The following is a 70,365-nucleotide window of genomic DNA, read 5'->3' as shown; positions in this document are numbered from 1 at the left end:
TGATCAAGTGGAGCCAGGTGGTAGATCAGATTTTCCATGCTTTTGGTTTGCCAGACTGGTTCTGTAAGTTGATTCAGAATTGTATTTCTACTCCTTGGTTTTCTATTATGATGCATGACACGTATAGAGGTTTCTTCAAGTCAAAAAGGGGCTTAAGGCAAGGGGATCCGTTGTTGCCGTATATTTTCATCATCATGGAAGAAGTTTTTTCTAAATTAGTTCAAAAAAAGCTGTCTGAGAAGCGGATTTTACCATTTGCACATCCGTGTGGTGCACCTATTATATCACAATGAATGTATGCGGATGATGTTGTTATATTTGCTAATGCTAGGAAAAAATATGTTAGACAGATAATGGAGATGATTAAGGAGTATGAAAACTAGACTGACCAAAGGATGAATAAAGATAAATCAGTTATTTTTTTTCTCAAAGAAGTTGGGTGTTCTGAGGAAGGGAGAAATTATTCAAGAAACTGGTTTTAGTGAGGGTAAATTTCTTTTTACGTATTTGGGTGTGTCGATAGTGGATGGTAAATTGAAGGGCTGTCATTTTAATCCTTTAATTCAAAAAATAAGTAAGAGAGTTGAGGGCTGGAAAAGTAGATTGTTGTCTCAAGGAGGTCGTCTAGTTTTGTTGAGACATATGTTGTCGAGTATGTCATTGCATCTGTTAGTTGTTTTAAATGTCCCAAAACTAGTGATAAAAAAGATACAAGGTTTGTTTGCTTCTTTTTTCTGGGGTTTTAAGGATGGACAAGAAAAAATGAAATGGAGCGCTTGGAAGAAATTATGTGTTCCTGTAGAGGAGGGGTGCATAGGAGTAAGGGATATTTCAGAAATGCAACGGTCTTTGTTCATGAAGTTTGGTTTGCATTTATTAACTCAAAATTCTTTATGGGCTAGATTTTTTAGAGCTAAATATGTGAAAGGAGGACATATAGCTCTTTGCAGACCTCATGGATCGAATTCTTCCTTTTGGAGGAAAGTTTTGCAGGGTATGCCTGAACTGTTAAGTAAATCTAAGTGGAAGGTTAGAGAATGAGATGTAAATTTGTGATATGATAAGTTTCTAGATTCAGGACCTTTGTTTGAAGAGTGTCTAGATGGTGCGCATTCACATATCAAATTAAAAGATTTGGTTATCAATAATGCATGGGATGTGGAAAACTTGCAGAGGATTTTGGAGTATAATAAAGCAAAAGAAGTAATGGAAAAGGTGGGAAATCTTAGAAACTCTTCGAACATACTGCTATGGCTCCCGGAAAAAGATGGTTGCTTTAATACAAAGTCCGCATGAGATGTTATCAGAGTTAGAGCTCCAAAGTTTGAGTGGGCAAAGTGGGTTTGGAATAAATGGTTACTGAAGAAAATTGTTATTTGCATGTGGAAGGCCGCTTTTGAGTGCTTAAGTGTTGATGAAAAGGTGAGAAGGGTGGGGGTTTCGCTGGCTTCAGTGTGTAATTGTTGTGAGATGAGGCAGCCAGAAGATATGGAGTATGTGTTAAATAGGGGAGACCTTGCTACTGAGGTTTGGAAGAAGGTTTCGGTGGAGGTTGGTGTTCCTTTCCTTAGACAATAAAGTTGGAAAGAAAGAGTCCAAATATGGTTTAATAGGGCTTCCAGATTTTCTCAATTGGGATTATTAATGGGTTTGATTCCTTGTTTAGTAGTTTGGAGGCTGTGGAGAAGGAGATGTGTGGCTAGAATGGAGCAGAAATAGGAGAGTAGTACAGATGTGTGGTTGTCTATTAAGTATTGGGTGGGGGTTTTGAGCAGGAACATGACAAGATTGACTTAGTTAAAAGATGCTAATTTTTGGATATTACAGAATCTGGAAGTGCAAACCGTGAATAAAAGAATTAAAATTATGCAATGTGTGAGATGGCTAAAACTGGGGCAAGGGAGGTTGAAACTAAATTTGGATGGGAGCAGTTTAGGGAACCCAAGGCCGACGGGTGGTGGTGGCATCCTTAGAGACCATACAGGTTCTTTTGTATTTGGTTTTTCAAAATATTTTGGTTCTTGTTCAAATAATGAAGCTGAATTAAGAGCTGTGTTGGAGGGAATAAAGATTTGCAAACATTTGGGTCATACTAATATTGATATTGAATGTGATTCGACGATTGTTGTAAATTGGATATTAGGTGCTCCTTGTGGTATTTATGGGATTTTTGGGAGCAGCTGATTGGTTTATTGGAGGGAGTAAACTTTTCGATAAAGCATTGGTATAGAGAAGGAAATAAAGTGGCAGATGCCTTGGCTCGTCAAAGTGCTAGGAGGAGGAATAGGTTGTTTACAAATAGTAGTCAACTCCCTAGAGTTATCAATGAGTTATATAAATTGGAGAAGATGGGTATGGTTTATATAAGGTATGTTTAGCTGATTTCCTGTTGGTTTTGGTCTATGTTTTATGTTGTTTATCTTTTGTTTGTTTTGTTGCGTGATATTTGTTTGTAGGTCCTTGTTTTGTTTTGTTTTGATTGGACTTGTAATCTTATTTTGGCTGGATGTTTGTGTTGTTATTTGGGAGACCTTTAAAGTTTTTTCTTTTATTTCTCCCTTTGATTATCTTGTAATCACGGTATTCCTCCGTCAAAAGTGAGGGTTTATCAATAAATAAATGGAGGTGTCGCCCATCTTTTAAAAAAAAAAAATTGTTCATACAATTGTATGTACTTGTCATTGCATATAAAATAAATAATTTATCATATGTATTTCTTCATCTTCACAACAAATTCCATTTCACAAAATTATTATCCATATTAATATGCCAATATCTTCACAAAAATGTTTGCAGCCTGGAGTCCTCTTAATACTTCTCTTGAATGTTCATAAATTTGTCCTTGTCTTTTTGGAAGAAAAGTAAAACAATGGGTCCTCTTCTACTTATTCTAAACCTTCATAAATCTTTTACTATCTTCACAAAAGCTTGCATTATCAAGTCCACCAAAGCAACTCATGTTAGCCTTGTTGCTTAGGATGAAGGATCTATAGGTATTTGGCCTGTAACTTTAAACCCAACATGTGGTTCAATCCCATATTTCAAAAACTGCTAAATACCACTTCGAAAACATCTAAATAGAAAAAATCAAGTGATATAATTGCCACTTGTATTTGGCATCTATCTAACAATATACCTCTTTATTACTATTAGATTTGGTTTGGCTCTGAAGTATAGAAGTCTCCACTCCTTTTTTACTCCATGTAATCTATGAACTACCATGTGAAACAAATAAATAAATAAACAACCCTTAAAGGCAATTTCTTTGTCTTTGTCTCAACTTATGCTTAATGTTGTTGAACTCCGAGCTCCTACTTTGGTTTTGTGTGTAGATGAATTCCTAGCTCTTGCCTAAGTTCTCTATGTTGATGAAGTAGCTTAGCTTTGGGGATTAGCTTCTCTTCTGCTTTGCGACATTTTTTTATATAAAATTATTTTTTTTCTTCCAATTTTATTGTGTTTCTAATTTTCTTTACATATATATGATTAAGTGTGCTAATGTATGTGTGTAAGCAAGTATGAATGTTGGTGAGATGTGTGTGTGTGCATGAGTGTGTATGCAAACATGCGTATAGAGTGTGAGCATATGAGTGAAGGTATGCATGTTGATATATAGATATGTGCATGTATATATGCATGGATTTTAGCATTTTTCATGAATGCATGAACATGGATTCATGTGTGTAAGTACATATATTCATACGCAAGTATGCATATGTTCATGGATATATTGAAGGCCTAAAGGTAAACCAAGAAGGGGTGAATTGGGTTTATAAAATTAAAAGTGTTTGATGAAAAGATTTAAAGCAAATTGAGAAAGCAAGCAAATACATAAATCTAAAACCAATTAAACCGAAGAAAGAAGGGAAGAAAGAAATCAAATTCCTTTTTATAATGGTTCGACAACCGACCAACGTCCACTCTCTTAAAGTCAACTGCCTTGAGGTTCCACTATACCACTTATTGTAACAGTGGCAAGGACACCTCTTACAACCTCATTGTTTTCTATAGAGACAAGTAAACCAAATTTTATAAAAGAGAGATTAAAAATTAAAATTCATCACAAGGAATGATTTAAAATTTGAGCTCAAAGAATAACTCTCTAAGAATAATCAAATAAAGCTCAAGTGTTTTGGTATTCTCTCAAAGATTAGCAAAAGAAAGCACGAAGAGAGATTAAAACAGAATGAAAGCACAAACACATGGATATGCAATATAAATAGTTTCTCTTCTTTTCTCGAGGCTTACGATAGCATATATATGTATATATATATATATATATATATATATATAGAGAGAGAGAGAGAGAGTGTGAGAGAGAGAGAGAGAGAGAGAGAGAGAGAGAGAGAGAGAGAGAGAGAGAGAGAGAGAGAGAGAGAGTTTGGATGAAAACTAGCCGTTTTTTACCTGTTAGAGCCTTTTTGTTGCCCAACTCGGTCAACCACTAACTAGCCATTAGTGATAAAAAACAGACCATTGGAAGCAAGATTCTCCAGACTAGTCAACCGCCTTCAAGGGTCAATTAACCACCTCTGGCCTCTCCCTAAGGCTGATAGGGTTGGTCAACTGCCCCTGGCATATAGGCCGAGGTTTGGTCTATTTAGGTTCCCATTTTACTAGTTTAGGTCCATTAGTGTTTTGCCATACATTTTCTCGTGATTTTAAAAATTAAATATATTACAAATGGAGAAAAATATTGCAAATAAATGAATTAAAGGTTTCAAAAGCTTCTTTTAATTCTTCAACTTTTCTCCAACTTCAATGGCTTAATTCTTATAGAAATACAACTTAAGCATAAACTCATTAGTCCATAATCGCTTGTTATCATCAAAACATGATTAATGAAACCTTGAGGTAAACATATATGTGTACACATATGTATGTTTGCATATATGTACATGTATGTATGCATGGGAAGTTATGTATATCCATGAGTGAATATGTACATACATGTATAGAAGTATATGCATGTATAGCACATGAGAGTTTATGCTAATGTGCTTATGTATGTGAGGATGTGTATGCATGTAGATGTGTATGCATGCAGATGTGTAGATGTATGTGTGCATTGCATGTGCATGCATATTGTGATTTTTGGTGTAATCCCAAGAGGGGGGTGAATTGAAGATTGTAAAATTCCTAAGTCAAATTGAAATCGCAACAAGTATTACACAATTTAGGGTCTGTCTAATCAAACACAAATCCAGTAGATAGATGAACATTCAAATTATTTAAACAAGTATGACAGTTCCAGTATTTCCCAATCAATCCACAAATCAGTATTTATAAGCAATTGCAGTAATCTTAACAGATAAAGATAAACAAGCAAATATAGAAATGTAAAGAGTATAGGGAAAGAGTGACACTCGGTTTTTACGAGGGTCAGCAAGTCGTGCCTACATCCTCACCTCAAACCAACCCACTTAAGGACTTATTATATTGCTTACTTAACCAGGTGGAGCAACACCGTTTACAAGTTCTCCTTACAGGGTGGAATACCCCTAGCTCACTTATCGGGTGGAGCCAAACCGGTACACCTTACAAGATGGTGCCCTCCTAGTTCACTTAACCGAGTGGAACCAAACCGGTACACACCTTATAGGATGGAGTCCTCCTCCTCTGGCGATACCCCACGACAGGAATACAAAAATATTAAAATGAAATTTTTGTGTACAAATAAAGTGCTTCTATAATAAGCAAATGTGTATAATAAAACTAATGCACTCTTGTATGATGGGAGTTTATGCTCAATAGAGTATTTGAAGTTTATCTCTCAAAGATATATTTATGAAATAATATGAGAAATGATAATGAAAATGATCTTTAATTCAAATATGTAATATTCACTAAGTGTATTTCAATAAGAACTCAAGTATTATCTCCAAAAAATTTTTTTTTTTTTTTCAAAAATAGAGTATAGGAGATGTTGGAGATTAGCTTCACAAATGTATTTTTGCAATAATCACAAAATAAGCTTTTGAATCTTGCAATGGATATTCACAAAGATTCACAAGCTATAAGGAATTTTCCCAAAAAAAAAATGTATCAACAAAATAATATAGGAAGAATTCAAAGCTTACTCTCAAAAATGATTTTCAAAACACAAATGAATGAGTGAGAGTGTAAGCTTATAGATGATATGAAAAATGCCCACAATGATGAATATTCAACAATCTTCAAGTGCAATAAATTTGCAAATGAAGAATGAGAATCATTGCTCTCTTTCTAAGATGATTTAACAAAAGAATATGAGAAAGAGAATGAAGTATACTTGTACATGTGAGAGTAGGAGAAATAATTGCACAGAATATTTTGCGAGAATTTCAAGCTAATCAAAAGTCCTAATTAAGCTTTGGAGTGGGCTATAGAGACTTCCAAAAAATGACCATGAAGGGACACGGGTGGTCATTAGTAAATTTGTTTAATTAAAACTTAATGACCGTTTTCAGCTAAAAGCTAGCACGTTGATTGAGCAAGGTTTCAATCGGCTATCCTTAGGTGCTTTGTCAAATTCTTAAGAGGTCCAGTCGATTGGGCTTCTTTAGTTCATTTAGGTCCGGTCAGCTGAGCATTTGATCTTGGTCAAAGAACATGGCCTGGTCAATTGGGGTTTTCAAGAGAAAAATGGACCGGTCGGTTGGGGCTTTTGAAAACACGTTAAATTAATAGGCCGATCGACTAGGGCATATAAATCAGCTAGGGGCCGGTCAACTGAGCTTAGTTAAAATCAATGCTTAAGCCCTGTTTTTTACCTTAAAACTTTTCAAACTTTTAGTGCATGAGTATGGCATTTTATGAAAAGTTTTTTCAGCAAATTTTTAGTTCCCTAAGGTCAATCTACAATTTTTGTTTGAGCATTCAACCACATCATGCATAATATGCATTATTACAGACCAAACTTAATGCAATTATAATTTAAATTTAAAAGTGTTTTCAACTCTTGCTCTTCACTTTGCCATACCATACTCTAGGTGAAGTAAGCTTTCAATTCCTTATGGCTTCCATTGCACCTCAACTTATCGTGCCTTTTAATGGAAATATTTGTTCAAATACTGGATGCCTAAGTGAGATACTTTGGATCAGGACCGGCTCTTTCATTAGGCAGCTGAGGTGTTCGCCTAGGGCCCCAAAAATTTTTGGGCCTCTAATTTTTTTTTTTAATATAATAATATATTTTTGGGATCCCAAGTTTTTTTAATTAAATAATGTTAACATTATTTATTATGCTCTTTTCCCATACATTGACTTCACAACTAACAAATAAATGAAATTGTATTTTAAAATGTAAAATAAAAAAATAGATTGTTTTCCAAATGCATTTATTGCTTATAGAATTTTATTAACGATACCTGTGACAGTAGCTTCTATAAAAAGAAGTTTTTCAAAACTTAAACTTATAAAAAATTATTTGCGATCAACTATGTCACAAGAAAGATTAAATGGATTGGCTATGTTATCAATAGAAAAAAAAAATACTTGAAAATCTTGAATATAAAACTTTAAATAGTGATTTTGCATCTCAAAAAGTTAGAAAAATTAATTTTAAATAAAAATAAAAATAAACAAAATATTAAGGGTCCTTGATTAAATCATTCGCCTAGGGCCCCATATTGTAAAGAGCCGACCCTGCTTTGGATTTGTCATAATCAAAACGGGATAGGACTCATAAAGTCAACACATATATATAGTGTTAAAATGCATGCATGCGTATATGAATTTCCACGTCTTTGTTTGCATATGAGTGTGCAAGAATGCATGAAAATATAATGCGCGCGCGCACACACACACATATAAGTGTGAGTACATGAGTGTTAGTGTATATGTATATGTTTCTGGGTTGCTAGTAAATGCATTAGTGTGTGTTAATGAGTACATTAATATGTGTTAATAAGTGTTATTTATCCATGGGTTATTATTATTATTATTATTATTATTATTATTATTATTTTCTATTTTTATCCTCTCTCTTTTTATTATCTTTATTTCTAAAATCCAAAAAAAAGTGAAAAACCCCAAATGTGGAATTGTTCTCTTGATTTGGTAATTTTTTTTAACTTCCCAAAGATTTAAACTCTTAACATGGGTGTGTATTTCTCTAGCAATTTCTAAAAATTATTTAATTTTGGTTAATCTAATTTCAACTTATGATAAGACAAGGTGAAGATTTTAGCGGATAATGTTTTCCTCCCTTGTCCCTAGGCTTGGTGGGGATTTGTAACTCTCAAAGGATTAGATGATCAAGGAGGGTTATAGTCTCAATCAACAGAATTAGGTTGAATAAATAAAAAACACTTGATTGATTGCTTGTTCTTAGTTTTAGTGATTTGATTGATGGAGTCTTCACTTTTAGAATTCAATAGGAAACCAAAATCATTTGCAAAAAGCTTTTTCTTGATTTTAAAAAGGGCTGATGATGCAACTCTAAATTTTCAACTAAACTCATGCATTCTTTAAATACATTTTCAAATCGGAAACACAATCTGATATCCTCTTTTAAACACATTTCCTAAACATTTTCTTCAAAATCAGAAATAAAACTCGATGTCCTCTTTTAAACACCAGTTTTCAAATCAACAGCACAAGTCCGATATTTTTTCAATCCAACTATATTTTTTTTATCATCTTTATCAAATTTCAAATTTAGGGTTTTGAGCCAACCTTATTTAAGAGCAATATTTTGGGCTTCCAGAAGTCGTATTGGAGTGTTCTTAGACAGTAATTATGTAACTTAAAGACCAAAAGAGATCTTTTGTTTTTATTGCTTTGATTCACCTTTCTTTTTCTTCATAGGCACATTTATGCATAATTGCAGTAATTGCTTTAGGAATGGATGATGATAAGGGTGTTGATTGGTTAATCATCATTGAGATGAATAGTCTATCACCACCTCTATGCACAATAATACTCCTAAACCTAATCTTTGCTTTTTATATGTGTTTTATGATTTTTATTTATTTTCCCTTCTATCTTTAAAAAAAAAAAAAAGAAAGGTGATGACTTCATTTTTTGTGTTATTCTATGTCATGTGTGTTTATTTGTTTGTTGTTCCTTTTATTTTAGTTTTACGTTCTAGGATTGCCATGAAAACACACCTTTTGTTGGCACCTTGGATAGAATTCAACATCGGCAAGATTGTTTTTGGGTTTACAAGATGCAAACAGGTTAGATTTCATGAATTGAGGTCCAACCGGGTGGAATTAGACTTAATTAAAATCTATTGGGTCCAATTAGCATCCTATTTAGGTAATTGGATGAGAGTTGACTCAATTGACTATTAAAATGCCATTGAGCTCTATTTGGGATGGGAATAGCTTTGGGGATCAAGATTGTAATGAATTTGGGTCTCCAATTGGGGTTTTCCAAGGGATTAATACTAAATGTTAGTGGGATGGATTTAGTCTAGCTGGATTGGAATTGGGCTCAAGTTTGAAGTTTTGGTTTTTGAGTTTGGGTGTCACATGAATTTCTTGCATTCTTGTGTTTGTGTGATGTTTTGGGATTGGGTTTGATGTATTGAATTTGTTTTACAGGTGAAGGTACCATAAGGGTGAATGAAGATGGAATAAATTGAAGATGAAGAATCTTTTTTATTGCATTGGTCATTATTTTAATTTGTTTCATGATGTTGTGAATGGTTATGTATTTGTGTTGTGAGGTTTATATGTGGAAGGTGAAGATGTAAACACATGTACAATGAAGAGAAAGAAACCCTTTCATTCTGCTTTGTAATGAGATGAGATTATGACATAAGGGCCACGAAATCGATGAGAGGAACATAATGAAAATTACCCTGAGAAGCTCCCAAGAGCCATGCAAGGTGGGAGATTGAGGGATAAAAGAGCCCACTAGGTGAGAGAGAGAGAAAATGGACCTATGTAAAGTCCCTATGACCTTAGATTGTACGAGCTTATTTTCATAGTTCAATTTTATTTTTTTTTAACCTTCAAAGACACTAATTTGAAGATTTTTTTTTCCTTTTTGTTTGTTTTTGAAGAACTTGACTCAATACCTTTTGAACTCAATTTTTTGCTTTTTGAAAACTTAAAAAATATGTCATGAAAAGGCCCAATTTTACTATATGATGTCCAGAAGAAAATGGGGTGTCTACAAGCATAATCAAACACCAAGTTGTTTCTTTGTCATTATTAACAAATGCTTCTCTATAAAGATTTTTAACAACTTGGATTCACCCTTTCTATTTACCAACTTATTAAGAATGTAGTTAGTTCATAATTCTAGACAATAAGACTTTAACTAATTTTTGTAATTTTTTTTTTAACACATTTCTTTAATATTTCTATTTTGATTAGTCTCATTTTGGAGGTTCTAATAGTTTTTTGGCGACTATTATTAACATTCAAATTTCCTTGAATACTTGAAGGTGATTATATAATGATTATTTTAATTCAAGGAGTATATCTAACTAACTTTTAGTAGAGGAAAGGAGTGATACTCCCTTGTTGTATTTCTCTTTACACCCTGATTGTAAACTCTGTGGATTGCCCATAGGCATAGATCTAGTGTCAAACCACGTAAATTTCTTGTGTTTTGGTTGGTTGTGTTTCTTTTATTTTGTTGTTGGTTGGATGCGCAGCAGAAGCACACAATCTCACACACACGAATCAAACAAACAACCAATGCAATCACTCGATGATGAATAATACTAAAGAAGCACACACTCGGTAATGAGAAGAACAAAAACAACAATCAAAAGACACAAGATTTACATGGTTCGGATTTACCTACGTCCACAGAAGCAGCAACTCTAATTCTCACCATGAACAATGTTAAGCTTTCATTTGGATTACAAATCATTGATTATATGTGAACCCTAAACATACAGGAACCTTAAATCCTATCTAAATTATCCCTACAACAATTTACCATGTGGTTGCACTATCACCTCAATAGCAACGGGTACCGTCCTCTCTATCAACAACAGTCCATCAAGGTACTCATTTCCACATTTCCATATTCACATTTCAATATTCTCAATGTAGTATTCATATTTCAGTATTCACAATTCAGTATTCACATTCATCTCATCACATCAGTAGTATTCTCATCATTTTCTATACATATTTTATTCTTATAATAGAGTATATCTCATCTCATATTCTTCAACATTTCTCAATAAAACATATCAATATATCACATTTTATTATTTCCCAATAAATTGCACACACGCGCGTGCGCGCACGCGTGCACACTGTAGTAACCCAGAAAAAAATAATAGCATAAATAAATAAATAAATATTAATTATTAATTAATTAATTAATTATTATTAAGAAATTAATTAAAAGAATAAACAAATAAAAGGAATAGTATGGGAAAAAAATTGAAATAAGGATATATATTAAGTTTTATATATATATATATATATATATATATATATATATATATGCAAAGTTATTATATAATAAGGTATAAAGTAAAAAGAAAAAAAAGAAAGAAAGCTTAGTGCTTAAGCTTTATGGGAGAAAGCAAAAGAGGGAAAGAAAAAAAAAAGTTCACAGCAGAACAGAAGGGAAAAAAAGGGGAAAAAAAAAAACTCTCACACTCTTCACTCCTCTCTCTACAATTTCGTGGTGGATTCTCGTCCAATTGAAAATTCAAAAATACCACTAGACTCTATTCTCCGCCACCGACATTTTTACTGAAGTGGATTTGTCATAGGAGCAACGTAGGCATATCTCCTGGGGTAAGGCAAATTCTCATTCTTACCTTAATTTTTTCTTCAATTTTAAGCCAAATGGGCGATCGGACACCACCACGAGAATCTAGGGATGATTCTCTACAAGTCTAGCGGAGCAAATTTCTCATAGGGTCGCTGTAGACATAGTCCCAAAACTAGAATAAATGAGTTATTTAGAAATTAATTGTTATTTAATTATTGTAAATTAGGAAGGTTAAGATAATATTTTATTGGGATTGATTTGATTGAATCAGAGTTCAGGTGAGCGTTGCGGGTATAATTTTGAGAACCCTACAGGCGTGGTTCAGAAAATCAAGTAAGGGGGAATAAAATTATATTAGTATTTTATTGAAGTGAACTGGTTATTTACGAGCATATAAAATTTGTTATTTATCTATATGAGTTTTTTTTTTAGAACAACTTGAGTATTGGAATATGATGATTTTGTTTAAGGTTTATATTTGGGATAATTGCATATGATATTAAATTCGTATGACATGGGAATAATTTTTCCTAATAAATTGAATATGAATTACTATAGTATTTGGATTTGCATGTGGAAATATATTGATCTGTTGGACTACTATATGAGAATGTGTTGATCTGTTGGATACCTGTGCAGTAATGCATTGATGCGTTTGTGTGAACTAACTGGTGTGATTATTCGTGTGCATCTCAATATAACGTTGGCATGAGAAGATTGTTATATTGCCTAAATGTAAATCATGATATGACATTGGCAGGTCAAGGAGCTTGTTATATTGTCATTTATATGGGGTAGGACATTGGCAAGTCGAGGAGTTTATTCTACTGATGTACGACGGGTAGATCATGGGGATTGGATACTGGTAAATAGTGGTGCATGTGTGGGCCACGTGTCGCAGAAGCTGGAGTGGTGCCTGCGTGGCCACGTTATATCCTGTGTGGATAATGGCGCCTGTGTGGATCATTTTATGTATCTTGTGTGGATGGTGGCGCTTGTGTGGGCCATGTTATGTATCCTGTGTGGGTAGTGGTGCTTGTGTGGGCCACATACTGATATGTACGCAGTTGTTCTATGTGGGCCACGTACTGAGGATATTGGAAGATGAGGTATAAGTTGTATAATTCTTGTGTGGATGTGTTGTGCATGTGAATTTAATTAAAACATAATAATAACGATATAGCATATTGTGAATGCATATGTATGCATGCGGCGAGATAAACATACCACCAAGGGCTTGTTGAGAAAGACGAGTGCTCTACTAGGTAGTTTCTTGGTATCAATGCAAAGGGATGCTACTTATATGGGCGGGTAGACATCCCAATCCTCGTAAACCTTCGCCTTTAAAATAATAAAGATGTGTGTACTGGCGACGAGGTAATACTTCACCTGAGGGCTTACTGAGTAAGGTGAGTGCTCTGGTAGGTAGTTTTTAGTACCAAAGTAGAGGGAAATTACTTGTATGGGTGGGTAATCTTCCCTATTCTCGGGGACTTTCACTTGCATAAAAATTATGTACTTGTGCATATTGGGTGTGTGTATGATATCAGACGTCCGTGATGTTATTAATGATACGTTTTCTCAATTGTTATTGATGTTATATGAGAAGTGGTTTATTTTGATATATAAATATTAAAACTCATTTGTCACACACTGTTATAATTTATTCCACCCTTATTGAGAAATGTCTCACCCTAGTAGATTAACAACTTTTCAGGTTCTTCTGGGGATCAGGCTTGAAGGCCTAGGCTAGGACTATTTTTGGTGGTTTCTTTTTAGGGTATTCTGAGATACTGGTATATATACAGATATATTTGTACTGGGTTATGTTTTAAATACTAGTTGTGGAAACGGAATTCTGGATGTTGTAGTGTTTGTTTTTGGGTTGTTATATAGAACTCGGGTATTTATTTGAGGTTATTTATTTATGTTCCACTGCGTGCATATTAATTATGGTATCAGATACAGGTGATTGGAACACGTGGCACCCAAGCCCCACTTGGCGGGTTTGGGGCGTCACATTGTGGCATCAGAGCATTAGGTTATAGGTTTTGCAGACTTTAAGATTGATTAATACCAAAGTATAGGTACAAATAAGAATAAAAATAGGAATGGGTAGATCAGGATATTAATAGGAGATTTTGAGTTTTGTTTCGTAGCTTAGAGGTAGAAATCCCTTAATGAACTTCTGTGAGTTTCTGAATCCGGCCAATTTCAGAAAACCACGATAAATTCGTTGACGGTGATATTTCTAAGTAGAGAGATTGGAACTCAGAATTAAAACTTGAGGGTTAAGTTGATTTGGGGATAAGATGGTTGTTTAATGTTTTATTTGAGGATTTAAATGTGAAATTGATTCATTGTTCTATAACTGTACCTAATGTGATATGAAGGTTCTAAATTCGCTTTTGTCTTGTCCATAGGATGGATTCCAGGGAAAAGGATGTTGATGCTAGAGAGGAGAATGATGTAGGAGCTACCAGTGTGGGAGAGATTGATACCTCCACTCTACTGCGGGGTTTAGCTCGGAAGGTTCGGGAAGAAATTAGGCGAGACTCTGAAGGACAGAACTGCCCACCTGTGAACCAGGGCTACTCGATTGACCAATTTACTTGCCTGAAACCTTCTACATTTGCTGGCGGTGTTGACCCACTTGTAGTAGAGAGTTAGGTGCAAGAAATGGAGAAAATGTTGGCAGTGTTATCTTGCACTGAGGCACAGAAGGTTCTCTTCGCTACCTTTAAGCTAACAAGGGAGGTCGAGCATTGGTGGCAAGATTTGAAGCTACTGGAGGAACAGCGAGTAGTACCCACAGGTATGACCTGGAGTCAATTTAAGGAGCTTTTCAATGATCGGTACTTCCCTGCCACCACCAGGGCTGCGAAAGCACAGGAATTCTTCCACTTGACTCAGGGGCAACTTACTGTGCAGTAGTACACTGCGAAGTTCATGGAGTTCTCCCGTTTTGCACCTTTTATGTTTGCAAATGAGTTCCAGAAGGTGAGGTGGTTTGAGAGGGGATTAAAACCGAGAATTCATGAACAAGGCAGAGATTTTCAGAGCTGATGGATAGAGCCACCGTGGAAGAATTGAGTCTACAGAGGAGTGCAGAGATGGCAAAGCAGAGGAAGAGGCCTATGCCTCCTAGTTTTTCTGATGAAGCCGACAGGGCTTGTGGAAGAGTGATAGATATGTTGGGGGACAAAGATCTGATAGAGTTGATCGAGGACGTTAGAGCGATTCGTCACCTCCCTATTGTGCTCGTTGTAAGTTAAGGCATTGGGGAAAATGCCTAGCTAGGAACATTAAGTGCTATTGGTGCGGTAGATACAACCACATGGCCCGAGATTGTCGGGGATTGCCGAACAATGCACCCGTTTCTGATCAGCACCAGAGGAATAAGCCACTGCCTCATGGTGGTCTGGCGCGTGTGTATACCATGGTTCCGACTGATAAGGATATTGCTCGTGGTGCAGGAGTAGGTATGATTTTATATTAAAGATTGATTTGAGTTTAGATTCATATGCTTACTTAGAATTGTAGAGTATATTGAATTTGTGGTATAATGATGATTAAGTAATTTTAGAGTTTTGTAAAATGATTGATTAGTGAATTTCGAGAACGAAATTCTTTTAAGGATGGGAGAATGTAGTAACCCAGAAAAAAAATAATAGAATAAATAAATAAATAATTAATTAATTATTCTTAAGGAAATTAATTAAAGGAATAAACAAATAAAAGGACTAGTGTGGGGAAAAAAATTGAAACAAGGATATATATTAAGTTATATATATATATATATATATATATATATATGTAAAGTTATTATATAATAAGGTATAAAGTAAAAAAAAAAAGAAAAAGAAAGCTTAGTGCCTAAGTTTTCTGGGAGAAAGCAAAAGAGGGAAAGAAAAAAAAAAGAGTTCACAGCGGAACAGAAGGGAAAAAGAAGGGGAAAAAAAAAAAAGAAAACTCTCACGCTCTCCACTCCTCTCTTTACAATTTTGCGGCGAATTCTCGCCCAATTGAAAATCAGAAAAAACCACTGCACTCCATTCTCCGCCACTGACATTTCTACTGAAGTGGATTTGTCATAAGAGCAACTTAGGCATATCTCCTGGGGTAAGACAAATTCTCATTCTTACTTCAATTTTTATTAAATTTTAAGCCAAATGGGCGATCAGACACCACCACGAGAATTTAAGGACGATTCTTTATAAGTAGGCCTGGAAAAACGAGTCATAACCCGTTGGGTCACTCGGACCCACCCGTTTAAAATGGGTTCAGGTTTAAAGAAGTTGACCCGTTTAATAATTGGGTGGGTCACGGGTTGACCCGTTTATAACCGGGTTCGAGCGGGTCACCCGCCAGGTGACCCATTAATTTGGATCCTTTATATTATATACATCCATCTGTCACTCACTCTGTCCACCCTAACCGAAAAACCCTAATCTCTTAGAGCCTTCGGGCTTCGCTCGTCCCTCTCTTCTGGCTTGTCACACCCCGAACCCGTAGGTGGGTCCTGGGAGTGAATATCGTAACCTAACCTATCTCTGTATCAATTCAAAACATACATGATACGATATAATAAAAGGGTCCAACCCCGTGGGGTACACAGATTCCCTATACACATACCCATACGAATCCATACTCATCAGATACGCAGCGAAATTCAGTCTGTTTATACATATATAATATCATACCAGAGTCTATATAAGTTAGGATATACATTCCCATAACACAAAACATACCCCAAGTGTCTACAAAACCATCCCGACAACCTGGATTCCAAAATTCGTACCTAATAGGTACTAGCAGTAGCTAACAACACCCCCGCTTCCAGACGCTAGGATGCTAATTACGGCTACCTGAAGGACCTGAAAACATTGTACGTAAATTCGGGGTGAGACACCTCTCAGTAAGGAAGAAAGCAAGTTATATTAGTGTGTGGCATAGCAGTGTTATTTTACATACTTCATAACACTATAAAATATGATACAGTTCGAAACTTTTCCATACAGTTTCATACAGTTACATATAGTTCAAGTATTTTCACAAACCATTCCAGTACATACGATACCTAAAACATACAGTCAGTGTCGTCACACTAGTACACAACTACACAAGGTCACCTAAGTCTCACAGCGATTACATTACTACATACGCAACTACGCTGCGACGACTGAGGCCCAATAGTGATTACATTACTCCATACGCAACTACACAAGGTGACCTAAGTCTCACAATAATTACATTGCTACATACGCAACTACGCTGCGATGACCGAGGCCCAATAGTGATTACATTGCTCCATACGCAACTACACAAGGTAATCTAAGTCTCACAACGATTACATTGCTACATATACAACTACGCTTCGACGACTGAGGCCTAATAGTGATTACATTACTCCATATGGTGTAGAACACACCCATCGGTGACCAGCCGAAACATACTGGTGATACTTCACACCCCGGATATAAAGCCGACCACTCTTGCCCACGGTAGTTAATTGGTACATGGCGCAACGTACGATAATTAGCCGCCACATAGCTGTTTTGGCATACAATAATTAGCTGCCCCTAGCCAATTTCACAAAAACCTGAAATCATTTTGGAACTCACGTTCCTAGACATTTCAGCGTACGGTAATTAACCGCCACATAGCTGTTTTACAAAGTACCTGGAACAATTACATACAACCATACATACCACACCTATTTGGTTTACGGCAAATCATATCGTTTACAAATTCAAGTACACGGTTTATGCAAATATGGATTACGGTCACCTCAATAATATAGTTACAACATAACCAACAATTTTCCAAACAAAGTAGAGATGATACCCAAAATCCCAAAATTTTCCTGAAAACTGTAACCCGAAAATCTCGCATTTTTACCCGATATATTTCCCCAAATAAGTAGCCAAAACATACATATGATCGTAGCCTACAAGCTTACTGATCCTGATTTTGAAAATAAACTGATAAAAACAGAATCCCCTTACCTTAACTCAAATTCCAACTACGAACTCTACGGTCCCCAAAACTACGAACCGAGACTTCAAAACCTACAAACCATAGTACAACACTTACTAGCAATTTGTACTACTACACATATACTGAATCGGAAACGAAAACTAAGCCTTACCTCGATTTTAGCCCAAAATCGCTCAAAATAAGATTCTGATCCGCTAAAAACGTAGAGAATCCTTCCCTGATCCTCGAAGTAACGTTGGATTTACGAATCAGGCGACGAACGACGAAGAAATCTAGGAGAGAGAGAGAGAAAGAGAAGAGAGAGAGAGAGCTTTGAGTTCTAGAGAGAGAGGGAGAGGATTTCTAAATCTTAGCCAAGAAGCAACCCCAAAATATCCTTTAAAGGCTATTGACTCGGGTGGATTCGTCGACGAATTAGCATCCTCGTCGATGAGTTCGCCATTACCTTTATCGATGAGATGGTGGCCTCGTCGATGAGCCGGATATTTCCAATTTCTCCGAACCTCTCGGCATTCCCTCATCGACGAGCCTTTGAATTTCATCGATGAGGAGCCTTCAACCTTCGTTGACGAATGATGGCCTCGTCATCATTCGTCGACGAAGTTTGCACAATTACCTTTTCACCCTTCTTTCAAATATCAAAACCACATACTACAGTTCGGGTTCTTACATGGCTCTTCTCGGCCTTCAGCGCTTCACTCTCCTCTGGCTCTTCTCGACCTTCGCCCTTTCATGCTTCAACTTCACTCTCCTCTGGCTCTCAGCCTCTCGACTCTCACTCTCTCAGCCTCTCATCTCAGTCCTCTCCTCTCGGTTCTAGTAGCCCAGCCTCACGTCGTCGCCCACACTGCACGCCATCGCCATCACCTATGCCTTACGACGTTGCCCACGCCGCACATCATCGCTATCACCTATGCAGCATGCCGTCGCCCACGCCGCACGCTGTCTGCCTGTCCAGCCCGTCCCCCTCCCTCTCACTATCAGTCTTCCTAGTTCCTAAGTCCCTCTCAGCTTAGTGAGCTCAGGATCTCGACTCTCCCTCTCACTTTTAGTTCAGCGTGACGACATCAACGGTCAATCTCCCTCTCTCGATTCTCTCAGTCAATCAGACCCTGACGATTTGCATCTTTCTTTTCCCATTTCATATATTTTTTTTAAGATTCAATAAATAAAATAAGTATTTTTAAAAATAAAAAATTTAAAATATTAAAATATATAATTATTTATTAAATGGTTGACCCGTGACCTGCCCGTTTATTAAACGAGCGGGTTAGGGTTGACATGTGTGTGACCCATTTAATATTAACCCGTTTATGACCCAGCCCGTTGACGACCCGCCCGCCCGTTTTTCCACCCCTGTCTACAAGTCAAGCGGAACAAATTTCTCGTGGGGTTGTTGTAGACATAGCCCCAAAACTAGGATAAATGAGTTATTTAGAAACTAATTTTTATTCAATTATTGTAAATTAGGAAATGTTAAAATAATATTTTATTGAGATTGATTTGATTGAATCAGGGTTCGGGTGAGTGTTGCGGGTATAATTTTGGGAACCCTACAGGCGTGGTTCAGGAAATCAGGTAAAGGAGAATAAAATTATATCAGTATTTTATTGAGGTGAACTGGTTATTTACGAGCATATAAAATTTGTTATTTATCAATATGATTTTTTTTTAGAACAACTTGAGTATTGGAATATGATGATTTTGTTTAAGGTTTATATTTGGGATAATTGCATATGATATTAAATTCGTGTGACATGAGAACAATTTTTCCTAATAAATTGAATATATTACTGTAGTATTTGGATTTGCATGTGGAAATTTATTGATCTGTTGGACTACTGTATGGGAATGTGTTGATCTGTTGGATACCTCTGTGATAATGCATTGATGCGTTTGTGTGAACTAACTGGTGTGGTTATTCGTTTGCATCTCAATATAACGTTGGCCTGAGGAGGTTGTTATATTGCCTAGATGTAAATCATGATATGACATTGACAGGTCGAGGAGCTCGTCATATTATCATTTATATGGGGTAGGACATTGGCAGGTAGAAGAGCTTATTCTACTGATGTACGATGGGTAGGTCATGGGGATTAGATACTGGTGAATAGTGGTGCCTGTGTGGGCCACGTGTCGCGGAAGCTGGAGTGGTGCCTGTGTGGGCCACGTCATATCCTGTGTGGATAATGGCGCCTGTGTGGGTCATGTTATGTATCTTGTGTGGATGGTGGCGCCTGTGTAGGCCATGTTATGTACCCTGTGTGGATAATGGCTCCAGTGTGGGCCACGTGTAGATAAGAAGTACGTAGGTACCCGTGTGGGCCATGTACTGATATGTATGCAGTTGCTCTATATGAGTAATGTATTGAGGACATTGGAAGATGAGGTATAAGTTGCATGATTACTGTGTGGATGTGTTGCGCATGTGAATTTAATTAAAACATAATAATAATAATAATGATATAGCATATTGTGAATGCATGTATGTGCATGCAGCGAGGTAAACATACCACCAGGGGCTTGTTGAGAAAGGCGAGTGCTTTATTAGGTAGTTTTTTGGTATCAGTGCAAAGGGATGCTACTTGCATGGGCGGGTATATATCCCAATCCTCAGAAACCTTCGCCTTTAAAATAATAAAGATATGTGTACTGACGGCGAGGTAATACTTCATCTGAGGGCTTACTGAGTAAGGTGAGTACTCCGGTAGGTAGTTTTTAGTACCAGAGTAGAGGGAAACTACTTGTATGGGCGGGTAATCTTCCCTACTCTCGGGAACTTTCGCTTGCATAAAAATTATGTACTTGTGCATATTGGGTGTGTGTATGATATCAAACGTCCGTAATGTTATTAATGATACGTTTTCTCAGTTGTTATTGATGTTATATGAGAAGCAATTTATTTTGATATATAAATATTAAAACTCATTTGTCACACACTATAATAATTTATTCCACCCTTACTGAGAAGTGTCTCACGCTAGTAGATTAACAACTTTTCAGGTTCTTTTGGGGATCGAGCTTGAAGGCCTAGACTGAGACTATTTTTGGTGGTTTCTTTTTAGGGTATTGTGAGATACTGGTATATATACAAATATATTTATTCTGAGTTATGTTTTAAATACTGGTTGTGGATACAGATATCTGGATGTTGTAGTGTTCGTTTTTGGGTTGTTATATAGAACTCTGGTATTTATTTGAGGTTATTTATTTATGTTCCGCTGCGTGCTTGTTAATTATGGTATCAGATACGGGTGATTGGAACACGTGGCACCCGGTCCCCACTTGTCGGGTTCGGGGCGTCACACACACACAGACACACAAAAATATATATATCTTCGTTTTTCTATAAAATCATCCTGTATGCCACTTTTTATCATTTCCATATAAAAATTTGATTTCATCACAATTATGTATATAAAACATAATTAAATTTCCATAACTTCATTTCTGTATAAAACAATTTAGTGTATATATATATATATATATATATATATATATATATATATATTTCGTAATCTCATTTTCCTCAGTGCAAATCATATATCCCAATTTCAATTACATTCCCAGTATAAACCTGTTATCTCATATTTCTCAAGCCACACAATTTTTATCTAATATTTATAACATAATAACCAAAGGCAAAATATCATATTTCATTTTCACATACTTTAAATCAATAATTCATTTCCCAAAAATAGCTGTTATAATTTATTCCCCTTACCTGACTTACTGAGAGGCCCGCTAAAACCCAAATCCTATGCCCACAACGTTTGAAACTTAAAACCATAAAATTCACATTTTTCCCAAATCAATCAACTCATCTTTTATACTATTTCTCTTTTAACATTTCGTAGACCCTATATACTCCAAATAAATACTTAAACCCCAAAATACCTTACTTACCCTGATTTTGGAGTGGTGCCCAAGGACTCCAAATCAACAATCCGCTCCGGTTAAGTTATAGAGAATCTTCCCACAAACTCCGTGGTGACTTTTGATTGTCGAAACGGGTCAAAACAGGGCCAAAATCGAAGAGAGAAGGGGGAAGAACCAAAGGTTAAAGAGAGAGAGAGTGAAGAGGAAATGAATTTCCTAGCTGAAATCTAATTTTAACACACACACACACACATATATATATATAGACCGTTGGCCACGTCCATTCGTCGACGAGACACGTGTACTCGTCGATGAACCACAGAAGGGCGTTCATCAACAAATGTAATGGGTTTGTTGATGAACCCTTAGTAGCCTGAAATTCTTTGCTCTCAATATATTCTCGTTGGCGAGACATGTGTACTTCATCGACGAGACCTAGAAAGACATTCGTCGACAAAGACCATGGGTTCGTCGACGAATCCCTGTTGATGCCCTTCCTCTCCTTATTTTCTTTCTCTTTCTTTTCTTTCCTTTTATTACTTTCATAAATTAAATTTTTCTGGGTCTCTACATCAAAGGTTTATGGAATTTATAAAATCTCATCTTTAAGGGAGATTCTTTGAATTTTTTGAAACTTCAATGGGAGGTATGTGTCTTTTTACTAAACCTCGCTAGTGACCATTGTCTTTTACCTTAAATTTATTATAATTAACATTAAATGATAAAAAACTTACTTTTGAATCTAGTAAAATAAACAAACCTTTTAAATTTATTCAAATTAAAAAAAAAAAAGGAAATTCCATAAACTTTCCTTTGATATTTTAAATTTTAGACACTTACTTATCTCAAAAGGCTTATCTTTGTAGGTTAGTGTTTTTCTTATAAACTTCAAGAGTTTATGAAAATTTTAAAATCTCATCCTTAGGGAGATTCTTTGAATTTTTTGAAACTTCAATGGGAGGTCTGTGTCATTTTACTAAACCTTACTAGTGATCATTGTCTTTTACCTTAAATTTATTATAATTAACATTAATCGATAAAAAACTAACTTGTGAATCTAGTAAAATAAACAAACCTTTCATCAACTTATTCGTTAAATTTATTTATATAACACATTATTGAAGATTGACCATTGTTAGATAATGATTATCCATTTCTAAAAAATAAAAATATGTAGGCCAAATAATAATAAAAAATAGATTAAGATTTGAAATATCCATATATGGATTGAGACGTGTACATTTGGGTGTTAATTACCATTAAAAATCACCAATCGCTAATTTTCATAAGAAAATATTTTAAGGAAGAATATACTTTAAAAAAAACTTGAGAAAATAATGTTTAAAAATGTTAAAAAGGTGAAAACTTAAACAAAAAGTACATGAAAATATTTTCCTCATATATTACTCACATAACAAAAGTTATAAAATATTTTCCCCTTATTTGATTATCTAAAATATCAACAAATGTTTTTTTTAATAAATACTAGTCTAATGCTCGAGTTTTAATAGTTATTTGCATGATAAATGTTACTCTTAATATTATTACAAAGTTTTAAAGGCAATCTTATAAAATTGTAACTAAATATGGCAAATCATTGAATTCTATAACTAAGGTATGTATTTAATACAACGGAAGGAAAAAAAAAAGGTGACAACATGTAATCTAATTTGAAGCCAAATAATAGTATTAGAAATTTCTCAACACTGCATTTGGAGGATGAATTTCGGACTGTATATTTTTATTTAAGTGGATTTGGAAAAATTTTAATACAATTTTATATTATATCTTATCCAAATTTAACACAAATTCAGATCCAAAACCTTTCCAAATATAGGATTAGATTCAATGATGGAAAGATAGAAAATGTAGTTGAAGGTTGCAACGAAATATAAGAAATCATTTAAGAAGGTTAGAAAAGGAATATGCATTATCAACAAAGATGGTAAAAAAGAGGCAACAATATATAATTGAATAAGAAATCAAATAATAGCACAAGAAATATCTCTTAATAGGATTGCTATTGAGAATGAAACCAAATGGATTATATTTTTTAATTTATAAGTATTATTTTTAAAATTTTATAGTATTTCATATTATTCATCATTGTGAGTTTATTTAAAATCTTTCTCGACTAATATATATCTGAAAATTTTAATTACCCTAATGCATGTTAAATTAATTAACATATTTTTAATTTACTTAATAAAAGTTCCTTTCAATCAAATGCATAAACCAAAGAACTTGCAAATGTTATGTTTCGAATTCAAAAGTCTTAACTTGTTTAAAATAAACACCCCAAATATAACTTTAACTTAATTATAATTAAATTTATTTTTATCAAAATATAAATTTTAAAAATAGAAATTTTTGTGCCCATGAATAATTTGTATTATTTGTACTTTGCATAGTTATTTTTGGATGTTGATTGCTCCCAAAAAATACATTTAATTGTGTAAAAGTTGAAATATCACCAACAAATAATAATATAATATAGCACACAATATATTTTAAAAATAATTTACATATTTAATAAAATAAATAAGATTCGCTAAACTTAAAAAAACAAGTACAACTCATTTTTCTTTAGTGTTGTTTTATTTTAAAATAATATAATTCATTTATTTTATTTATAATATGCACGAAAAACATTGACATTCGTTGAAATTTGATAATAAGACATAATATTTCTTGAAATTTCAAAAATAAATAAATTTCGATCTCCCTTGATGAGGTTTAAAAAATTTCATAAACTTTCGTTTGATATTTTATATTTGGGACACTTACTTATCTCAAAAGACTTATCTTTGTAGGTATGTGGGTTTTTGGATTTATAAAACCTCATCTTTAAAGAGATTTTTTGAATTTTTTGAAACTTTAATGGGAGGTCCGCGTCTTTTTGCTAAACTTCACTAGTGATCATTGTTTTTTACCTTAAATTTATTATAATTAACATTAAATGATAAAAAACTAACTTGTGAATCTAGTAAAATAAACGAACCTTTACAATTTATTAAAATTTCATTTTTTTTTTTGAAATTCCAAGCTTTCCTTTGATATTATATATTTGGGACACTTACTTATCTCAAAAGGCTTGTCTTTGTAGGTCTATGTTTTTCTTATAAACTTCAAGGGTTTATGGAACTTTTAAAATCTCATCCTAAAGGAGACTTTTTGAATTTTTTGAAGTTTCAATAGGAGGTCTATGTCTTTTTGCTAAACCTTACTAGTGATTATTGTCTTTTACCTTAAAATTATTATAATTAACATTAAATGATAAAAAACTAGTGAATTATGTTTGAGGTTTAAGGGTCGACCTATGAGGATAGGGATAGGAGCGGCTCTTTACAATATGGGCCCCTTAATATTTTATTTAAAATTAAAATTTCTAGGTACATCAAATAATTTTAGTTACACTGCATGTGCACTCCACCCACCAAACACGTGAATTTTATAAATAATGTTAACATTATTATATTTAAAAAAAAATTTTAGGAGTCCTAGGCAAGCACCTCAATGGCCTTAATGAAGAGCCGGACCTTGATAGGGAAAGAATATTTGATAAAGATTGCGCTACCTCCATCGTGCAGCTTGACCAAAAGTGAATCTCTTAAATTTTGGGTTATGAAAAAACATATTTGAACTCAATCACCCAATTAAGTTACTTTTATGTTTGAGTTTTAAAGTTTGAATATTGGAAAGGCTATGGAGGAATATGAGATGGAAAATGAGTTAATTCTTGTAGTCTAGGATCAATATAAGTCCTACATGAATCAAAAAGAAATCTGTGAAAATACTTGGAAGTTATTTGGTAATATATAAATTATGAAAATGAAAACTTAAAATTAAAAGTACGATTTAAAATAGAAAACTAACAATTAAAGTTAAAACAAATAAAATCTTGATTGAACCCATTCCCCCTTTTGTCTTTAAATAGAATAATAATTAAAATAATAAAAATAAATACAAAATAAGCATAGTATAATAAAAATAAAAAAATTATATTTATTTTACTTAATTATCATATTTCAAAACCCACCTTTTAGTGCTGTGAGATACTTTGAGAACTTTTTGTATTATATTTTTTCAACTTTTTAGAAATTTTACAGATATTTTATTTTAAATATTTTAAACTCACATGACTATTTTATATTACTTTTAATTAAAAACTATGCTCAAAATGAATCATTTAACTTACAAAAATTATTTGAAACTTTTTAAAAAACTAAAAAACAATAAATGAAAAAAATGTGAAACAAACATTTGTCATAATATATATTTATTCACAATGTAAAAATTAAAAAATAATATCAAAATACCAAACAAACCCTTAAATTATATTTAATAGCTTAAAATTTGAGTCTAATGTTTAAATTTAAATAAAACCTAATATAAATTTATAATATTTTCATTTAAATTTACACCAACCAAAATCTAAATGTAAGATTTGAAGCCTCATAGTCTCAAACAAGTCAACGTTTAAGGAATTGAATTTCATTAATACATTCTCTTAGATATTCGCTTATGCTCAATGCTGTATTAGCATTGAGTCAGCGTGTTCACCCAGCGAGATCTTATTTTTCCCATTATTTACCCTTTTGCGCCCACATATTTTTCTACTGTTGTCGGAGCTCGGAAGCAGAGACTTGAATAAAACCTCCTCCCTTTTTGTTTGGACTCCCCAGAAACTAAAATCTCAGAAAGGGAGAGAAAGTGAGAGAGCGAGGGAGAGAGAGGTGGTGGCCGGGGCCTCATCGATGGCTAGCTTTGCCCGGTGAAGACCCGACAGGGTTTGAGGGAATTTATGAGCACGAGATCCCGAAAATCAACACGGGTAGGTCCAAGCCCCTGGTTTCGAGTCAATTATGTTCTTTCTTTTTATGGCTGACTCGCCTGTATCATGGGCTCTCGCCTCGACAATCTTTGAAATTGTGTTCTTTCCTTGTCTTCGTTTTCATTCATTAGGGTTTCCAAATTCATCTATAAATCCACAGATTGTTGTTGTTTGGCGTTCTTTTTCCGTTGCTTCAACTCTTTGTTGTTCCCAAGTAGAAGGATTCCTGTGGGTAATCTCAAAATTTTTCTTCTCCTCCATTTGAGCTTCTTCGAACCCTGTTTTTCGTTTCCTCGAATATGATTTTTTTTTTGTAACGGGAAACAATTTTGAAAAAATTACTGAAGAATTTTATCCCCTTGAGATAACTAATAATACGTATTTTTTTCCATCTGTTAAAAGAAATGGGGTATGAGTGTCGAAGAATTTGCGTTTTGGATACTTTTAGCTGGAAACAAAGGCGATTGTGGGCTTTTATCGTTGTATTAGTTGGAAAATCTTGCCCTAAATTTGTAGTTTCTGCTTGCTGTTTGAATGGATATTGAGAATAGTAGTTTCTTCTTTACTTTAGTTTGGCCGCGTTTGTGGGCTACTGTCGATTAACTTGCCATTTTTTTTTTCGCCTTTTTGAATTTGTAAATGTGCATTCTTTATACTTCCTCCTCCCTATTTTTTATTTTTATTTATTTATCAATATATTCCTGCTAATGCAATTCTTGATGTTCTGTTGAATTACCATTTGTAGGTTGGAATAGAAATGAGCTGGATGGATTTGATTCTGAAGTGGGCTTTAGTGCTGATGCTTCTTGGTCTGGGTACGTATGCACAGATTTTCTTAAAAAAAAAAAATTATTTTTCCATTTAGTTTTTACCTAAAGAAATTATTTTCTTTAACTCATGAATCTCTCCTTATTTTGTAATGAATAACATCAAAAAATAAGAGGTACGTCAAATGGTTGTCCGGATTCCGGATCATTTTCTATGCCTTTTGCTATTTGTCATTCATAGTCTTAATAATTTTATCCAATGATCTATGGGAGCCAGTTTAAAGATGAACCTGTAATGGGTGAGATCGACCTGGTTTTACTTATAAACTCAGGCCATTGTCAGCTGCTTATACGGGTGTTTTTTATGGCTTTCTCTTTTGTCTGCCTTAATTACTTCCCTTCCCTGCTTGCTGGGTTCTAGTTGTTCTTTGGTAAATAATAGTTGGTCTTTTATCCGTTATTCTCTTTTTACGGACTCTGCATTTATATATATATATATATATATTTGTTTTACAGACTCTACATTTTTAGATGCTTTTCACATCAAAGATGATTTTGGGCATTGTGAAAGTACTGTCAAGAAGTGGGCATCTTCGTCCGTTTATGTAGAAACCAAAGAAGACAACCATACACTGCAGGAATTGTTGTTTTTTATCCATGTCCCTAGAACAGGAGGGCGTACATATTTCCATTGGTAATTCCTTAAAAAATGCCATTCTAACACCTTTTCATTTTGTTCTAGAACTGACAACTTGATACTGTTGCAGCTATTGCTTATTTCTGCCTATATTTTATTCGTGCAGTTTTTTGAGAAAGTTGTATTCAAGCAATCTAGAATGCCCTCGGTCTTATGATAAGCTGCGAGTTGATCCTAGGTGACGTTTTTTTTAAATCATGCATTATTTTTTAATATAAGATGCATTCCAATTGCTAACATTTGCTTCTTTTGAATTTTCACCTTATGATGGTTGATATTCGTCAGATTGATTGTCAATGAAATCAAAATTTTGAGTTTTCTCATACATATTGGATATTATCTAGGAAACCATTGGTGCTACAACTATCCCAACTTTTACATATTTAGTTATTTGCTTATAATAATATAATTTATAGAATGTTGTTGTGTTTGTATCTAATATAGAATCTACACTTATTTTCTCTTATACTTTTCCAAGAAATGAGAATAACATAATGCCTATCTCCAAAATAAAGTTACAGCTTTACCCCTCTTTGCCCCCATTGACCCCACCATATTTTTTGTAAGAATTAGAGCATTGAATATACACTATGATAATCCGTCTATCTTTAAATAATTGATTTAATATCTCCTGTAATAATACCAATTTATGTATTACAGACTGAATGGTGATGTAACACACAGATTGAAGTAGTGACTGGGAAAAAAATTAGAGGGTAGGAGGTTCATGGTAGTGCATAGAACCTTTTTTGGTAGAAAAAAGCGTGTACTTATTTATAATGGTGAACATCATACTGGTTTTAGGGAAGGAGAACCAATTTCAATATGTATAAGAAAGTGGAACATAAAATGGATTCTAGCATGGTCCAATAACTTAAAAGGATATGCTAGTTATTGGCAAGTCTATAACATTAACTCATAAAGAAAATGTAGATGGTTATGATGAAATCTCAACACCATTCATTAGCTTTCTCATAAAAAAGTACCTGTGTAGACCTTTTTTTGGTTGAATTTAGTTGAACACAATTTTAGTTTGTTTTCCAGTTTGTTTTCTGACAAAGATGGTTGTGAATGTTGGAAGAAAAATAACAGTTAGCATCATCAAATAAATCAGTGTTACTTTTTTTTTTTTTTTTTGAAAGAAACCTTGGACAACAGTTGATGTAAATTCTACTAATATATAAGGCACTCTGAATGATGTAATTTTGAATTTTTTTTGCAGCAAACCAAATTGCAGGTTATTAGTTACTCATGATGACTATAGCATGATGTCTAAACTTCCCAAGAAGAAAACATCAGTTGTGACAATACTTAGGAACCCCGTCGATCGTGTCTTTAGCACTTATGAGTTCTCGGTTGAGGTAGCAGCTAGGTTTTTGGTGCACCCTAACTTATCTTCTGCCACACAAATGGTTGGAGGCTTGCGTTCAAAGTCTCATGGAGTGAGTACACTGAATATTTGGCCATGGAAGTATTTGGTGCCATGGATGAGGGAGGACCTATTTGCTCGGGTATGTTTGTTTTTTGGCATTTGTGCTGAATGGTACCCTTCAATTTGTTCCACCCCCTTCTTGCTCTTGAGTGCTTCTTAGCATTCCTTCCTTTTTTGTTCACATAATGATTTACTAGAAATCCTTGGATGTTCCACTTTCAACATTGTTTGGAATGGTTATTGCTTTTATTACTTTCACTTTGAATGATAGTATTTGAACAAAAATATGGTATTCCAAAGTGGTCGAAAGTTTTCCTATGTGGAGAGATTGTGGAAAGTTTTCCTAAATGGAAAGCTTTCCTAAGCTCCAATGTCTCTGAAACTTCTTTCCTCCCATAAATTTTGGACACATGATGCCTTGAATCCTTAGAGGTCCTTGTGTAAGACCCTCTAGCTTCATTTAACCATCTGGAACACCTTTTGTCCTGGAGCTATTTCCAGATTTTTTGGTGTTCATTTCATTTTGAATGCCTCAAGTATTGTTGTGGACTCGCCCTTCAGAGAACTAGACCCTTGACATTGAATTGATTGCATTTTCTGACCACTTCCCTGCTACTAGAAATATTTTGGTGTTCATGTGCAGATGCCACTATTATCACAAAACATATAAAAAAGATTGCAATCATGTAGTGAAATGTTAAAAAGGAGCAACTAATGATGCTCTGTTCAAATTGTGGATATATTCATCATTTACTACAACACAAATGTTAATCAATAGTATGTAATACTATTAGAATCTGAGGAGGTTTGAGATATAAGGTGCAATCTTGATAAGATGTCTAGGTGTCTGAGCAATTCAGCATGCACCAACTTTACTCCAAGGCTTCCTAGGGAAGCTGGGGGTGGAGGTTCACAGTTTGCCTTTCCAAAGGCTAAATGGCAATTCCACTATCAGAGGCATCATACTTTGTAGGCATCTTGCCCTGCAGAAATGCCTGACATTGGCCTTTCGCCTTCAAATCTTTTACTAAGGTTGAGTTAGTGGTGCTGCATGGCATCCTTTATAAAATTGAATGCACTGACCTACTCCCACCCCCCTCATGTGCATATTTTTTATGTGCAGATGTGATGTTAGAGGATTAGTTATAAAATGGCTTATTTGCTACTTAAATATGTCCGTTTATGGAATTGCTGTATTAACTACTTCCGGTGATTGTTTCTTTTGATTTAAAGAACAGCGCGATGCCAGAAAAAATAAGAACCCAAATTATGTTGAGGGCAGCAATCCATTCAACATGGAGGATGTTGTTATGCCATTACATGAATACATTAATGATCCTATTGCTCGGGACATTGTTCATAATGGCGCCACCTTCCAGGTCTTGTAACCTTATTTCCATATTCATAATTCGAGAGCTTATTTTTTGTTTTTTTGTTTTTTTAACTTTTATCTAAATTTTTTGATAGTTCTATTCTCTTTTTTATATTTTTTTGGGTTGCTTTACTTTTACCTTGTCATTTATGATGACATATGTTGATCAGATACAAAATGGGAGTCTGTTAAGACACTGATGGGATTATTTTGGCCACATTTTGTCCATAAAGCCGGTGATCTTTGATACTCAAACCTCAATTTCCATTGTTGGAAAAAATTATCACATCGTACATGCTGTCCTGCATTTGAAATTTGAATGCGTAATTTTTATGGCTGTTCATTAGATGAACTGAAACTTTGGATTCTGATTTATTCCTTAATTTTAGAGCTTTTTTGTGGATGGAGGAGGCAAGATTCTCAATACAAACCAAAAATCTCCTTTTTATGATTTTGTTGTTATGTCGACAGGTTGTTTAGGATCATTTGGAACCACATGGAAAATGACTTTTCTAGAAAAAAGAAAAACGTATTTGATTAGTACTAATACTAAGTACTAAATTGATGAGGTGTTGAAAGTGAAGTATTGTTTGGTTGTCTAAAAAAAGTGTTGATTGTAAGTACTCATAAAATGAGTGGTATTTGGATATTGACTTTATAAGTGTAACATATATTATTATCATGTGAATAATATTATATTATTTTAGTATATAATTAATATATAACAAAATAATATATAATTATTAAATTATTTTCCTATTTTTAATTAATATTAAATAATATTCATAATTAGAATTTTTAATATTTTCTAATTAACAAACTAAATATTTATGTTAGTTAAAATGTTAGTTTATATTTTTACTATTGTCTAATTAACATTTTAATTAATACTTTCTAATTAATATTTATTTACATTTTTAATATTTTCTAACTAAAAAGCTAATTGAAAATTTTAATTAACATTTTAAATGTTGTCTAGTTAATGAACTAATTAACCTTTTAAATTAAAAATTTATAATTAATGTTTGTAATTAAAATTTTAAATATTTGTAGTTAATATTTTCTAATTAAAACATTTTAAATGTTGTCTAGTTAATGAACTAATTAACCTTTTTAATTAAAATTTTCTAATTGATGTTTGTAATTAAAATTTTAAATTTTTTTAATTAACAAATTAATTAATATTTATGTTATTTAACATTCTGAATTGACTTTGTTAATACTATCTAATTAAAAAATTCATGTAAATTTTATTTAACATTTTTAACTAGCCATTTTCATTAAACTTTTAAATATTTCCGAACTAACAAATTAACTGAATTTTAATTAAAATTTCTAATTAATATTTTTAATTAACATTTTAAATAATTTCTAATTAACATATTAATTCATATTTATGTTAATTTAACATTTTTAATTGAAAATTTTAATATTTTCTATTAAATAAAAAAGTGTATGGTTATTATTTTCTAATTGACATTAACATTAGTTTATGTTTATAATATTATTAGTTTAATGATATTTTTATAATTGATGCTAAATTCTTACTTAATACAATGACCATCATGCCTATAATTTTAATTTACAAGTTTGCCACTGTTTATGAACATTAGCTACTTATAAATAGCCAAAAAGATCCCTATTACTTCGCAAAAGTACTTGTTGTCCCTCCAAAAAAAATAGTAGTAGGTTGGGTAAAGAACTTTTTGCAATAAGTACTTATTTGGGTGCAAGCTAAACCGTACTTTTTTGCACAAATACTTATTTTAAGTACATTTTGCCATAAGTAATTTTTAAAGTGATTCCAAACGAGGGCTTAGTTGTCTAGCTGTGCAAATTATAGGCCTTTTTAATACAAAAGATGTTCAACTGCTCGGTTTGTCTGTTAAGATGAATTATAATGTATATCGAAATCTAAGACTAAAATATATGTATGCTAGCTAGAAGCCTAGAAGTGGCATCCGCAGTCTCCTTACAAGTAATCGTGAACCGTGAAGAGTCTGTGTGTATGATGCAACAAGCTTTTAATTAAATTGTTGATGTAAAAGCTTTGTTAGAATGTCTTGATATGTCCAAAATACCAAAAGTTATGTGAAATTTTATAATTTGGAAATATTAGTAGCTTTAATCATCTGATTTTGGAACTAATCATGAGTGAAATGTGCATGTTTATGACAACTTTAAAATGAATAATGATTTGCTTCCCCCACCTCCTCTCAGCAATGCCTTTATGAGCTGTTATTGGTTATTAGTATTATTTTCTACTTTAGTAACTATGAGTTAGTGAGGGTATTATGGTCATTGAGATGCACTTGGCATATATTTTTAAATAGAGGGGGAGACTGACCACGATGATTAGGTTCTTCTAATTTACACAACACTTTAACATGGTATTAGAGCATGATCTTGAGACCTATACTCTATGTGCCGCAGCCTCTGCAGACCAACGCATAAATATCATAACCCTATATATATCTTCCACTGTAGGAAGATATGAAAGGATTGAAAGGCAAAGCAACTCCAGCAGTTGCTGGAAAAATCCTAGAGTGCCACTGCAACGTCAGAACCATAAGAACCCCTTTAGATTTTGCAAAAACCCCTTTAGATTTCGCAAAATCAGCCTCACAGTTGCCCACAGGCATTGCTGATTATATATATATTTTTTTTCAATTTTCATATACAATAGAATTGCTCTCGGAGTACTAAAAATCAAGTTTAAAAATATAATAATTGTGTAATGTGCTAATTATATTTTTTCTTATAATATTTTTTAACTAGTATTCTTTTGCGTGTCCATTATTTTAAGGGCAAAAACGAATATGTTTGCAGTAAGTTTTTAATTTATTTTAATTTGAAAAATATTAACCAAACAGGTTGCTGTTTTTCAGTTTTTAGTTTCTATTTCTGACTTAGTTTTCATTTCTGGTTTTCATAATTTTTGACATACCAAATGGCCCCTTAGTGAAGACAATGCTTATTAGGGTCTGTGCTGAAACAGTGAGGATCCCAGCTTTTTCCCCTTATGCTTTGATATTAGACTCATCTTCTTTTTGGTTGAATTCTGTGTGCTAGTATGGTGAAATAACCACATGCATAAGGCTTTGCCAATGATCTGTTGGTCCAATGGCTTCCAGTCTCAAGTTGTTTCAGTGTTCAGGTTGAGAGTTCATGAGTTTGTTTTATATTTAGTAATAGTAGGTATAGGCCGTAGGCGTGTTTGGTATTCTTCTTATGCCAAAGGATAAAAGAAGACAGGTTAAGGCATTGTTTTGTTGAGGATGTTGTGAAAATTCGCAAGTGCACGAGTGATAAAGAAGGATGTCGAAGGACTATTTACCTATTAACTATTGAAATTGTTCTAATTCTAAATTATTTGAAAATCAAGAAAAGTGGTGGATTTTGAAATTGAAAAATAAAAAATAAAAAAAAATCAACTAAATACTTAAAAAGAAGAAGATTTCACCTAAGAAGAAAACACTAAGGCATCCGACTCACGTAACCAATCAAATACCAAATCCTATTCATGCAATCAATCAATTATCATCCTATTTGACAACAAGATATTCTAACTTATCTAAGACCACCTCTCGAGTATAATTAGAATTACCCAACATACAATAATCCGAGATATGTCTATGCAAATTTAAAAGCATTTGAGTATATTAAGATTAATAATATTTCACATAAAAGCCGCACAAATCACGTTGGCACATTCTTGTCTTTCGTTCAATTCATGGCATACATCATCTAAAGCTAAACTACATGCACAACAAATCACTCAACTATTGGCCAGATAATTGAAAACATTAAACTCAATGATGTTTACACAAAAGGAATGACAAAATTATGATCACATAGAAATAAGATTCAAAATTATCATGAAGAGGCTACATTGTAGCCTTAGCAATAGAAATTAGCTCATAATAGAATCAAAACAGCCATAATAATTCTAGAATTCATAGTGAAAATTGTACATTGAGAAGATGAAAGAGTTACAAAGGAAACTGTATGTAGATCGCGAATCTCAATCGCAAACAACTCCAATTCGGCCTCTGTCTTCTTCCTCTTTTTCCAAGCTTCGAATCCTCTCTAATGGTGAATAAAAAATCCTCTTTTTTCCTAGTTTCCAATCCCTCCTTTTATAAGGCTCTGGTCGTCCTCCCTTTTTATCTCCCCAAAACAAGATTCTCCAAATCCCCTCATTTTTTGCTGTCGCCTTGATGTGTGATTTTCTCTATCGAGATCTTCCCATCTTCGAAAATCTTCAACACGAAAGTTGTGGGATATATTTTTTAGCTTTCCGTAGATGCCCATATTGCCCTTTTTGGAGTTCTCTAGCAAAAGTTATACTCCAAATACTGAAGGGTGTTTTAGGAAATTCTAGAAAGGAATTTGAGTTTGAAAAGAACTCTTGATGAAGGGAATTTGAATTTGAAAAGGAAAGTTTCCTCCTTAATTTTTATGACTCCTGTAATTTATTTATTCCTAAACAAAAAATAAACAAAATAAATCAAAACTCTAATAAATAATAAAATTAAACACAAATTAGCATAAAAATAAGAGTGAAGGTATGAAAAAACTTGTATAGAAATTAAACATATCAAAATACCCCCAAAATTATGATTTGCTAGCATGGTTTGAAATCGCGGTCGCGGGTAACGTTGCATAATGGTTGCGGGTGTTGCGGGACGTGGGTGTTACGTAACAGAAAGTGGGTGTAACGGTCGTGAATTTTTTTCACGCATGCACAACCATGCCAAAATCGAAAAATAAGCATGAAATCCCTTAATACATGATTTTTAATGAATTTTAAAGGCTTTCATTCAACCTACAAACATTTTTTAATAGGCATTATGATTTTTATATTAATTTTAGTGCGCTGTTTACAAAAAAAAGCATATATTTTTTTTTTATAGTTTACATTACTTTAATGAGTAAAAAGATGTAGAAATGTAATTTAAATGAAGAATCAATTAATTAAAGACATTAAGTTGCTAAAAATGAGTCAATAGACTCAATACTCAATATACACAATGCACATGTATGAATTTGAAAAGTGATTGGTATCAAATTTCAATAAATAGTTGAAAACACATGAATACAATATTACAAATTTATAACATAACACATGTCACCACAAAAAAGAATGACGTGGAGGGTCTTCATAATTTGCATCTGTATCTTGAAATTGGGATTGGAAAGGTCTTCATAATTTGCATCTGTATCTTGAAATTGGGATTGGAAATTATCTCCCCATCCTTGTGGAAATACATAGCTGAATAAACCCAAGTTTGCGTCATTTTGTTGTTGCTCCTGAAAATGTACTGGCTCTGGGTAGTGTGTAGAAGAAGATTCACTATGAGATGATGGATATGTTGGATGAGATCTATATGATTGTGATGATGAATCATCTAAACTAAAGTCGCCAAAACTATGAACCACACCATATGAATCTTCAGCAGAATCACGATCTTAGTGTTGGCTACTCCTTCTCCTAGGTTGGGAAGATTGGTAACCTGGAGGATAACCCAAGTCATAATTTTTGGGTATATCAAGTAGTCCATAACGACTTTGAGGATATGTTTCCCCTACAAATAATGTCCCTGTATCATACTCATAACCATATTCTGCACCGCCACCACCATCACCCCCAGCCCTAGTCCCAGCATCACTAGGTCCACTACCACCATCATCATCATTTGGTGGGCTTAAACCAAGATTATCATCACTTTGTGTACGTTTAGGACTTGAACTTGAATCATGCACATTTATTGGTGGTTGATCATTTCCTTGTGCAGTACCACCGAACTCTTCATCTAACCAATTTGAGTTGTCTTGATTGTTGAGTAATGGTGCCTCTCTTTCTTGTAACCATGGACTCAAAGGATCATCTTCTTGGAAAATATAGTCCAAATTAATAGGGTTAAAGCTATCTTCAATATCTTGTTGACTTTTTCTCATTGTATGTCTCAACTTTAACCTCATGTTGTAATGCACGAAAACAAGTTTTGTAGTCTCATGTACTTTAGTCTATTTGTTGTTTTCGTATGGATGAGACTAAAGGTGCTCCAATTACGTTCCCAATTTGTAGCTGATGTGGTTTGATTAAGAACTCTAATTGCTATTTTTTGTAACTCAGGAGCACACATACCATAAAAAATCCACCATTTAGCTGCATAAATAATTGAAGAAAAACACATGTCAATATAGTGTATGTTTGAAAAGTCAAATTTGGACATAAAAATGACAAATTAAATAGATCCATTCATCTATTATTTAGCCACATTTACCAGGATTTGTTTGTTTCATTGCCCTTTGAGCTAGTGGAGTTCCAAATGTCTCCTGCCTATCCCGATATAGCAACAACTAAAAAAGCGAAGATTGTGAAGTATAATTAATTAATTAGAAATATATATTATAGAAAGTATGACAAAAGACTAAAATAATTCATTATTCAACAGAACCAATACTTACGTGATTAATAGCCCAAATTTGAGTGTCTATATTGGGCACCAGCTTGGTTATCACTTTTTTAACTCCATCTGTAACTTCTCTAGTAACTTTAGAAAAGGGTGGGGTACCATACGGAAATTGGGGGGGGTTCAAAAAGTATCCTAAAATTAAATTTACAAATATATTAATCAATATTCAATAATAGTGTATTAGTGTTGTAACTTTTAATGCAACTACACATGATTTAAAAGTTGAAATAATGAGAAATTGTATTTTATTTACACTTACCAGCTGCATATAAGTCTTGATGCAATTGAAAACTCCACCGATGATCAATAATTTTCCAATAATCTTTGTAGAATCGGCAGTCTTTCTGAATTGCCAACTTTGCCCTATCAATTGCCTCATATATGAAACCCATGGTTTTTCATCACCATCAACCAATTTAAGAACTTTCACTAAGAGTTCTTGTACTTTAATTATATCAGAGGCCTTTTGCCAAAACTCTTTTCCTAAGATAATATTCTTTGCATCATATGCTGGGCCAGATTTTGCCATTTCAAACCTTGATTTTTTCCAAGCATCATATGTGAACATTTCCCTTGATGCTTGTTTATGCCTAACAATGGTCTCTAAGGCAATAAAGTTGGTAGCAAATCGAGTTATGACAGGACGAAACAATTCTCTATTATTTGTGAATTTTTTCATGAAATTTACTGTCCACGTGTGATTGTAAATAAACGAAGTTATTATTTTAGCATTTTCTAAGACCTTCTTCACATTACTTTTCTTACCAATGTCTTCAAGAATAAGGTCTATACAATAAGCTGCACATGCTGTCCAGTAGAGATTGGGTTTTTGTTCCATTAATAATTTCCCTCCTGCCTTCATTGCAGCTTCATTATCAGTTACTAATTGGACAACATTTTCCTCTCCAATTTCATCAACCACCTCGTCCATTAATTTGAAATAAAATTATAGATTTAACAATTACTACTACTTAATTAAAAATATGCAAGTCATCAAGTGGCTCAAAGTCAATTAAAATTAGAAAATTACCTGAAATAATATTCAGCTGTTCGACTCGGCACATCAGAGGCATCAACTAACTTGTGGAAAACAGTGCCTTTATTGGAGTAAACTAAAAAGTTTATTATGTATTTTCTTGTGGGCCCTGACCAACCATCACACATAATGGTTACACCTCTCTCCTTCCAAATGCCAGCAAAAGAAGATATATAAGTTTTTATTTCTTGATACTCTTGCTTTAAATATATTTTAGAGACCTCATAAGGTGGTGGGCCCTGCCCTTCACCCCCTTTCCAACCTCTGCAGCAACATCAAGCATCGGCTGCAAAATAGGAGAGTCAGCTACGTTCGTTGGAATTTGATTATAAATTAGGAATTTGTTCACTACTTTTCTTAATTTACTTCTTAAACCTTTTAGAATTTTGGTATTTATTTTTGATTGCTTTGCACTCCTACTTCTTTCTAGAGTAGGATCCATCGCTCTTAATCTAGTTTCAGGGGCATTAGGATTAATCCATTGTCGCCCACTGCCTCCAGCTTCTCGAACACTTTGTGACCGAGCTCTACCAAAACCACCAGCATTGCCACTACTAGAGCCACTGCACTGTTCATAGTAATTACCACTTCCACCGGTTCTTGCCCTAAATCTTTGCCTCTCTTCCCATTCTTGTCGTGTTCGTATACTTTCTTGTCGAGCAAATCTCATTATTTCCTCATTTGAATCTTCGTCGTCGCTCAAATTTTCAAAATCTCCTCTGATTTGAGCTTCTACTTCATCTTCCCTTTTTTGTTTGTCTTTCTTCTTCTTTGCATATTGTTGTAGATGTTTCATCATTTCTTCTCTCACCTGCGTGGTTACATTTGGACACGAAGACACCTGACATTTTTTATGTGCCAAGTGTTATTTCAATCGCGTAATTCCTCCTTTAATTGTCTTTCCACATAATTTACATAAGACAACATGTTTACTACCTTCCACTGGAGTAGCAAAATGCCAACCAATGTCTTCACTAGGTAGCTCTTCAATTCCTTGTCTATCACGTGGCATATTGGTGCTTGATTAGATGACTTCTACACAAGTAAACAAAAAAAAGTTATCATCCTTATACAATAAATTAAGAATAAAATGGTACATAATTAATTAATTAGTTAATTACATGGCAATATTACATAAATGATGGATTAAATTTAAACTTCAAGTTACTAAATACTAACTATTAAAAATTTTAGTTGATTTATACATATATAATACAATAGTTTATATTAAAATTTACAATTTAACAAAATAAATATGGAATTGTAAATCTTACAATTTAATTATTTAAATGGTAATGTACTTGAACTTGAGTCACTTAAGAGTTAAGACTTGACTAATTGTGTACAAATTAGAATTTATTATAAATAGTAGATCTAATATTAAATTATTAATTGTCAATGTATTTAAAAAAATAAATATGTAGAATATTAGTTAATAATTTTTTACTAAATATGTACTCTAAGTTTCTAAGTTCTAGGTTCTAACTCTCTAAGAGTCTAAGTAACTCTATAAATTTTATATTTTAAAAATTTTATACTAATTTTTTATTTTAATTAATAAATTATACTTATACAATCATTACTAATTTACAATTGTTTTTTTTTTTTTTTTGATCAAATGGGTAAATGTATTGATCAACTGTATATATACAACTACTCTGGGCATACCCAGGTCAACCAGATACAAGTGAGATAAACTGAATATGCATCCAAAACAATACATCAAAACCCGGGCATACCTAGGGGCCAAAATAACCAATCAAGAGATAATGTGCCCAAAATATTACAAGAGCATCAACATGCTCAACAATATCAAACTGAGTACATATCAAATTTATCAAAAACCGCCCTATAGATATGTCTTTGGATTACTTTAATTAATTCCATAGGTTATACATAGTTTTCAAATCTTTTCCTATTTCTAAAGTGCCAAATAAAGTATACCGTGGTAGCTAATCCAATCCTTCTTCCAGCTGAAAGAAACCCCTTCCTTTACTCTTCTTTGTGTAAAAATTTCACCGCAGCCTTGATCGTACTCATTGCTCTTTTAATTCCCAACCACTTCCTTATGCTTCCCCAAACCTCTGCTGAGAATTTACACCTGAAGAAGAGGTGGTCTTGGGTCTCTACATCCTTCATACAGAATGTGCATCTCTGATCTATCCCATCTAGTGGTAGTATATCACAAGTTGGAAGCTTACCTTTCCAACCAAGCCATAGGCAAAATGCATGTTTCGGTGTATTCCCATTATACCGTATTCCTTTCATCCACGTCATTTTTTGAGACTTTCCCCTCCAAAATTCGTAGTACATGTGTGAGCTGCATTTTATTTCATTCATCACTACTTTGGCCGCATCCACACCCCCAGAATTCTGCAGTAACTGATTTTTAATTTCAATCAAGCTCTTGAACGGGGGAGAATCTTCTTTTTTTTGCTGCAGCATCCCAAATTCCAGAATTTTTTAAATAGATCTGATGGATCCATTTCGTCCACAAACTATCCTTTTTGGCTTGTATATTCCACAAGGCTTTTGTCAGTAATGCTTTGTTCCACACCTTGAGATCTTGCACTCCCAGCCCACCTTCTTCCTTTGGTTTGCAGATTTCCTGCTAGGCAACCAAGGGCTTTCTCCTACCATTACACAAATAAACTCTGCACAACTTGGTTATTTGATTTAGGACATTCAGTGGGATTGGAAAAATTGCAAGCCAAAAGCACCCTAGGCCTTGGATAATTGAATTTATTATCTCTAGTTTCCCTGCATACGTCAAAGTGCTACCAGGCCAACCCTTTAACAGACCAGCAATTCTGTCAATCAACGGCTTGTAATGAGCAGCATTCAGCTTAGATGGCAGCAGAGGAACACCAAGATATCTGAAGGGGAATTCACCCTGCTTGATTCCCGTTTGATTCATTATTATTTCTAAGTCTTGGTCCTTCTTTCCAGCTTGATAAAGGCTGGACTTCAGATTGTTGGCTGACATACCAGTACACTGGAAGAATTCATTCATGCATTCCAATAAGTGATCCACAGATACAGCATCACCCCGAGAGAAAAGCATAAGATCATCAGCAAAAACCAGATGGGAGATCTTGAGCTCATCACACTTGGGATGGAATCTGAATTTAAATTTACCTTCAAGAGATTTGAGGAGTCTGGACAGGTACTCCATACAGATTACAAATAACAAAGGAGACAATGGGTCACCTTGTCTCAGTCCCTTCTTCCCCTTAAAAAATCCATTCATCCTCCCATTCAGTGAGACAGAGAAGGACGTAGTCGACACACATTCCATTATCCATGAGATCATTTCAGCAGGGAAGTTTAGATTTACCAGCATATCTTCCAGAAAACCCCATGATACCGAATCATACGCTTTTTTCAAATCAATTTTCAGAAATCATCGTGGAGATATTCTTTTCCTTTTATAACCTCTTATTAATTCCTGCACCAAGTAGATGTTTTCCACCATGCTTCTTCCTTTATATTGTTAATTTACAATTGTTAATTTATATTCTAATTAAATTTTTAAGAAGCTAAATTTATATACTAATTATATTTATAAACTGAAATTATAAAACGAACTGAAATTTACAATTTATGTACTAATTAGTAATTAAATAAACTGAAATTTACAATTTATATAAACTATAAATTGAAATTATAAAACAAACTAAATTTAAAACTGAAATTTACAATTTATATACTAATTAAATAAACCGAAATTTAAAACAAACTAAAATTTACAATTTATATAAAGTATAAATTGACGAAACTAGGGACAGAGTAGAGGTTGAGTTAGAATTATGGAGAGAAGTTTTAGAATCCAGAAGCTTTAGGATAAGTAGAAATAAAACAGAAATATGAAATGTAATTTTAGTAATGATAGGAGGAATATTGGAGACAAAGTTAAACTTGATGATGAAGAAATAAATAGCATTTGTAGATTTCGATACCTTAGATCTATTATGCAAGTTGAGGGAGAAATTGAAGATGATGTAATGCATAGAGTTAAAGCAGGTTGGGTTAAATCGAGAAGTGCTTCAAGTGTGCTATGTGATCGTAGAATACCCTTCAAATTGAAAGGGAAGTTTTATAGGACAGCTATAAGACCAGTTATGCTATATGGATCGGAATGTTGGGCGGTGAAGAAACATAATATCCAAAAAGTAAAAGTTGCCGAGATGAGAATGCTTAGATGGATGAGTGGTATGACATTGAAAGATAAATTAAGGAATGAACATATTCGTGGTAAGTTAGGTGTAGCTCCTATAGAAGATAAGATAAAGGAGGGATGACTCAGATGGTATGGATACTTGCAACGTAGGCCTTATAGTGCACCTGTGAGGAAGAGTGACTTAGTTACTGTGGGGGGCAATAGAAGGGGTAGGGGTAGACCTAAAATAATTTAGGAGGAGATAGTGAGTAAGGATTTAATATTTTTGAATCTATCAAAAGAAATGGTTCATGATCGCATAAATTGGCGGAAAAGGATTCATATAGCCAACCCCACTTAGTGGGACTAAGGTTTGGTTTTGTTGTTTTTTATAAATTGAAATAATAAAACAAAATAGATTATTAAGTGAAGAGTGTAGAAGCAACATACTTACATACCCATTGGTCACCACCCACTGCCTAGTTACCTTGCCCAATACCCACTCCCGACTCCCATGGAAGCTGCGAGCCTGCGAGAGAGCTACTGGCCTGCTGCAGCTGCAACCTGCAAGCCTCCAAATTTTGGAGGAATCGAAGGCTTTGAAGATTTGAAGCTGATTTTTGGGTTCTTCAACGAAGGAGACGAAGCTGGACTGAGGGAGACGAAGCTGTACGCAGCTGATTTTTGGGAATTTTAGGGATTTCGAAGCTTCAGATCAGTAGATCGAAGCTGTACGAAGGAGACGAAGACTGGAAGAGTGATTCGAGTGAAGAGGGAACTGAACTCATCTTGCGGAGCACGACAGATCTAAGGGTTCGAAGGCTCGAAGCTGCTTTTTGGTTCTTCGGACTTCGGAGGCTTCAAATGACGAGATCAGATGAAGGAGAGATTGGAGGAGATAAGGTGCGCTGTAAGGGGTTGTCAGCCGTAACGTGCTGGAACGGACGTTACGTTCCGTAATGTTAGTGTAATGGCAGTTACGGGCCATTACGTTTCCGTAACAGCCATGTAAATTTTCTGCTCGTTGCTAATGTGGCCTGTAACGGTTTCGGCCACCTCTTTTTCCGTTATGTAACGGCTGTTATTTAATACCATGTTTTTAAACAAATAGAATAGGTTGATTTCTCACAATGATTGCCTCATGGATTGCATAAAGAAATTGATTCAAGGAAAGGTCTAAACATTTAACAAGTTTTTAGATTAATTCAAGAGCATGCTTAGGTTTACCTAGAAACCTTTGAGTGTGTGTGTGAGTAACCAATCTCAACTTGCTACTCTATTAACTCGGATCAATTTATGCAAACTTGATTGAATTATGATTGATCTCTATGAGAATGAGCTTCTCGAACTTCATATGCCTATTTTTCTAATCAACTCTCCACTAATGTAGTACAATCACACCACAAAAGATCAAAAGGAATTAATAAAAGCTTGTAATGTTTGGCTTAGGGTAATGACAAAAGAAAAAAAAAGGTATGGAATTCAAAGTAAGAAAATTCAACACAAGCTTCACCAATGAAGAGAGAAAAAAAATTTATATTTACTTCCTAGTGCAAATTATGAGCAATTTATTTATCTATAAATTTTTTTCTTCTTTTTTTTTTTTGGGTTTTTTTTCAATTCCACAACCCCCAATATTTTTTTTTTTTTTTTAAATTTGGGTTGTATTATTTGTACTATTAAATTTTTTTTTTAATAGAATAACAAAACTTGCTCTTACTCTTTTAACTCTTTAACAAGGCTTTTCTCTTCTCCAATGACTAAGCAAATAATAAATTTTCTTGAAAAGGTAGGATGAGTGTTTATAGGTTAAAAGGTGTGGTTAATGTGGGTTAATGAACGAGAAGTGGCCAATGTGTTTAAGGCTCAAAGGGGTGACTAGATATAGATAATTAGGGTAGGCTAAAAAAGCTCAAACGTTCCAAAGATGGCCTATATCGTTTCTCTAGTGGTGTGTTGCCTAGGATTTCGCCTTGAGAGATAATCAAATAGGTTCTAGAGTTTAGTGAGATCTTGAAAATATCTAATTCACATAAATATAATCTAAGCCAACGAAGAAACTTATTGATCATGGTATTGTGCAAAAGTGTTCAAAGGAATTCAAATAAATCAAGCAAACACAAGAATTAAGCACCAAACAAGACAAATTTAGCATTTTCCACAAATCCAACTCAATTTCAATTAGGTGATATCATAGGCTTGTGATCATCAACCCAAAACCAAAACAAATCAAAATGAAAATATTTTTGTGATTTTCAATATATATATATATATATATATATATATATATATTGAAAATAAATAGATACTCCAAAATAAATTACCCCTACCCCCAAACTTAAAGAACACATTGTCCCCAATGTGAAGAATCAGAAGAGATGAAAAAAATGAAAGGATAAAAGTAAACTTCTTTGAAAATGTTGCATGAGTGCAATTGCCGTTCCAACATTTGATCAATGAAAGGGAGTGGAAAGTGATTTTTTCGTGCGACTTCATTGAGTTTGCAGTAGTCTATGCACACTCTCCAACCCGTGACCGTTCTTTTTGGAACGAGTTCATTATTTTTATTCTCTACTACCGCTACTCCTCCCTTCTTGGGCACTACTTGCACCTCACTTACCCATGAGCTATCATAAATAGGGTAAATAATTCCAGCATCCAACAATTTGAGAACTTTTTTTTACAACTTCTTGCAAGTTCGGATTAAGTCTCCTTTGTGGCTGCACCGTAGGCTTATAATTCTCTTCCATTAAAATCTTGTGCATGCAAAGTGAAGGGCTTATTCCCTTCTTGTCGGCTATAGTCCGTCCCAAAGCTTCCTTGTGAGCTCTCAAAAATTGAATTAACTTCTTTTCTTCAAGACCTGTCAAAGATGAAGAAATTATTATGGGTAAAGCAGAATAATGTAAATACGCATATTTAAGATGAGAAGGAAGAGGTTTGAGTTCTAAAGATGGGGCCTCAATAATGGATGGTTTTTGTGGAATAGTGCTTTGGCCCAATGTTATGTTTTCCAGTTTTCCTTTAGGCAAGTAAGGCGGAGATGCTTCCAAGTAGTGTGCACAATTTCTTATCTTGGAATTCTCGGAATCGGTAGTGCCAGATTGAACAAGACATGCCTCAAGTGGTTCCTTAGGATAACTCTCTTCAAAAGTGTCTACCACAAGTTCATCAATCACATCTATGTTGAAGCATGTATTAGTTGTTGACTGATATTTCATTGCTTCAAACACTAAATGTAACTTGTTCATCTTGCACCTATAATATTAGTTTCCCTTGTTGCACATCTATGAGAGTTCTTCCCGTGGCTAAGAACGGTCGACCAAGAAGAAGTGGGATTTCTTGATCTTCCTCCATATCTAAAACAATAAAATCTGGAGGGAAAATAAACTTGTCAACTTTAACAAGAACATTCTCTACTATGCCTCTTGGTTGTTTAATGGATCGGTTCGCCAATTGAAGTGAAACGGTAGTGGCCTTGACCTCTCATAGCCCTAATTGCCTGAAAATAGAAAGACATCAGATTTATGCTAGCAACTAAATCACACGAAGATTTTTCAAAATAAGAGTTTCAAATGGTGCAAGGAATAGTAAAGCTCCCTGGATCTTTAAGCTTTGGTGGCAGCTTATTTTGCAAAATGGTGGTGCACTCTTCGGTCAACATCACGGTCTCATGCTCTCCTAATTTCCTCTTGTTTGATAGAATCTCCTTCATGAACTTCACATAGCTAGGCATTTGTTCCAAGGCATTTGCAAAAGGAATGTTAATATCAAACTTTTTAAAAACATTAAGGAACTTAAAAAATTGTTTATCTAGCGTATTTTTTTTGAAGTCTTTGAGGAAAAGGTATAGGAGGAACATAAGGAGAAGTATAAGAAGAAGAAACGAGAGGATTTCCTGAGTTTCCCATTGTTTGGCTCGAGACAGGGATGGGTGCCGTAGCCTTGGATGTGGGTGTTGTGGATCTCAAAGTCCGCTCCTCTCTTTCGAAATTTTACTCTTTTTTGTAAATTAAGCTCTCTTCCAATTCTTAAAGTAATGGCCTTCACTTGCTCTTTCGAGTTGTTTTCTGTGGTGCTTGGAAGTCATCCTTAAGGTCTTTCGGACATTAATTTTGCCAATTGACCAACCGTCCTTTCAATGCTCCACATAGTGTTCTCATTGTTCTTTAGAGCAATGTCATGATCTTAAAATCTAGCATCCACCTTGGCCATAAATTGTGCCATGACCTCCTCCAGATTTGGCTTCTTCTCTTGTTGTTGATTTTGAAAACCCAGTGGAGGCTTGGAAACATTTTGGGAGTTCCTTCATAAAAAATTTGGGTGGTTTCGCCATCCTGGATTGTAAGTGTTGGAATAAGGATTGTTTTGTCGTTGGTAATTCGACACAAAGCTTGCTTGCCCTGAACTATTGTTGGCAAATGGATTTCCCACTTGACAATCTACCCCCATATGATTCCCTGCACAAAATTCACAAATTGTATTAGTAGATTGAATGGCACTCGCATTGATATTGTCTAATTTCTTAGATAAAGTTGCAATTTGAGCAGCTAAAGCAGAAAAAGAATCAATTTCGCGAACTCCCTAGGTTCTTGTAGATGTCACTTGTTTCTCTGGCCATTAGCAATTGTTGGTTGCCATCTCCTCCACCAACTCATATGCTTCTTCCGGTGATTTCTTCATCAAAGTCCCTTTGGCTGCCGCATCAATCATTGTACGTGTTGTAGGCTACAAACCAATGTAGAAGGTTTGCACTTGAATCCAAACAGGAAGTCCAAGATGTGGGCACTTTCTAAGCAATTCTTTATACCTCTCCCAAGCTTCATAAAGCAACTACATATCAAATTGGACAAACGTGGTAATATCGTTTTGCATCTTCTCGGTTTTAGCTGGGGGAAAGAACTTTGCTAGAATTTTTTTAGCCAAATCGTCTCATGTAGTTATAGTTAACAATGGAAGTGAGTTTAACCATGCCTTTGCCTTGTCTCAGAGGGAGAATGGAAAAGAGTCTCAATCTAATAGCATCATCAGAAACTCCGTTATGTTTAAAAGTATCACATAACTCTAGAAAATTAGCTATGTGAGCATTTGGATCATCATGGGGCATGCCACTGAATTGCACCGTTGAGGCCACCGTCTGAAGAATAGCTGGCTTTATCTCAAAGTTATTGGCTTGAATGGCAGGCCGTCTAATGCTAGAAGTAGCTCCGGTGACCAAGGGAACAACATAATCTCCCGAAGTCTTGTTTCCAAGTTGATCTTCCATTGCTTCGTTGTAGGTTGTGGAATCTTTCTTCTTCTCCTTGTCTAGACGATGAAGGGTGCGTTCAATTTCAGGGTCAAAAGGTACTAAATCCAAGCTTCGAGTACGTCTAATGCACAACTCAGGAAGCCTGAAAATAAAAAATAAAATAAAAGCAAAATTAAAAATTAAGACTAAGATAAAGAAAAATCAAATTAACCTAGAACTAGTTGGTATCAAAAGTAATAGAAAATAAATAGTCTTCGGCAACGGCACCAAAAACTTGTGAGAATTTGCAAGTGCACGAAATCGTAACAAGTAATATAGTGATAAAGAAGGATGTTGAACCCACGAGGACTATTTACCTATTAGCTATTGAAATTGTTCTGATTCTAAATTATTTGAAAATCAAGAAAAGTGGTGGATTTTGATATGAAAAAAATAAAAAATAAAAAAATAAATCAACTAATTACTTAAAAAGAAGAAGATTTCACCCAAGAAGAAAACACTAAGGCATCCAAATCACCCAACCAATCCAATCCCAAATCCTAATCATGCAATCAATCAATTATCATCCTATTTGACTGCAAAATATTCTAGCTTATGAAAGACCCTCTCTCTCGTAGAATTAGAATTACCCAACATACGATAACCCGCGATATGTCTATGCGAATTTAAAAGCATTTGAGTACATTAAGATTAAAAATATTTCACGTAAAAGCTGCACAAATCACGTTGGCACATTCCCGTCTTCGTTCAATTCATGGCATACATCATACGAAGCTAGACATGCACAAAAAATCACTTAACTATTGCCCAGATAATTAAAAGCATTAAATTCAATGATGTATACTCAAAAGGAATGATAAAATTATGATCACATAGAAATAAGATTCGAAATTGTCATGAAGAGGCTACATCATAGCCTTAGCAATAGAAATTAGCTCATAATAGAATCAAAACAAACCATAATAATTCTAGAATTCATAATGAAAATTGTACAAAGAGAAGATGAAAGAGTTAAAAAGGAAACTGTATGTAGATCGCGAATCTCAATCGTCAACAACTCCAATTCGGCCTCTGTCTTTTTCCTCTTTTTCCTAGCTTTGAATCCTCTCTAATGGTGAATAAATATCCTCCTTTTTCCCAGTTTCCAATCCCTCCTTTTATAAGGCTCTGGTCGTCCTCCCTTCTTATCTCCCCAAAACAAGATTCTCCAAATTCCGTCCTTTCTGCCACCACCTTGATGTGCGTTTTTCTTTATCGAGATCTTCCCATCTTTGAAAATCTTCAACACGAAAGTTGTGGGATTTTTTTTCTTAGCTTTCCGTAGGGACCCATATTGCCCTTTTTGGAGTTCTTTAGCAAAAGTTATGCTTCAAATATTGAAGGGTGTTTTAGGAAATTCGAGAAAGGAATTTGAGTTTGAAAATGACTCTTGATGAAGGGAATTTGAATTTGAAAAGGAAAGTTTCCTCCTTAATTACCATGACTCCTTTAATTTATTTATTCCTAAACAAAAAATAAACAAAATAAATTAAAACTCTGATAAATGATAAAATTAAACACAAACTAGCATAAAAATAAGAGGGAAAGTATGACAAAACTTGTATAGAAATTAAACGCATCAGATGTGCTGACCTATCTAGGAGAATTGCAAAGTTTAGGAGCTAGCAATTAACATGTTCAATTTGTTAAGTTTATTAATTGAGTGTGGGGGGAGATGTATTTATTTATTTATGCAATTTCTGAAGGAATATTCGAATTCAAGCATCTATCTGGTTTTAAGGTCTGCAAAATTTGCTTTTAATTCATGTCTTATTGTCTATGCAATGACTATTTTGTAAAATTTTTTTGCCAACCACTTTTTATTAACAGGTTGCAGGTTTGACAAACAACTCGTATCAAGCAGAATCTCATGAAGTGCGTCATTGTGCACAAAAGTATCAGACTCTTGGCCAATATGTGCTTAAAGTTGCAAAGGTAATGAAAATTGTTGTAGCAGATGCTTCTCATTGTGTCAAGATATTGTTTCTCTGATATTGTTATTTCCCTATGGTTGCATCATGGTAGATCATTGTAAATCTTGCAGAGGAGGTTGGACAAAATGTTATATGTTGGACTCACTGAGGACCATAGAGAATCTGCAACAATGTTCGCAAATGTGGTTGGCGCACAGGTGATTTCCCAGTTGACAGCATCAGGCTTTGATGTGCAGAATGCAGCTAACAACAAATCAGGTCAGTGTTGCAATGTATTTTTCTTCCCTTTGTTGGTCAACCTTTTCCTTTAGTGGCAAACCCATTTTGTAGCAGTATGTTCTTATTTGCTAAATTGCTGTTAATTAGCCGAATTTTGAGAAGCTTAAGAGTTGAAAATTGGGGAATAGCATTCCATTACAATGGAGGAAACTGGCGTACGCATTGTGCTGCACCCTCCTTGGGGTCCAACACATAAACTTAGTCATTAAGTGAGCATGTGCAGCTAGTATATGAAGCTACTAGATGTCCCGCTCCTAATCAATTTGAGATTCAGCCCTTCTTCCTCTTTCATGTAAACTGTTGAATAATTGGGTAAAATTGAAGACCTAAAATCAATGGTAGGTCTTTCCCTCTATTTATAATATATGTCAAGTACAATACCAATGATCATAATACCCTTACTAGTTCTTAGTTTTTCGCGTACTAACTTAACTCTTAACACATACTAATATTGCTAAATGACCAAATAACCATTACACCCCCCCTCAAGCTAGAGCATATATATCATATGCTCCTAGTTTGTTACGAATGAATTTCACATGAACACCTCCAATGGCTTTAGTGAATAATCAACAAGTTGAAAATCAGACTTCACATGAGCATAGTAGTCAAAAGCGCCCTCGAGGTGAGCCTAGGCGCGAGGCGTAGAGGGGCGACGAGGCTAGCGCCTCATCACTGGTGAGGCGAGGCGAACTTTATAAGGCGTAGAGGGGCGCACAGATGCGCCAGGCGCCATGAGTCGCGCCTTGAAAGTTTTGATGCTATTAGCCTATTAATAAAGAAAAATCCAGAATGAGCCCTAGCCCTCATTCGACTCGAACCAGTAGGATTCATCTGCAACTCTTCGAGCCAGCATGACACCAGTCGGAACCCTTCTTCTTCGAAGTAGCACGACACCAGCAAGAGCCCTTCACAAGTTCATCTTCGAGCCTTCGAACCTTTATGAGCCCTATGCGAGCTCGTCTTTGAGCCTTCGAATCAGCTGGAGCCCTTTGCAAGCTCGTCTTCGAGCCTTCGAACCAGCAAGAGCCCTTTGCGACTTCGAACCAATAGGAGCCTTACGCGAGCTCTTCTTTGAGCCTTCAAACCAGCAGGAGCCCTTCATCAGTTCGTCTTTGTGCCTTCGAACCATTAGAAGCCCTTCATATTTGAGGTTCGAGCCTTCGTGAGTCGTCAGGCTGCTTCGATTTTCAAACTAGTAAGTCGTCGTCTTCTTCTTCTTCTTCAATTCTGCTGCTTCTTCGTATTCTTCTTCTTCCTTTTTTTGTTCTTTAGTTATTCTTCTTCATCTTCTTCTTCTTCAGTTCTTCTACTTCTTCTTCTTTTTCAGTTCTTCTTCAGTTCTGTTGCCTCCTGTCGGCTGCTTCGTCTTATAACATTAAGTTGCATTAAGCCATTAAGTTAATATTATATAATGTGTAATTAATTATGTAGTTTAATGCAATTTTATACTTTATAATTAATATATAACATTTTTTTACGAACTTTTGCTGCTATTTTGTAATTTGTTTGAAAATTCAGTATACAAACTATACATTTTTTTGAAATATGTTAATATATAACATTTTTTACTGAATTTAGCTGCTGTTTTATTTTACTCTTTTCTTTTGATATTGAAGATGCTTTTTGGCCTTGAGCCAGGCAATTTTATTTCATTTAAAATTTAAAACTTGAAATCTTGTATGCCTAATTACTTATGTTGAACTATGTTTGTTTCACTTGGAACTGGTACTTGGTTGTCATAATTACTATTGAATATTTTGGCATTTTAAATTCTAATATTACTATTGATGTGTTTTTATATCAATTACCCACCAAATAGGCATTTTACACTATTTTAATAATTGTGCGCCTCGCCTTCGTGAGGCTTGCTCCTTCGCCTCGCGCCTCGGCTCCAAGTACCCTCTACGCCTCGGTGCGCCTTGACTACTATGCACATGAGTGGTTGTAATGAGCTCCTATACAAATTTCTCTTTTACAAAGTGGCAATCAACTTCAATGTGCTTTTTTCACTCATGGAAGACATGATTGGAGGCCATATGAGTAGCACCTCGATTATCGCACATCAACTCCATAGGCTGAGAATGTGGATAACTCAGTTCTTCCAGCATGTTCTTCAACCAAACTAGTTCGCATGTAGTGTGAGCCATAGCCCTGTACGCTTGACTCAACACTTGACTTGACCACCCTAGTTTGTTTCTTACTCTTCTAATAAATCAAATTACCACCAACAAAGATACAATACCAAGTTGTGAGCCATAGGATGGGAATGTGGATAACCTAGTTCTTCCAACATGTTCTTCAACCAAACAAGTTCTCATGTAGTGTGGCCATAGCCTTGTACTCCAACTCGGCATTTGACTTGACCAACACAATTTGTTTCTTACTCTTCCAAGAAACCAAATTACCATCAACAAAGATAGAGTACCTAGTTGCGGATCTTCAGTCGGAAGGTGGCCCAACCCAATATGCATTTGTATATCCATGAATATGAGTGTGACCCAAATCCTGATATAAGAGACCTCTTCCTGGTGTACCTTTGTGATATCTCAAAATGCGAATTATTGCATCCTAGTGACTTGTTCTTGAAGAATTGAGAAACTTATTTACAACACTTGTTGTGAAAGATATATCTGGTCAAGTCACTATGAAATAATTCAAATTTTCAACAAGTATTTGATACCGTCCTGGGTTAGGCAACAAATAATCTATATCGAACACCAACTTACTGTTGGGATCCATGGGTGTATCAATAGGTTTGGATCCCAATAACCTAGTCTCTTCTAAAAGATCAAGAATATGCTCTCTCTGTGACAAGACCATCCCCATACGAGATGTGGATTACTTCTATACCCATAAGTACTTCAATGGTCCCAAACCCTTGGTATGAAATAGTGTGAAAAGCTTTAGATCTTGGATGCCTTGATCATAATCTCCAATAATCACAATATCATCCACATAAATCGTAAGCAAAATCGTATAAGATGGAGTATGACAATAAAATATAGGGTGATTTATTGCACAACATTGGAGACAAACTCAGGTACGACAATTCTGAATCAACCAATCCCTGCTCTTGGAGACTATTTTAAACCATATAATGATTTCTTGAGCCAACACACTAAGCCTGACTCCCTTTGAGCAACAAATCCATGTGGTTGCTTGAAATAGACCTCTTACTGAAGATCACCATGTAGGAAAACATTCTTCATATCTAACTAATGTAGAGGTCAATGCCAAGTAGTGGCTAAGGAGATGAACAAACGTACTGAAGCAAGTTTAACGACTGGAGAGGATGTGTTTGAATTATCCAAACTATACACTTGAGTATATCCTTTGGCAACAAGGCAGACCTTCAATTGAGCCATGGAACCATCTGGATTGACCTTCACAATATACACCCAACGACAACCAATTACAAACTTATTTGGAGGTAAAGGTACCAACTCCCAAGTATTGCTATCCTATAGCGCATGCATCTCTTCAATCTTTGCATTCCTCTATTCGGAATGGGACAAGGCTTTGGAAATAGATTTTGAAAGAGTAACAGAAGACAAAGAACTAATAAAACGGCATTATGAAAGTGACAAGAAATCATAACAAACAAAATTAGAGCTTGGGTGTTGGGTACGACTATGTTTACCTTTTCGAACAATAGTGGGAGGATCAACATCTTGGGAAATAGGATCATTTGATGAGGGAACTAAAGGTGTAGAAGTGGAAGCTAGAGGAGGTTCTCCTCCCTCTAGTTGTTGCGTGTATAGTTACAAATTGGGATGATCCAAGCGATGGGAAGGACTCAAACTGGATGAAGATGTAGGAGGATTGTTTATAGATATTAGGTTAGGATCTGGAAGGCAAGGCAAAAGAAGGGACTTATTATGGTCAACAAGACTCAAGGAATCAAAATAGTAGTGTAAACTTGGGAAAGTTGACATCAGCAGAGATAAAGAATCGATGTAAAGTAGGGTTATAACATTGATATCCCTTTTGAGTGTAGGAAAACCTTAGAAAAACACATTTCATAGCACGAAGAGCCAATTATCCATTCCTAAAGTTAAACTGATGGACAAAAGACACACAACTGAAATGCGAGGAGGGAGGGGAGAACAAAGGAGCCTTAGGGTAGATAACTGAATGTGAGATTTTACCATTGAGGATAGAGGATGACATTTTATTAATGAGAGAGCAAGTAGTGAGCACAACATCACTCCAAAAAATTTTGGGGATATTCATTTGATACAATAGGTCATAAGGTACGAGTGACTTTAAGAATATGTCTATTTTCCATTCTACAACACCATTTTGTTGTGGAGTGTGGGCACAAGATGACTGATGAATCACACCAAATTAGTCATATAGGTACTGAATTGGGTATTGAAGTACTCCTTAACATATCACTATGAAGTATCTTGATTGGCATATCAAATTGAGTTTTATTTGAGAACAAAAGGCATAAAAGATATTAAACAACTTAGAATGATCTTTCATTAAACACAATCAAGTCATCCTCGAGAGTCATCAACAAATGTGATGAAGTAACGGAAGCCCCAATTTCAATGTTACATGACTAGGACATCCAACATTGGAATGGATGAGCATGAAAAGACTATTTGCCCATTTGTTGACCTAGGAAGCAAAGGGAACATGATGATGTTTTCCAAACTAACAAGATTCACACTCAAGACTATATACATAACTCAAAATAGGAACTATTTGTTTCAATTTGTCCAAGGACGGATGACCAAGGAGACAATGGATGTGAAGTGGTTTGGCAAAGGTTATGTAGACAATAGGAGAAGAGAGCAACTCGAAGTAGTAAGTTCACAAGCCTCACATCCTGTGTAAATTGTCTTTTTCGTCTTCAGATACTAAATAACCATAGAATCAAGAAAGAAGGTTACAGAGCAATTTAGTGCCTTTGTTTACTAGATGAGATTGAAAAGAATGTACAAAGCAGAGAAAAGTGAGATGAAGGGAGTAGGATTTACTATTCATAACCCCTTAGCTGTAGTTGTCGACCCATCAAGCAAGGATAACTTAAGGTAGATTTTTATGATAGTGGAGGGCAGAAAAGAAGTTGGTTACACTTGTCATATGGTTAGTAGTAGCAGAGTTGATAATCCAAAGACTAGTGGGAGAGATATCAGACGACATACAAATTGTCGGATTACCTTTTTGAGCAAATGATGCAATGTGATGAGATCCTTGTTGGGATGCTTGATACTATAGGAATCTTGAATACTCTTCTTTTGAGACAATTGTAGTATGTTGTTCATCTGAACAAGTGTCTGACGAGGGAAACACACTTTCTGGGATTTAAGGACGCCATCCAACACACACACAACCTTGACACAGCAGCAAATCAGAAATATACAGCGAACAAAAAATTCTCTTGGAATTCCAGAAGTGAGCCATTGTTGTTAAAAGCGCATGTGAGGCGCGCCTAGGTGCTAGGCGCAATGAGGCAACCAAGCTAGCGCCTCATCCTTCTTCAGGTGAGGTGACCTTGAAGAGGCGCAGGTAGGCGCACTGAAGCACACTGATTCTCCAGGTGCAGTGAGTAGCGCCTTGAAATGTTTGAAGCTGTTAAGAAATAAAACGTATCCAAAACCAGCCCCAGCCCACTTCCAGCAATCCAGCCTTCGACAGTTCTACTTGCACCAGCCCTAGCCCTTCGTCTTCGACCCTTCGAAGCAGCACGAAATCAACAGGAGAAGTTCGTCTTTGACCAATCGATCCTTCAAAGCAGTAGGAAACCAGCAGGAGCCCTTCGTCTTTGACACTTCGAAGTTCAAACCAGCACGATGCTTTCGTTTTCGACCCTTCGAACCACTCATCTTCGAGCCTTCAAACCAGCAAGAGCCCTTCGTCAGTTCGTCTTTGAGCCTTCAAACCAGCAGGAGCCGTTGGTCATCGAGGTTTGAGCCTTGGTAAGTCGTCAGGCTGCTTCGATTTTCAAACTAGCAAGTTGTCGTTGTCAGTTCTTTCTTCTTCTTTCTTCTTCTTCTTCTTCAGTTTTCCTGCAAGCTTATACTTTATAATTAATATATAACATTTTTTTACTGAATTTTACCCTTTGCGCCTTTGACAACTATGACGTGAACTTTGGACCAACTGAACAACCACAAGTGGACTTCTGGACCAACCGAAACAACCACAAACAAGTCAACCACTGATTTGATCACAAACTAGCCACCAACAACCAGACATAGCACTGTCACAACCCTAAAAAAATTAGCCTACACACGCTGTGAACAACTAACGAATTGCCATGAGCGAGTGATTGAAAAAGGTTGAATCTTTGAACGAAAATCATGACCAACAACTTGATATTATGGTCTATGAAAGAAATCAAATCATTCTGGAAAAAATCAAAGTTGAAAACTTGCTTGAAGTACTGTCACGAGTTGGTGCAGGGAATTGGAGCTGCCGGCTTCTGGTCAGCTCATGGAGCTCTCCCTGGGTGTGAAATTTTACAATTCAGTAGATTGGAAGGTTCTGTGTGTTTCTATGTGGTTATTTTTGCAAAATATGAAGGATTACTGAACTTTGCTTCTGGTCTTTGGTTGTGTGAATAATCCCTCTACAGCTGCAGGTTTGAGTTTTAGGGTTTGGTTTTGGTTTGAGGTTTAGGGTTTGATGTTGGTATGCATTTAGGGTTAAGTTGGACTTTGATACCATGTTGAATAATTGGGTAAAATGGAAGACCTAACATTAGTGATAGGTCTCTCCCTCTATTTATAATATATCTCAAGTACAATACCAATGACCATAGTACCCTTACTAACTCACATTACTAACACAACTTTAACACATACTAATAATGCTAAATGACCAAATAAACATTAACATAAACCAAACCACACTAGCAAGCCTAGCATGTGGAGACTATGGACTTGCTTTGATACCAAGCTAAAATAAAGCTAGATTGGAGAATAGGAAGAGAAGGGTAAATGAATGAGTTCGTGCTCAAGGGTTGTAGTTACTAATTTGCTTTTTTACCATTTTCCTTATATTAGCACAAAAAATTAAAGATTGAAAGGAAACCTTGTGCACAAGGCTCCTATGCTACATCAAAGGGGTGGGGATTTTTGGGTGAACATGGGGATTTGGGTTGGGCATGATACACATGTTCATACGTCCTTATCTAGCATGGTTGTGCATTCTTGATTGAATGCTTGACAACTTTTTGGAGTTCATGTTGTATTTTTCTATTTGTAACATTATCTATAAGTGATTATAAGGTGAAATAAAGAGGTTTTTTTTCATGATATTTGTGCATCATCCCCTATGGTTCATGATTTCATGTTAGAGGTGATGGAAGCTTGATTTGTGAATGTGAATGTAACGTAATTATCTAGGAATATTGAATTATTGATGAAACATTGCTATCTTGCCCATGTGAAGATAGCTAAATCTGATACATCTGAAGAGATCTATTCATGTAAAATGCTTTTCCTAGTCAAGTGGCACCAATGTCTTAAATTTCAATTTCAATGCTCCAAAGTACAAAAATTTTGATGGAAATTTCAATTTCGATATCAATTTTGATTTTAATTTGAGAAAAAGATGCAAATTAGTAGTAAAACATGGAATTCGTTTATGAAATTTTGAAATGATTAAAAGAAATAATAATGTAAGTTTTAGGAATGATATATTATAAATTAAATGCATCTGTACATTCTTCTTTCTTTTAATACAATTCTTTGTTTATAAAAAAAAATGCATCTATGTTTTGTATGAGGTGCCATAGTCGTAATATAGTATGTACATTAGATGTATTTATAATATATGTGTAAACATATTTTATTAATTTAATTGAAATTCGTAAATCAATTAAATATTATTTATTATGTGAAAAGTGGTTAAATAAAAGGTTGTTATAAGTTTAATTTTTCAGAAAATTTCAAAACACCTTGGAATAATCTTTGTTTTCAACAAAAAAAAAAATGAAAAAAAAAAAGAGAGAAAATTCACTTTGCATCTAAATCTCACATTTGAATTCCAAGGAAATCTCATTTTGTAGTCAAAGTTTTGACAAATTTTGCTCAATTTTGAGACTTTGATAAATTTCACATGATTTATTGAAATTTCAATAGAAATTTTGTAAGATGGAAATTGATTCCCATTTTGATTTCGAGAGTGATGGAAGGCAAAAATTTTGAGAGAAATTTTGACAATTTCTTAGGAATTTGGGACATAGTGTCATTGATGCTGTCAACAGGTTGGGTTAGGTCTGATTATAGGGAAATTTCAACCAACCTTGTTCAATCCGAACTCGATACCATGTGGTGGTTGGTTTTAGCTGTTTGGTGTGGGTGGGTCATGTGTGTTGGGTTGGGTGGATTTTTGGGTTTGGCTTTCAACTTAGGATCTGTTTTGTATCATTGTTATTTTCTATTTCTATACAGTGAAGATACAAATTATAAAAACGCATTTCTTTATGTTGTCAGTTTGCTATATTTGTCGCCAGTTTTCAGTTGTTTGCGAAAAAATTAAAAACTATATTTTATGGTTTTTAGATTTTAATATCCAGAAATAATTTTTTTGGATTAAATCATTCATTTTATATGCTTTAAAATAAAAATAAAAATAAAAATAAAATGATCATATGAATCTAAATATAATTAAAATAAAAACATACATAAATTTTTAAAAAATAACAATGAAGCCAATTTCAAAATATTTTTACTATTTTTTAATTGTCATGTCCAATAAAATTTTTATTGTAAAATAAATTTTGCAAGTATAACAATAAAGTGATTTATGTTTTTATTATAGTATTATTTTAAATATGTGTTTGTAATTTTAATATTTTAATCATATTTTTATAATATTGTTGGATTTTGAAGAAACTGGCTGCAAAACCTGCAAGTTGAACAAAATCTTACTAAAGAAACCTAGAAATTAGAGGTTGAGTGAAAGGGAGGAGCCAAGGAGATTGAGAGAAAGAAGAAGAAGAGAGAACACTAATGTCTTACACAGGGGAGATGTCTTTGTCAGTGCCAATAGACCCTTAGTTTCACCCCTCGTTCCCACTTCAGGGGCATTGTTTTGTTTAGAATATGTATTCCTATTGGACTTTGGAATCATGATCTCACCACATTCACAATCAAAATTACTGCACAGGTGCACGGGAATGACACGCATATCAATATATGTACTTGTATATTATCAGATCGGGTGACAATCAGTTCTCATCTCATCAATTTGACCACTGAACGATTTATTCCGTTTCTCCTCTTTTCAACCTGCACCAGATCAAAACATGAATTAAAACTGATTAAATTTCTTGGCTCGGTCCGTCTAGTCCTGTGGGCCAGATTCTTTAGTTTGATGATCTAAAGTGGCATTGTATGAGATTTTGGGTGTAACACTAAATATGGGAAATGAAATCCTTCATGGATAAGTGTGAATTAGACTTGAAACTCTAATACATCTCAATGGAGAACACACATCGGTGTAGCCAAGTGCCAACCACAACTACTGAAGATTTATGTGTAAACAAGTGGAAAATAAACATGAAGAAAAAAAAAAAAATGACATGAACTTACCAATATTATGTTCTATGCGAAGAACAAAGTATCTGAAAAGCAATAATTGTATATTAGTCACTCTTTGATACTGCATTACACTCTTTGATGCTGCATTGCAAAATTAATTATTTGTAGATAAACAACTCAATTATTTGTTGTTACACAGCCCTAGATCTGCTGATCCATGTTAGGAAAAAGATTATGTTTTATGTTGCTAAATCCTTAAGTAGTGATAGAATGACAATGGACTTCAGTTTTGTGCGGAAATAACAAAAACTGTGGCTGTTAGACCATTCACAGCTCTCCCAACCCAATTATGACTCATGGTCGAACTCAGTCCCAGATCTGTGTAGCCTCTATGACGAACAAAAATCAATCTTCAACTTTATGGCAATTCACGGTTAAACAGACATTAGCCTCTGTTAAAACAAAAACACATCTAGGGCTCCAATTGAGCCTCCATGATGAAGGGATCTTGAACTCCAATTCTTTATTAAACACTCTCTTAGAAGTTTATGATACAAAATCTGAAAAAAAAAACAGTTTTTTGACAACACTTAACCAAATGCGGGTTTTCTGTATTCTTTATATCCTGATGTTCTGGAAATAGAGAACTGTATCTGTAACCTTAATTAAATATGATTTGACCACTGAGAAGCGCACAAACCAAAAAATCTGATCACATTCCATTTTAATCTGTAGCACTGGAAAATTTGTACCAGACCTTGTTTGAACTGAGCTCAGTTTTTTGACTTATAGATGTGTTTTGAGCATGGATTAGGCACGGCCCTGGTGTACCCTTTTAACCTGTAAATTCTGAATTGAATGTTTGGTAACTTCAAAGTATCACAGATTCACAACCTCCTTTATATACTATAAATTCCTCAACCAAAATCCAAATCTTTGAACCAATTCCAACCATCATTTAATATGATGTTTCTATGCATCTAGCAAGTCCTAATTTTTGTGCCATAGGCAGGATGTTTAGAGTTGACTGATGATTCATTTAATTGCAGCCCTTTTGTTAGAAAGTTGGTATTAAATGGTTAGATTCCTTAGATATGTTGTTCTATGACCATCACGGTTAACTTACAATTTGTTAAGTTGGAGCTTGGGGGGGTGGTATCTGGATTTGAGCTCATGGATAGAGTGAGAACTTTTTGTTTTTTGAGATGTAGCATTTTTGAATTCCAAATATAAAGGAAGAGAGAAATGAAGAAAAGACGATTGTAATAGTTGGCTGAGAAATTAGTTGGTGCAAACAGTTAGAGTTCAACCATTGGATCTTTTGACTTGCAGCTGGTTCTGGGAACTCAGCTCTTACAGATTTAGTGTCAGTTCTGTTATTGCTCACAAAGAGGAATTAAAAGCTTTCTCAAATGTTTTAACTTTAAAAAAAGAAATTGTCTGATGTATTTTGGGTATATTTCATTTCTGATTCTATTTAGTTACTAGCATCTAGATGATGACATTTCAGCTCGCTCTCAAACATTTGCTTTTTATGCTACAGAGCAGAACTCATTTGCTGATTCTGAGCCCGACAGTAATCCTTTTCTGGTAATTAGTCAAACTTGCAATGCAATTGAATGAAATACTTGGAATGTCAACTTGAGTGATGTATAGATTTGTTGTGTGTTCATGTCAGAATAGCACAACATACCAGAAGGATAGTGAAATTGCTTCAACTGAAAGTGTTGAAACAAAAAATGAAAATGTAAGTGCTCTATACCAATTCAGTAGTGTGTTTTTGCACTTTAACCTAAGAAAGTCACCTAAGATCCCATTGGCTGCTTCGTCAGATGACTGTTGGAAAACTTATGGGAGCATATGAGGAATGTGTTGCTAATTTACGGAAGGTCCAAGCGCGTCGACGGGTGTCTTCTTTCAAGAGGATTGCTCCGGCGAACTTCTCAAAGAAGGTATGATACAAGTCTGCTCAAAAGCAGTCGAGCATTTTATGATGATCTTGCCCCAACTTTTCTGTTCATGTGCACACATGCATGCAAAAATTTATACTTCTTGGCTTGTTATAGTCTGGTCCTAGACCTTTTTAAAGAACTTGTTTTCTTGTTCGTACCCAACACCAGCCAGCCACCCTTCCTCCCAAATGTCAACTTGTTTCAAAATGGTAATAATGTTATATCTTTCTCTCATGTTTGCTTGCATGATTAAATCAAATGGCGTCTCTCTCTCCACACACTAAAATGTCATTTTTTTTTATTTTAAATTGATGAAAGAAATGAAGGTCATTGTAGATGGGGAAATTTGAAATTTTATACAGTTCTAATAGCTTACCTATGTTGGTTTATTCTTTACCCTTATATTTCATTTAATATCGTAAACAGGCTCGCCTTGAGGTTCCTGAAGTGGTTCTTCAGCAGATCATATCACTCAACAGTCTTGATGTGGAGCTTTATAAGCATGCTCAGGACATCTTTGCTAGGCAACATAAACAGATATTGCAAACGTTTGCTAGCATAGTAAGTTCCCTTTCTGACAATTAATCATATCCTCTGGTGTTACTGGTTTTCTTTCTATACATGAGTGTGTTCTACTAGTCCCTTGTATTCACTTTTTTGGATTGCTATATTGCATGAAATGATACAAGTTCTAATCTAGATATGTGGCATTAATTTATTGGCCTTATTCTATCACATCTTAATCAGCCTCAGAAATTGGGATTGCTTGCTTAAATGTTATGATCATCTTTTAAAGATACCACATGGCGAGGGTGTGTTGGGAAAAAATAAAAATAGCCCACAAGCTCAGCTGTCTCAAGCAAGTGGCAAATGACCGTGTTGTGACTTATTCTATAATAAATTGCAGGACAGGCAGGAAAGCGTGTACAACAGTTCATATGGTGCCCCTTCATGGAAAGTTCTCTCCATAGCCATTTTTATTGCCTTGCAGCTTTTCCTTGTCTTTCTATTTGTAAATGCAAGAAGAAGAACCTTGAAACTTAAAATGTGAGTGTTTTTATCTTAATTTACAAGTTGTAATGCAGAAAGTTGGGGGAAAGAAAATTGCAGAAACATGATTACAATTGATCTGCTCTGTTTCCATTCATATTGTGGCACCGTTGCCCGCCCTGATGCCTCCTTGTATTTAAAGCCGCCACAAAAATATTTTATAGAGATGACCCTTATTGATAAGGTGAGAAAATTATGGTCTATTTCTTTACATTGTCGTTCATCTTTTCTTGGAACATTCTTTCCTGAATTTTTTTTGTTGGGGGGGGGGGGGGGGGGGAGAGGGTGGTTGATAGAAATGTTAAGAGGTGTTAATACTAAATTTTGCCGACCTAAAGAGTCAGATGGTCATTTATCCTATAAATTCCGTAAAGTTGCATATGGTGATTTGCATGAAGCACATGCAGAGCAGGATGGAAAGAAATTTGATGCCATAGTGTCTTCTAACTTATTCATTATTAATGTGATGGGTTACATAGCCTATAAAAGTCCACTAGGCTGAATTCACCACTTTCGCTGTTTCACATAGTTCCATTAGTTCTTTGTAGGTGGTGGGTGGGTAGGTTTTGGAAGTCTTTGGGACGGTGTCAAGAAAATTGCTTTTGCTGACCAATGATTCAAATAACTAATATCGCGTTGATGATTCAAAAACCATAACAGGTAAATTTTTAGAGCCCGCTGGTTACATAAGCAACTTTAGCGAGCAATTCAAACACTACCTTTGTGTATAGCCATACTCTAACTTGTGCTTTCTAGAATACGTAAGGGAGAGAAAGCAACGGATGGAAGGAGAGTTGAAAAGGAAGCAAATTATGATTTCTTATTCCTTTTATCCTTGGTTAAGGACAAGGAAGGACCATAGATGGATTGAAAGTTAATTGAAAATCTCATTAAAGAGCCATCTTTGTTAATTGCGCATTTTACTCACAATTATTAGTAAGTGCTGGTTTTGTTCATAACTCATTTTTTGGAGTGGTTTTGGGACTGGAAAGTCTGACCAGAACCATTTGGATTGCCCAGGCCCATCATTAGGTGTAATGTGTTTTGGCATTGCGCTTTGAGGGTTTTTTTTCTTGCAAAATAGAGCAATAGTGACACCTTGATGCAAATGAGACAATTTTTTATTTTTTTTTCCAGACGATCTATGCCATGTGGTTCAGATGAGTAAAATTGATTCCTTTTTCACTCAATTTTCTGTGAATCTTCTTGGTGGCTGTAACGGGCACGACAATAAATGTGCAGCATGCAAATGAGTTATACTTTCTCAATCTCCCAGTATGATGTTACCATTGCATTTCTTCCCCGTGCTCTAAATATAACTGATTATTAATCAATGTGAGGTTTTGTGAGAGTTAAAACTCAAATGAAGGGTATGCTTAAGTGAAGTGATAAATTTAATTTTATTTCAGTGGAGTCATTGCCTCACCTTAGCATGGTGAGTTATTATGAATGAACAGATGTGAGAATGTTTTTGTCATTTATAACATCAAAGTTTTGCTAATCAAATTTCATTATCTTGCAGGAGTAATTAGGATTTTCATGGTGTGTAATGTATAATAGGGGAAGGGTAGTTAGATGTTTTGGACACTTGCAATTGATCAAATAATGCTAGGGTGGTGATTTAGTTTCTGGTAGTGGGGAGTACTATTGACTAATTTAAACTTACTACTCCTTTACTTTTGAAAAATATTGGTATATAGTGTATAACCGCGGAAAAAGAATCATGAAGTCCATTCATCTATAATGGGATAGCAAGTTTGGTGATAGTGGGTGGCTGATGAATTATTCTAGGCAATTATATTTAGTTTGAAGATTTAGAAATCAAGTTTTTTGTTTTAAATTAGTAAATTTAGATATTTCAGAAGTTTGATTATTTCGGGCTTATTTGTGCATTTTAAGCATTTTCAGGTTATTTTGTAATTACGTGTTTAGTTGGGATTATTTTGTAATTATTTATTAGTTGTAATGTTTGGTGTATAATGTCCTGTTTGTGTAATGTATGAAAGCAGTAATGTTTTGAATTAGGTTGCATCTACAGAAACATCAGATTGCATCTGCAGTTTTCCTCTCTCTCTCTCTCTCTCTCTCTCTCTCCATGTCTAATAGCAAGTTATTGTTGCTTTTCTTCCCCCTTTTTCTTCTTTTTATTGTTCTTCTCTTTTTCTTATTTCTCTCTCTATTTCTCTTATGGTTTTATATTAAATTGGTATTGGAGCCGAATTGTTTATTGCCAAAATTCCCTATTGTTGTTCTTCCATCAAATTTATTATTCCTACAACAAGAAGCCTAAAGATTTTGGTAGGTCAAGTTGGCTACATGAATCCTTTTTCACTAATTCACACGATTAAAGGCTATCCCTTCTACTACTAGTAATAGTAACAAGCTCACTTCTTCTTAGCAAGGCATTATTTGCTCTATGTTTCTGATGCACAAACTCTATAAATTTTCTCTGCCTTACCTTATTTTCTCCAGGTATGATGTCTAGTTTAGTACGAATATATTCATTTCTCAATTTATCCTTTAATGTTATACCATTTATTCACCTTAATATTTGTATTTCGACAACTTTTACTTTTTGAATATGCTATTCCTTAGTTGCTAAAGACTCAAATCTATATAACATGGTTGGTTATAGTCGTCCTATAAAGCTTTCCTTTTAATTTCAAGAATATTTTGCGGTTGTACAAAACACTTGAAGCACTCCTCATTTTATCCAACTTGCTTTAAGTATTACATTCTTTTCAATTTCTCTTTTTGCTCGCATAGTAGAACCAAGGTATCGAAAGCTAATAGTGATGCTAAATTCTTGCCATGCAGTTTAAATTTTTTTTTTTTCCCAATATTCCTTTTACCATGACTAAAAATTACATCTTCAATATTCTATCATATATCTACTTAACCTAAAATTTCTAGACTATAAAACTACTTTCCATAATTATAAATTATATTCTACTCCACTCTTATTTTCATGAATCAAAACAATACCATATGCAAATATACACCATAAGATCTTGCTTTGGATACTACTAGTGAGTTCATCCATCACTAATGAAAAAAGGTAGGAAATCAACCTAGATCCTTGATGTACACCTATTATGATTGAAAATTCTCTTGCTCCACTTATAGTTTTAACGTTAGTCATTACTCTATCATACATATTCTTAATGACATTAGTATATCTATCATATACTCCCTTTTATCCTAAAACTCATCAAAGAACTTCCCTAAGAATCATATCATAGGCTTTTTCTAAGTCAATAAAACTATAAACATCTTCTCCTTTTCTCCAAACTTTTTCTTTAATATTTTTACAAGATAGATAGCTCTTATAGTCAATCTTTCAGGCATAGAACCAAATTGATTTTGACTTTTATTTTTGACATTATTCTTTGTTCAATTATCATTTCCTCTAATTTCATTATATGACTCTTAGTTTAATTCCACAGTAGCTATTATAATTTTGAATATATTCTGTCGTTAATGCGCTTTTCCTCCATTTCTCATTTCTAAGTTTAAGCCTTCAAGTTGGTTTTCATTAAACAACTGATTAAAGTAGCTTTGCCATGTCTTTTATGTCTTCTTCTTTAAATAGGACATTCCCACCCTCACTCTTTATACATTTTTATTTTTAAATCCTTGCACTTTCATTTTCTAGATCTAACAACTTTATATATGTCTCTTTCCCATTCTTTTGTATTTAATCTAGCATATAACGTTGGGTTTTTGTTTTGGTAGCCTCTTCATACTTCTTGAAGTTTTCTAGGTGCAGGAGAACTTTAGGACAAACTCCCTTCGGCACATATGAAAAGTACGTGAATGGCCGACCTTAAAGGCCAACCTTAATGGTTGAACTCAAATGGCCCACCTCACCTTGACGCTCATGAAAAGCTTGTGCATGACCCCAAAGGCCTCACCTTGGCGCACACCAAAAGCTTATGCACAGTCAACCTAAAAGGTTGACCTACTCATCGAAGCTTGTTTAGGTACATGTGTGAGGCATGCACATTGGTGATGTATTAGACTCATATAAGGAATAAAATAGATTGGAAGGAACCACAGAAACTGCCAAAAGCAGTTGAACATGCATGTATCCATAAATGTAACTCTTAACCATCCACTCCCCAATGAGGAGATCCATGTCCCAAAGATGGTTAATTCTTGAGTAACCAAGACACAAAAAGGGGATGAGAGAACAAAGGATGTAAGTTCACTAAACCATGGAAGCAATTTTGGCTCTAAGAAAATTCACTCTCTCTTTTTCTCACTTTATTCTAAGACCTGTTCACTAACTTAGGCATCAGAGAGATCTCACGGAGGCCATTGGAACCTCCTAAGAGCCTATTCTCATCCTTGCATATCAATGACGAGAATTCTTTACCAATCTTCTATTCAATTGGCCTTTAAAAAGGTGATCTATTTTCAAGCATTGACACTAGGTTTCTATAATTTTGTCATATTTTATGCCAAATTGTTTTCATCTTTACAATTTTTTGGACATCTTGAGCCTTTACCAAATTTCTTTATTGGCCAAGAATATTCCTTTAGAATCACCTAATATCACTTTTGCTATATTTTTAATAGAGCTAGCCCTCCTGCTCCATTGAGTGTTTGCATTCATCTTATGTTCTATTGTCCAATCATAATCTTTTATCATTTTATCTTTAAATATTATTATATTTTTCTTCCTTTAGATTCCACCACCTATTTATCTTACATTGATTTATGTTACTCTTTCTCTTCTAATTTTTAGTACGTGTATCTAACACTAAAACTCTATTTTGGGTAGTCAAACTTTTACTTGGGATAACTTTACAATCCTTATATGATAAACGATCTCCTCTCCTCGCCAAGGAAATATGTATGACTTTTATCTTGTTTGCTTTTGAAGGTTATTAAATGTTCTTCTTTATTTTTATAATAGATAATCTTTAGAACAAGATCATTTGACATGGCAAAATCTAGGATCATATTGATGGGCTCATTATTTCCTACATATTCACAACCTTTATGTGTCCTCTTACAACCTTTGTTGTCCTTTTCTATGTGTTCATTCAAATTAGCTCCTATGAATTTTTCTTAGGTCCTAATATCCCTTGTATGGTAGTATCAATATCTTCTCAAAATTGTCTTTTAAGGTTTTTTTTACTAAGATTGGTTAGGGAGCATAATCACTAATAACATTTATTTTCTTTTGGTCTAAGGCTATCTTGTTTTTTTATGATTATATCCTTTATTATTTTAACATCTACCCAACTATCTTTTAGATCTTTGTCTACAATTATTATTACACCTGTTTTTATGTTTTTCTTTTACAGTGTACCTGAGCTTAGATCTTGATTTTTTAGTTTCTCTAGCTTTCTCTTCTATCCACTTGGTTTCTTGGAGGCAGATTAAATTAATTTTTCTTCTAATAATTGTGTTAGCTATCTCTATGCTTTTATACTTGAGTGTCCATATATTACAAGTTGCTAATTTAATCTTAGTTTCCTATACTAACTTCTTAACCCTTCCCTATCTAGAATGACCTAACCTAGTTCACCTTTGCACATTTTTCGTTACACCTAGGTGGCATATGTGTAACACATTGCTAATGGGAGATGCCCTAGTGAATATTTAGTAATGATTTATGTCATATAGATCTGACAAGTTCTATGTTGAATGTCAGTTACATAACACTACCTCACTTCTCTACTGAGCTTAGAACTAGTTGTGTAAAGAGATTTAGAACTATTAGTGTTACACATGCAGATTGCATTTATCTATCAAAAGTTTGAACTTTTTTTGGTCCATAAATTACTGTAACTATGTTTTGAAATTAGAAAGGGATCATATGTAAAGGTTTTGTTTTTGACACTTGAAATGGGATATTAATGAGATTATGATTTATATAATTTGGCAATTGTTGAATGTTAACAATCTATACATAGATGTTATAACATTGAGTTGACATTAGATAGGATCGAGTGCATATAGTGGGATCATCAAGGAAATCATGAAAATAAGGAACCTAAAATAGTGACTTAAACTTAGAATTACTCCTTCCAGGGAATGCCAAGAGTAAAAAAATGTAAGATTTAAGAGAAAAGTGGGAGAGAGAATCACCAAGGTAGCACTAGAGTGGTCTTGTAGAGATGGTGATGATCGTAGTAATGTTGAGCGACTCATTTGAGAGAGAACTCTAACTAGATCTTTGATTTGGCCCTTTGATAGAGGAAAAACTACTTTGACAGAGAAGAGACTTCGAGCTTAGCTAAGATCATTGTTGAGCATGTTGTTTATTCTTCACTATTGCAAACAACATCAATCTGTGAAGAAGAAGCTTGGTTATTGAGATGAAGAGAGAAGTTGGGAGTCTTGGAGATTAGAAGTTTGGAAGATGCCGATAGACTTGGTGGTATATCTAAAGGCTTGATACCACCAAGAAGGTCAATTCTCATGGCGTTGCAGCGATGGATAAGAATATGAAAGATTTTTGCCACAAACAAAATCGGAATGCGATGCAAGCAAATCACTAGCTTGAGAAGGAGTAGATCAACCAGCTTGAAATAAAACGAATACCATGCCAAGTTGAGCATAATCACATAGAGCGAACCCTAGATTGACAGCATGACACCTCAAAAGAAGCTAAAAAAAAAAATTGCCACAAATAAAATAATGCTTCAATTGAAAACCCTAGAAATCCTTTCCAGGAATCCAATTCAAAACCTAGATCCCACGACAATCTCAATTGAAGTTTCATCCAAAAACTCGAACCACATCACCACACAACTACAATCTGCTCCAATAAGCTTCAATTGCTGTAATAACAAGTTTAGAAGTCATGGCAAGAACCCAGAAAATAAAAGCATTAATAGTTTGCACCTTTTTAAAAAAATTATAGCCGTGCCATTAATTTCGAAACCCTAATTTCTAACAATAACTTTGCAACACCTCCCTCTCCATTAGTAGTAGAACCTTTTAAAAAGCCTTCCTTTACCATTTCACCTCCACTTGACAAGGGGTGTGGTCACACGCACCACTTGATTGTTCTCCAACCAACCCCCTATGAAATCCTATATTTGACAGTGTTTACTTGACAAACCACCACCACCACCACCACTATTCAACTCCCTAGCCACTTATTTGCCTCAAGACATTTCATCACTAGAGGATCTTTGCTAGCGGCCATGTGCCACGTGTTGGCCATGCATGTGAGGAAAATTGGGTTTTTGCTTGATATTTTGAAGCATAGTTGAGCAAAATTCAAGGGCTAGTGCAAGTTATATTATATCTTTGGAGGATAATTTTAGCACCATTACTATATTCAAATTTCATTTGCTACACTTTGTGAGCTTTTATTTTGTGGAGGCTTGAGAGATTGGGAAGTTAGCTTGAGATATTAGATTTCTAACACAAATTTTAGTCTTAATTAGCATTTAGATTGAGGCCTAGCTACCATATTTTGAGATTTATTGCAACAAATTAGTTTTCCTTCATAAGTTGTTAATGTTAGTTTGAGGCCTAGCTACCAAATTTATTAAATATTACATTTATTTTTGCCTATTATTTTGCATATATCATACTATGTGTATGATACGATTATTAAAGTGAATAATAACGTAGTGCGGGGGTTTTGAAATACAATCACCTTATGCTTGGAGAGGCATTGAATTTAAATTTATATTAGATTTGGATAAAATGTCATACAAAATTGTATTGAAATTTGTTCAAATTCACTCAAATCCAAGTCTAAGTCCATACTCCCAAACGTAACGTTAAAATCCTTTTGAAATCATAGAAAGAGGTGGAGGGAGGAGGAGAATTTGATATTGGTTGGAGATGAGCAAACTATTATCTTCCAACCTATGCATGACTTGAGGGCAAGAGTTTACTAGGAAGTTGTCCAAGCTACTAATGCTTGAGAATATGCCTTCTTGACTTTCTTACCACTAAGATCTCTCAATCCTTTCATGTTTTAACCCTAAGTTTTGAGAGGATGCCAATCTAGCCTTGCAGTATGCCTTAGGTATTTCAATCT

At 34.5% G+C, this 70,365-nt stretch overlaps 1 protein-coding gene across 4 annotated transcripts; it reads left to right on the top strand.

The window, feature by feature from the left end:
• The first annotated feature begins 26,166 nt into the window (after positions 1-26,166).
• On the top strand, positions 26,167-62,541 carry LOC131149344 (protein-tyrosine sulfotransferase). Of its 4 annotated transcripts, none has more exons than XM_058099716.1 (13): positions 26,167-26,392; positions 27,138-27,207; positions 27,676-27,853; positions 27,963-28,034; positions 29,079-29,367; positions 30,527-30,667; positions 49,458-49,562; positions 49,672-49,819; positions 60,890-60,936; positions 61,025-61,093; positions 61,179-61,298; positions 61,725-61,859; positions 62,206-62,541. In XM_058099716.1, the coding sequence occupies exons 1-13, from the start codon at positions 26,363-26,365 to the stop codon at positions 62,347-62,349; spliced, it is 1,548 nt and encodes a 515-aa protein (XP_057955699.1). In that variant the 5' UTR covers positions 26,167-26,362; the 3' UTR covers positions 62,350-62,541. The 4 variants fall into 4 exon arrangements, with proteins under 4 accessions (XP_057955699.1, XP_057955703.1, XP_057955701.1 ...); XM_058099718.1 differs by having other exon boundaries at positions 26,194-26,392; positions 62,211-62,541; XM_058099719.1 differs by having other exon boundaries at positions 26,194-26,392; positions 62,046-62,541.
• Positions 62,542-70,365: the final 7,824 nt, after the last annotated feature.

The sequence above is a fragment of the Malania oleifera genome, chromosome 2 (genome assembly GCF_029873635.1).
Source record: "Malania oleifera isolate guangnan ecotype guangnan chromosome 2, ASM2987363v1, whole genome shotgun sequence".
NCBI lineage: Eukaryota > Viridiplantae > Streptophyta > Magnoliopsida > Santalales > Ximeniaceae > Malania > Malania oleifera.
This window is presented reverse-complemented; position numbering and strand designations above follow the sequence as displayed.

What these genes read in the sequence shown, in the direction of transcription:
- LOC131149344 (XM_058099716.1), top strand. Translation starts at nt 26,363, where the DNA reads ATGAGCACGAGATCCCGAAAATCAACACGG. An exon ending in TTGAAACAAAAAATGAAAAT is followed by an intron (nt 61,094 to 61,178) that starts GTAAGTGCTCTA and finishes CTGCTTCGTCAG; the next exon opens with ATGACTGTTGGAAAACTTAT. An exon ending in CGGCGAACTTCTCAAAGAAG is followed by an intron (nt 61,299 to 61,724) that starts GTATGATACAAG and finishes TATCGTAAACAG; the next exon opens with GCTCGCCTTGAGGTTCCTGA.